This window comes from Chanos chanos, chromosome 2 (assembly GCF_902362185.1).
Source record: "Chanos chanos chromosome 2, fChaCha1.1, whole genome shotgun sequence".
NCBI classification, from domain to species: Eukaryota; Metazoa; Chordata; class Actinopteri; order Gonorynchiformes; family Chanidae; genus Chanos; species Chanos chanos.
This window is the reverse complement of record NC_044496.1, coordinates 22,164,374-22,236,462: the sequence shown is the minus strand read 5'-3', so window position 1 is coordinate 22,236,462 and position 72,089 is coordinate 22,164,374. Positions and strand designations below refer to the sequence as shown.

At 39.8% G+C, this 72,089-nt stretch overlaps 2 protein-coding genes across 2 annotated transcripts; both read left to right on the top strand.

Moving 5' to 3' along the window:
• The first annotated feature begins 7,868 nt into the window (after positions 1-7,868).
• On the top strand, positions 7,869-25,519 carry cdh5 (cadherin 5). The gene is made up of 12 exons (XM_030766503.1): positions 7,869-7,997; positions 12,749-12,973; positions 14,796-15,078; positions 15,195-15,308; positions 15,557-15,724; positions 19,902-20,086; positions 20,245-20,498; positions 20,635-20,771; positions 20,957-21,066; positions 21,172-21,274; positions 23,222-23,464; positions 24,850-25,519. The coding sequence occupies exons 2-12, from the start codon at positions 12,749-12,751 to the stop codon at positions 25,344-25,346; spliced, it is 2,319 nt and encodes a 772-aa protein (XP_030622363.1). The 5' UTR covers positions 7,869-7,997; the 3' UTR covers positions 25,347-25,519.
• Positions 25,520-39,204: 13,685 nt separating this feature from the next.
• Positions 39,205-70,815, top strand: bean1 (brain expressed, associated with NEDD4, 1). The gene is made up of 6 exons (XM_030765174.1): positions 39,205-39,232; positions 40,663-40,737; positions 41,662-41,790; positions 59,371-59,571; positions 61,917-62,058; positions 70,437-70,815. The coding sequence occupies exons 1-6, from the start codon at positions 39,205-39,207 to the stop codon at positions 70,813-70,815; spliced, it is 954 nt and encodes a 317-aa protein (XP_030621034.1).
• The last annotated feature ends 1,274 nt before the right edge of the window (positions 70,816-72,089 follow it).

The window sequence follows — 72,089 nt, the reverse complement described above, 5'->3', positions numbered from 1 at the left end:
GTGCAGGTCAGTTTCAGTTAACAATGTTCAGATTTATACATTTATAATAGATTTCTAATACATGGCCAGAGCTAAAAAGCTGCCGATTGAGCCAAGTCAAGAAAATTTAATTCTCCCTGATCATATCACAGAAAAAGAAAATACCCCAGCTGAGCTAGGAAGGAGGGGGAGTGGATCTAGAATCCACTACCAAATCATTTTCCTGAAACCAGTCTATGGATTCCCCTCCCTATAATAACAGGCTTAGAAAGTCTCTTATAATGGATAAAAGAGTTGATCCTGATCATTTTTACACAAGATAAGGCACTGTCACTAAATTGCTCTCCTTCTGAAAAAAAAAAAAAACACCAGTTGCCAGAAAGAGGGTAAATGAGGTTTTTCAAAGCCGTATTTGTACATGCTGACACTAGACACTGACCCTCAATAGCATAGACTTAAATCTTGACAAACTGTGAACAGGAGGTCCCCTTCCTGTAACCACTTTCTAAAAAATGAATAAGCAATCTCTGAGACATAGCACATACTGAAAGTATCATCTGACTTTTTTTTCTTTTCTTTTTTTTTTTTGTGAACTTCTGTATTCTGTTTGGTCATTCACCTCAACATGAGTGGACTTGAACAGATCAAACTGGTACATTTTATTGAAAGAAGGATGTCCTTTTGGGAAAACAGTCCATATAGCATGTTGAAAGAGACTTCTGTGGATCTGGGAAAGAGGAGGGGTGGAAAGCTGCAGTATTTAGCCCCAACAATATGACCCCCCTCTCCCTCCCTGTCCTAGATAAAAAATTTCCTCACTGCTTTGTTTTGGATGACTGGGCCACAAAATTGGATCTTAAAGCTAAAGATTATGCTAAAGCCACCAGTGAAAGGCTGAGCTGATAACACTGTAACATGTTTCAGATATAAAACAGGGTTTAAGTGAGCCTTTCAATCTTGATTCAATCTTCTTAAATAGTCTAATAATCTTGTTGCTTGTTAAAGCAGCCTCACATGAGTGATTACAGTTTTTTTTTTGTTTTGTTTTGTTTGTCTGGCACCCTTTAGTATCGTAAACTGAGGCTACAGACACTTGCATCAAACACTTTAGATGTAGATTCCACATGAATTTTGTTTAACAGTTGCAGTGGAATGAAAAAATTGTTAACCGACAGTAAATGACGGACAGTTAGTAACTGTAATGAGGAACATTACAGTCACTAAGTAAGAGCACAAATGGAAGAACTCTGAGACTGGACTGACTTCTGTCTGGCAGCTGAAGAATGCCCGTTTCAGCATCAGGTCAATCCACTTCCTCCTATTGAAACAGTAGCAACATCCCTATTTAAAACCTTTAACCTCCAGCTTCCTGCTGAGAGAATGGAAATCCCTTGGATCCCACACAGCTGGTTAGTTGAAAATGTTTGTTCCTGAAGATACTGAGATGAATCATGTCGGTGAGATTTTAAATATGGTATCTGTGTGTCTGCATGACAGTGTGCATTCTCATCTTCACATATACGCATACACAGTAGAGTACTGCAAATTTAGCAATATCATTATTCTGACTCAGTAAGGCTTTTGTCTGGAGAAGAAGTAAAATGGACTAACATGTGGGTTAGAAAAACAAATTCTCTCACTTGCCTCTAACGAAACAAAGAATTGCGTAGCTAGAGTCGAGGGTTTTCTTTTGGCTATCCTTCCTATTGGCCTAATATCATGTGTTTGCAATCAGTTTTTTGAGGCAAAATCTGCTCCCTTATTAAAAATAGGGAAAGCACAGCCTACGAATTTCAAACACAGGACATGAATGGCAGATTAGTTTGGGTCTGGGAGGAAGCCGAAACTGACGCTACGGAAATTACTAAAGGGGCTGGAGCTGCTTGATTAGGACTGTACAGATGAGATTACCAGACCTCTCCATTCTGTGCAGCATGCAGGAGAGGGGAAAAGAGGACTTTGAAGCTGCCATTACTAATTATGAGGCTGACATGCCAAGTAAACATTACACTATGTTGGGTTGTGACATCAAAGGCAAAAAGACAGATACATGAGTAACACCGAGTGACTAATTCTGACTAAATGTGTCCATTTAAAATTAAAATAAAATAGGCTACTGATACTTTGCTGAGTACAATCTAAGTGTGGCCCATAGTATTGGAGAGCACAGTCAAATCTAGCATGGGTCACTGCCACAGAAATATTAAATATATTTATCAAATTCATGAAATGAGTGAGATGATGTACTGATGTGCTTTTAAATGTAAAAGTGTAAATGTAATGCACTACAACAGCTTTCACAGAGCTCAGCAAAACTTCTTTTAGCTTTTGTCCATGCGACACAACCACAATCAGCAACAACACCATGTGACTGGCTGAGCCACTCCCAAATGTAAAGAGTAGGAGGTTCCTCATCACATGATCTAAGGCATAAAAACAGTTCAGCATAATTAATGAATGCATAGCCTGATGAATAAAATAAACATTCAGCTCATTTACAGGACAATTTACAGTATTTACAATAAAACTCTGTGCAAAAGCAGTTAGTGAAAATTCACGAAATACAAAATGAGATTAAGGCATATGGCCTTGTCAGACAGTAATTTAGACAGTTCACACAAACCTCCCCTAAATTAAAGCAAGGACTAGGTCCACACACATTGCTACTGGATTGTGCTTTATAATGAAAGGATACTAAGTTGAGCATTTTATATTATGTGTTCTCCTGCCACACACAATCAGAAAAGTGGGTAAGCTACAACCAACATGCTTATGAGTGACATGGCAAATCACACTGAAAGAGAGAGGGTGAAAGAGAGAGGGTGGAGAACTGAAATACACAATTGTTTCTACAGTAAATGTGAGAATACTCCGCAACAGAATATTACACAAAAACCAAGTACTCTTCCTGAAACATCACGTGTGTGTGTGTGTGTGTGTGTGTGTGTGTGTGTGTGTGTGTGTGTGTGTGTGTGTGTGTGTGTGTGTGTGAGTGCATCATTTCCCTCATCAACTGTATCTCATCCTGGTTGTATGCTGTACATCTGGTACTGATGTACCATATGACAGAGGGATTGACTGGACAGTGAGTTCTTTAATCCCTTGTATTACTGTGTCATGTGACTTATCTGAAACGTATTTAAACTTGTGCCTGTAAGCAGTCTCTTTGACAATGACTTTGGCAGACTCTGCTTGATGGACTGTGTTATGGTGACACAGGCTTCTATCTTTGCACATTGTATTTAACAAATTCCCTTCATAGACCTTTTGTCAGTGTGTTGCTTTTTTGTCCACATAGAACAGGAAAATGTAAAAAGGGTGCTTCATCATACATTTGTTAAAAAATACAAATTTTGAATTTCCAGGACAGGAAAAACACACACACACAGACACACATACACATGCGCACACAGACACACACTCAGACACACACACAATGAAACTTCTCAGAGAGAAACAGTGGTCACTTCCTGTTGTGATTAGCATACTTCAGCCATGAAGCTAGAGGCAGCTGAGTGCCAACCTTTTTGGTGATGATACCCTCACATTTCTGATTAAGCTTTCAGGTTCTGTACAAGATCTAGTCACTACCTTGAGCATTATGACAGAAAATTTCAGTGCTTTTGTGCCAAGCTAGTATACAGTGCTAGTATCAGATGAATTAAGCAGTTGCAATATGCTGACACCAAGGCAGCTGTGTGCTGCTGTGAGGTTTCACATCACAAATCAATACAGTTTACAACTATTGCAACAGCAATAAATACCAAACAGCAGTTTATTCAGCTACTGCAAGAATTTATCCATATTGCCAACTGCTATCAGCAAAACTGGCATGCCCTTAGGTTTTGATGATTTTACAAGTAAGTTCTGGAACCTCAGGATCTCACAGTTTCTTTTAACATCATCAATAATATGAATATTGAATTTCAAATGAATATTACATTGCTTGAACATATGCCATTTAAGCATGGATGCAAAAAAAAATGGTTAAACATGGATCAAGCCCTTTTTATAAACCAACATTATACACTCTTTTAAAGATGCTGGTGTGAACTAATATTTATTAAGTCTCATCCATGGATTTTTGCAAAATCACAGCTTTCCTCCCCATGAGGCAATCTCATCCCGCTATTACTCAGAATGCCATATGTCTCTGAACTTGCCGTCTGTTATTGAAAGAAGGTATGAAGGGCAAAGAAGCACACTATGATGAAACTCCTTGGCAATTTTAACTCTCACAAGTCTTCAAACCTGAAGGGATTATGTTCTGGGAATTAATGATTTCAATATGTGAGTCTAAAGAAAGCAACATGAAAGCATTGCCAGGGCCTATTTTCTCAGACAAATAAGTTGTCTTCTCATTATATATACATATGTGTGTGTGTGTCTGTGTGTGTGTGCACGAACACACATACACACGTATATATAATTTTCCTTTTTTTTTTCTATCATTGCTTCAGGTTTTCACACATTTCACACATCTTAGTATCAAAAATAATTCTGTGAGAGAGTTGTTACCATCCATGTTCAAGTTAGCTGTGCTACATTTCCTTTGGTTTCTTTAATCTTGTGGTGTCTGTGAGCCTAATGTTAATTATTTTAATCTCATTGAAGTGTGTTTAAGACCAGGAACCATAAACCCATAACCAATAGATGATACATATTCTGCATTTCATTGGTTTTACCTCTTTCATATAAATATGATGAATTAGTTTGAGTAGCGAAATAATGCAGCTATCTGTATTTGAGGCAAGAATCCATCGCTAGGGCTGCTATGACATAAAACACGATGCTTTATCTAAAATTTTTGTAATCTCTCACTTTCAAATGTCAAACCCCTTTTAGTTCTTCAGGACTGACAGAACTCAGGGGACCATAAGTCAGAACCTTGCTTGGCACTTTTGCATTGCACAGCATTCGGCTGGGTTGTACCAGTCCAGAATAATAAGTCTGGTTCGACTGAATCCATGCTACATGAGCATTTTCAAACTTGAATACCTAATCTTCGTACTGTGAAAAGGAAAGTGGCTTCCCTGCTGCATAATTTAGGACAGCTCTTTCAAATAACATGATGCATTACATGAAGCATCCTCAGGCACTCTTCATCACAGTTTGAGGGCGGTACTCCAGCTTTGAGGGGAAAACTCCAGCTTTCATCATTCCAATTGCTTTTCCCTGAAATGACTATTAAGTCAAAATATCCAGACAAGAGAAGGCTGTTGTGCTAAACCCAAGAATGATCACAGATGTGGAAAAAGCTACAATCTCGAAAGCTTTCATTGCTTTTGTCACAAATGTGGTTATGCAAAACGCTTGCAGCGCACAAGAGTGTTTGATTTCTCCAAAGGGGACGTTCGCTGTGTGATTTCAGGAGAGGGAGGGGCAAGTCCCTTACGCACTAGTCCATTTCCGTTGTGCCCCGAGGGTTAATGTTAGGATCATGTTTAGTGAATGTTAACATCTCTTTAGGTTCAGTCAGATAGGCTCTCACGAGCTGTACGTCACCTCTCAGATGGCTGCACACGCCCAGCCACTCAGCCAGTCCAAATGAACTGTGACAAGAACCCTGCTATTTTTAAAGAACACATTTCACAAGGCATCCAGTCGCTGGATGCCACGACAGCGGAGGAAAGAGATTGCTTCTCTAGATGGGAAGTACCAGCTGCTTTAGAATACCAACAAATGTGCCAGAAGGACAGATGAGCAGAGATCATTAAGATGAAGAGGAGAGACATGGATCCTCTGACCTCAAGTGAAATAAGTCCAATCAAAAGCGAGCTGCCGAGATTTGACCCCTTGAATGAAAGGTTGGTCTCTGAGAAGCAGCTGTTGATTGAGACTCATCACATGTCTCTGCTCGCTCATCTCTTCTCTCACTGAAATGAAAGAGCCCTGGTTAGCTGAGCCGAGTGGTGTTTAAGGGATTTTTTTTCATGACATAGCTCAATTCTAATATGCCTATGGTGCATAAAAATAACACTATTAGAGCAAAACCATATCTGTTGTACTCAGACACTTCCCCTGGATTAAAATCTATGACCTCTTGTCTTATGAATTTCATTTACATTTCAAAAATGGGAAATCTTTCTTGGCTTTCTTTTTTGGGTGCTGGTCCAAGTTTGGTCCAAGGTTATCATTTGAAGCGGTTTTCAAGATATTTGCACAGATGCCCCATAACAGTTATTTTCAGAGAAGTCATGTGTTGCGTATTGGTAATTATTTAATGAAATACATCCGATCTAGCACCACAGTGAATCATGTCTGAAATCAGCGTTAATTAAACTGGCAACTATCAGACTGATGTCTATCTTCCACATGTTTACCATGGCTATTGTCACGGTGCTGTCTTGATACGCAAAAGCTGCAATGTAACCATCTAGTTTCCATAAAAGGAAGAAACACACAAAGTGGAAAAAGTGGAGCATTCTACCCTATGACCAGGAGGTGACAATAACTGAGAGACTTTGTGTTTACAGAACTCTTTTTACAGTGTAAAGATTTTTGGTTTTAGATTTTTTTTTTTCTAACATAAATTAGTAGACTGAACTGCTACTGATATTTAAAAAAAAAAAGGGTGAGTTTTGGCTTGTGTATCAAATGAAATTAAGTGTTTATACAGTGCAATGTGTTTGGTGTTCTCAATATTTGTTCAATCCATTTTCTAAACCTAAAGGTCAGCGCTTCCAACAAAATGAAATGTGAGGTCATTTGAGGTCAAACCTAAAAACTTCTGAAAGCAGAGAAGAAAGACTGGGAAAGTACATAGACATGTACTTCTTCCACCGGAGAGATGTCACAACGATGTATGTCAGTCAGTTGTCCTTAATGTGGAACCAAGGAAATATACTGAAAAATAAGGATAACCTAGCAAAGTCAAGAAGCAAACAAACAAACAAACAAAGAAAAGCAAATGTCACGCATATAGTCTCTGTGCTTGTATTACTTTGACTGCCTCTCTCTCTTAGAGCCCAGGGATATTTATCTTAGGTCTCCTGTCAAATAAGCTTGGCCGTTCTGTGCAACTAATCTTACTAAACTGACTCACTCCATTCAGATCACCAGGGCACGATGCTGAGGGGCTTTGACAGAAATACACATCAGCTCGAGTGTCCCACTCCCCAAATGAGACCCCCCACTTGGCAGAGGAGCCCAGGAGAGCTGAGGGGAGACCACTCCTCTCACTTACCGGCTTAAACAAGATCTGGGTGACAGATAGAATGTGGCACAACTCTGGAGATTGTAATATCACTATGGGGGAAAAGCTCATAGGATTAACTCCTCTAACCTGTTTATCATAATCTTTATCCCATAGGTATGAATAATGAATTGCTTTGCTTTTCACTCTTCTTTTTGCGATTTCATCACAGAGGCACAAGCATGAATTTAATGACACCATCCAGCCTTCACTTACACCTTCTCTCTCTCACACACTCACATTCTTTTGCTCTCTCTCTCTCTCTCTGTCTCTCTTTTCTCTGTATCTCTTTCTCCCTTTCTCCTGTTCCTTGCATTCTCTTGCGCTCGCTCTCTCTCTCTCTCTCTCTCTCTCTCTCTCTCTTTCACTCTCAGCATGCTTCACACTAAGATTGCCGCTTAGAGGAACATGTGGCTAGTGCTCTCACTACCTCCCTCAGTGTATCCAGTCCTGACAGACTGCTTTGTGATGCATGCATGCCTCAGTCTCTTGCCCCGCACACAGTGATTTCTCTGTGATCGGGGGGGCCTGGACAGGTTATCTGTCTTCCTGGTCAGGAGCTGGCTGCCCACTCCACAGAAGAGCCGGGGACAATAACAGGAAACGTGTCGAGGTTTGAGCTGTACTGGGCTGGGCTGATCTCTCCGGTCGCGGAACTGACATCGATGTCCTGACCACAGCGTTCTCTGAACTGAGGACAGGTTGACAGAAGAGCTGAAGTTTGGAAAGCACTGTTCTGAGACACAATCAATTAGGATCTAGTTCTGTCCTTGACTCTGGACTAAAACCCAAGGGGAAGAGAGTTGAGCAGACTTCAATTCTGGTAAGATGTAAATTCTATTCTCAATCATATTTGTGTGTGTGTGTGTGTTTTTTTTTTCTATTTCACCTACTTCACATAGCGTTGAAGGTGATGACCATTTTAAAAGAAATTAAATCTAATATCAATTTTAAGAAAATATGTTTGTATCAGGACAGACAACCATCTGGGGTTCTTTTAATAGCCATATCCCAAAACATACTATATATGAAATCAAGATGTGAATAATGTTTTCGTAAGTATGAGCGGAGGAAATTCCAGGATGGCTTAGATACCCCTGGGAATAGCTTAATATCTGCTGTATTAATGTGACACAGTTCTCATGGGACAGAGGAACAATAATAAATCCTTAAACCATCTGTCCTGCTTTTTCTTGAGTTACACAATAGTGCCTCGCTCTTTGCAATATTCAAATAGGCAAACTGCAGCTTGTTACAGCTTGTAAATTGCACCTGTTTATTACATTTTATAGTTACTTAATATCATTTGAAAATAATACACTGTTTTATTCCATTCACTTTATGAGTAATGATGCTTCTTACCACAGGCTCCTTTGTCTATGTGTTGTGTGTGCCCAATTAAAAGAGCAACACAATTCCAGCTTGGTGTCAGTAGTTTGACAGGGAATGTAACAGCTTGTGTGATTTCTTGATATCTTTTCCATTGCTAAATGAACACATAGAACTTAGAGAAGGTGGAAGAAATAACATGACAAGGGATGTGATGTGCACAACCTGTCAGAGACAACATCACCCCAGAGAAATTTCTGAAGGGTGTGTGATAGCAGAGTGAAGAGTCAAGCTGAATTTTCCTATAGGAGTGAGTAGGCAGACAAATTGCTGGAAGCTTCTCCATGATTAAGCCTATTTTAAACTACAGGCCACACACACACACGCACACACACACACACTATCACACAAACACACTTCATTCTGCATGCAGATCAATGTCGCAGAATTAGGTCTTTAAAATGACCGATAACATCAAGGATTCTCTTTTCAAAGGAATGAATAAAGCTCCACATCAAAGTGCACAGATGTTTAATACACCACCCCAAACTTCACATTTATGAAGGCTAAATACAGCAACATGTTTTTTTTTTTTTTGCTTGTTCTTCAAAAACACGTGCAATCTGACATAGGATTCTGTTGACAGTTGAAATTTGAAGAGATAAGCGAGCATGTGAATTTTTTTCACATGCTATTTATACAATTAAGTACAAATCAAACATTGTAATAAACTTCACTGCTTGTTTGACTAGATTTTAATCATAGTCATCATTACTGTCATTCTTTTGGCTGAGGGGGGTTGGGGGTTGAGAGCGACAAGGTCTTAAATTGAGCTATACACACGTTTTGGAATTTAGAAAATATGAACAGAGGAAAGCACATCTTTGTGGTTATGTCCCTGTATCATTTAAGATGACTTTATGTTATGTGACAAAAAATTGTTTAGGTTTGTTCTCCCTCTTGACCAGTATCACCATCATGATTATTTTACAGGAGCATAAAAAAATATAACACGTAAAACACAGAGAAAGAGAAAGAGGAGTGACACAATAGAAAAGGAGTGACTTGATATAGTGAAAAAGAAGGGTAAAGGAGAAAAAGAGTGTGGGAGAGTGAGAGACGATGGGGGGTAGGGGTGAATTGCAGGAAGGGTGTGAGTGAACAGTGGCATTATGGTAATGATGACCGTGCATTAGAAATGTGAACGTTATTTCCCACAGGCATTGTGTTTGTATTTCCTCTCGATGATGAAAGAGATTTCATGTCATGGGCTCACAAAGACCATTTAAATCATTTTCAAATGATGCCACTGTGTTTTTTTTTTTCTTTTTTTAACAACGCATTTCTTTTGTGCCTTTTGGCAGCTGCGATCGTTAAGACTATACATCAATATTACCAAAACGTCTGAGATGGGGAAATATTATGTAGTCAGAGTGAAACACTACTCTCAATAAAAATCAAAACGTTTATACACAAACTAGCGTCCAGTTTTAGTCAGGTTCTGTTCATTTGATTTTCAACATTATTAGTCAATAAGCTTACTGTCTCATCAGTCGGAGAGTGACAACAAAAGAACAGCAATCAAGAGAAGGGTCAAGGCTAACATTTAAAAAAAATGTAATTTGAATTTTTTCCTGAGATATAGTCTTTTTCTTTTCGGGTTCGCCTTTGTGGGTATTGAGCCCAATTTTTTTCACTGTTTCTTTCCCCTGATTTCCACTGTTCGTGCTTAAAAAAATAAGTCACTACATGAGAGATCCATTCGCTGTAAGTTCAGTTCAGTGTCCTAGACACTGTGAATGCATTGCCTTGGGACCAGGGGCTGCTAGGCCTTGTGAGAGAATAATCATTTGAGTGGAGCAGTTTAGAGAGGTCTCAGGCAGAGATTTTGCCATTTGGGAACATTTAGAGTATATAATCCACCTCATCTTAGTATTATCAACTAAATGAAGGGAAACAATAAGATAGGCACCATCCAGCTAAAGCGTTTTATCTGGGTTGGGAATATTCTGATTGTTCAGCTTTTATCTACGTTTACAGTCCTGGAGATATCTTGCATTTATCCTCCATGTTGTTTTGAGGGTCACCACCTCTAAACAGAGCAGAATCAACAATAATTCCAGCCAAGTTTTTTAAAAAAGACAGAGAGCTGAACACTGAAAAAAACAATTTACAAGTAACTATAAATGTATTTTTCCTAGCTCATATTTTTGCATTGTACCTGTTATTTAATTTCTGCTGGGCTAAATGAAAGTGTTTATCATGTTTGATTTGTTCATTTTTCTCAGTGGGTTAATATTTGAAAGCATATTCCTTACATTTTTATCCTGAGTTACAATCACAAGCAAAATAAAATAAATTAATTAGCCCTTGTGCCCTGTTTCTGAGGAATAAACTGCTTTAGTGTTATGCTGTTGTTTAAGTTGAAGGAACAAGCATTAGCCTCATCTCCACCTTCACCGACATCTAGTCTGGAAGCTGAGCTGTAATGACATGCATTGAAAATGAATATGATATGAAATTAGAATGATAAAATGCTGTAACATAAAGGTGTTGTAGTGTGAACCTAATCTAATGCTACATTTAACCATTAGGCCATCACAAAAAAGAATGTCTTTTGTGTCATTGTGAAGTTACTGTTTATTTAAACTTATCAACCAATGAACTGGCAAACGCTGCTTTTTTTTTTTCCTTTTTTTTTTTTAATCAGAATTTTTTGTATTGCTCTAACAGAGTTCTGTGCCTCTCAGACTAAGTATTAGAGCTGGGTGTTTGCACCCCATACACTGTTAAGAGAACATGACACCCCACCTCAGAACAGTTGGAGAGACAGGGATTGGCTGGTTTTTGTATAGGTCTGTGGTTGCTTACAGGGCGCTGTGCAACCATTTGCATATCAAATATGTCACTCCTTGTTTTGTGCACGCTCTGTGGTGAGTTTGTGGAAACAACATTCTTTCATGGGTCAAAGTCATTTCTTATTTGTTTGTTTAAATACAAGTTTATGTTAAGTGAATAGATCAATTTTAAAAGAATCAATAGTGTGGTGAGGATGGCATATAAAATGGTGCGGTTATGATGAAGGTCAAGGATAACAAAGCATAGAGATTTTGTAACCTATGCTTGAAAAGGTACAGATTTTTGCTGAAGGTTTTGACCCAGACTGATTTTAACCTGGTATACTAATATTTAAGGTACATTTTGATAGAGAAACAGGTTGTTTGTTCAAACCAATTTAACTATGAAACAGTTTCATGTTTTATTCATAGCATAGTTGTAATTAAATTATGTTTTGGCCTTTTTTAAAATTAAAAAGTTTAACCTTTTAAAACAATCTAGAACTCCATTTATGCTGAGGACCACAAGCTTTCCACTGATAATTAAACTGACTGTTGCAAGATAAACTCAGGAGATATATAGACAAAGCAAAACAGGGACAAGCCAGCATTGTAGCACATGTGTAAGTGTTTTCATGTCAATTATCATGCAAATTATATCGGAAGACAACATCAAAGCATATCTATACTGCTCACAGCTGACTTTTGTGTAATTTATTATCTACAATATTATTTTAGGACTTTTGTCCATAGTAATACTAGTTCTTATAGATGATGGTAAGTGCAGTGACTGGGTAGTGGTACTAATAACAGAGCACTAAAATTTGTATTAGAAACAGCACATTTGTTGGACACAAAATTTATAAACGAAAAAGTTTTAGCAGTGTTGAAGTATATATTTTCATTTTAATATAAAACTGTTGACATGTACAGTTCTGGATTATGAGAATAGATAGATAGATAGATAGATAGATAGATAGATAGATAGATAGATAGATAGATAGATAGATAGATAGATAGATAGATAGATAGATCTTTTAAACCATCATCAACAAGGTACCCAGCAGCTGCTTCAGTGAATTGATTTTCCATTTTGCAGTCTACAGTGTCAGTGTTCAGAGTAACCTTTTTTTATCCATTTCTTTGTAGTAAGACAATATTGTAACTTTAAAAGATGAATCAGATTTTGTTCCCTGATTTATACTGCAACTAGAGATGGTCACATATACTCGAAGAGCAAATTCATCCGGATAAAATAAGTATATAATTTCACACTGACACTCATAGTATTCACACTAATAATTTTGTCCTTGAGCTGCAGGCCTTGTGATTTTTAACTGGTTTAAGGATTGATTGGTCTGAATTTTAAAAGCTAAACTATCCCTCCTATCCACTCATCTCTTCTCAGATGGCAGGATCTGCTCAGAAGCAGATGACAGGAAAAATTCTTTGGTCAGGCCTTATGGCTGTGGCCTTCACCATCAACATGGCAGTAGCAGAACTGGGTGCATCACGAACAGTCCTGAAGCAGAACAGCCCAGTTCTACACAGGCAGAAAAGGAAATGGGAGTGGAACACACTCAGCGTACAGGAAGAGCTTCTCAGGAAATATTTGCCTCAGAAAATTGGAAAGGTAAGTTCAAAGAAAGACACAAGAGATATTCGGAGTAGATCAATCAAAGCCTATGCCTCTTTTATGTGAATACTGGAAAGAGGATGGACTAACCTATTGCCTGACAACTGCTCTTCCCTGGTGTCTCATAAAATGATTCTATTCTAAACAAATTATACAGAAATTAACTCGATTTATTCAATCTTTAGTTATGCTTCAAAATAAAATGCATGGGCAGACAGATGATAACCTGACCATGTACAAGTACATGTAGTACAAATTAAACAGGTTTGTAATAGAGCCTGACCGATATGGGATTTTTAAGACCGATGCCGATTTTGATATTTGAGGATTTAAAAATCCGAAATGATATATCAGCTAATATTTTTTTCTTTTTAGAAACACTAAAGATTTTCCCTAACATTTGTTATGTGTAGTTATTTAAGAGTCCTCACCAAGATAACACATAATGTAGTTTAAAAATAAACTTATTTAATTGTCATAAATAGTACTTCGAACAAAAGTACAAGAAAATATATTAAAGTTTCAATAAATAATGCAATAAACTGATACACTGACCTAGACAGAGTGAACGCTGCTGTTGAATGCATCTAACACTACACAACTGTCTGCAGCGAGGACTTGGGATTTTGGGATTTCACACTACACGTTTGAAAGAGAAGCTAGATAACTTTGTTTGGCTACCACGCCATGTAAGATACTTGTTCAGCTCACGTTTATTTACGTCTCCGCTCTGGTTTAATAATTTCCAATGGACCGTAACTACAGACATGCTGTCGCTGTTTCATTTAGGCAGAATAACATGGCATTAGCCTGCTTTGTGGGTAACCTACTTTAGCAATGGACAGCGTTATAAGCTGCTGTAAGCAATGTTGCCAGAGAATTTTTGGAAGGAACGCGGGAAATATAGGACCACTGTTTGTTTACTCGCTAGAACCGCCACTCAGTTTCATGAATAAACCTACAATCAAGTTTGTCAAGAGCTTAGCATACGCCAGGGGCAGCGCGAGCACCTGTCGTTAAACCGTAACGTTAAACGTAACTTTGATGCTTGAGTGACGGTACCAGCTTTCACGTTACTGTAGCTAAACCAAACGTGGCTGACATGAACATCATAACATTGTAATGGTTAAAATATCTGAGGGGCATCTAACGCACACCTGACACGAAGTTCAGTTGAATTCATAAGCTTGAAAGTTTACTGAACACTTCAGTTTACAACTAACCCAACGACCGGCTGACCTCTCTCCAAAGTAAAGTAGTCCTTCCTCTGACCTATATCTCCCTCCAAAAAATCAGTTTTTCTCTACTTCTCCTTCATCCCAATATTCATTTCAAAATAAAAGTCCCACACTTTATGTGCTACAATATGGTTGAAGGATCTTCCGTCTCAGCATTTCTTTTTTAACTGTCATTTATAGGCTGATACCGATTTACAACACCGATACTGATTTATCATTAGCTCATATCGGCCGATAGTATTGGCGCGCAGATTTATCGGTCGGGCTCTAGTTTGTAAGTTTGTAAATTTGTATATATATCTAAGATCAAAATACTTTTCAAGGCATATTGAGCTTTGATACATATACATATGTAGAGAGAGAGAGCAAGGTAAATAACAAAATGTTGTAGATACATCTTAGAGCATCTTTATGAAGTGAAAATTTCATATATGTTTGTTTTGTGTTTCACATATGTCCCCCTTACATTTAGTGTGAGTATAGTGTTAAGAAAAATAAATTAAAAAAATTAAGGAAAGCTATGACATGAATGTTCTTAACATTCTCTCTCTCTCTCTCTCTCTCTCTCTCTGCATTGTTAGCTAAAGAACGATAATTTCAATGCAAACACAAAGTTTATCATTGAAGGAGAGGGAGCCAATGATATTTTCATAGTAAATGATCAAGGAGATATCTTTGTCAGCAAGACATTGGATCGAGAAACCAAGAGCCAATACCACCTTACTGCGCATATTCTGGATGTCCTTACCAACTCTTCAGTGGAAGCAGATTCAAAGTTTATCGTAGATGTCCTCGACATAAATGACCACAGCCCTGTCTTTCAAGAACCCTTAAATGGTTCTATCCCAGAGAGGTCTGCGGCAGGTATAACCAATAAATACTGTACAATTTCATCTACTCCAATATAGAAGCTGTCTTTGTGAGAATAATGTGATTTGTTCACTTCATGTGTATGTTAAAAAAAATGATGTCTTTTACAGGGAGTACAGTACTGATAGTAACTGCCACAGATGCAGACGATCCAACCTCTCCTAATGCACGTATTGAATATGCATTGTTAAATGGAACTGATCTCTTTAGTATTGATGAAGAAGGTAAGATATCATCACAGCCTCAGAATTTTTCGTCTCTTTTCTTGCTCATTCATTCATTGATCATTCATTCATTCATTCAGGAAATCGAAACATTTGAAATATGCAAAATTCCTGCTGATGTTTTCATTAATTATTATGTGGTTGCATACAATTTTATGAAATTGATATATAAATAAATTAATATTATCCACTTAAAATTCACTTCTAGAGAAAAACAAGTTCAGTCAGGCATCCACTATATCTTTCAGGGGTCATCACTACAAAGTTGAACAACTTGGACCGCGAGAAGCAAAGTGTTTATTATATCAATGTCAAAGCCAAAGACATGAAAGATCATACAGCTGGGAACACAAACACCACTACCGTAATCATCACTGTTACAGATATAAATGACAACAGAGCCACCTTCAGGAAATGTAAGTACACTGATAAGACCACAATCAAGTATTTAATACCTTTACATGTAGTACATATGTATGTAAAAAGAAAAAGTCTTGTCTTGCCCTTTCTCCGACAGGTAGTATCTTCTTCAAACTCAGGCTTCAGAGGCCTGGGAAGTATAGGGTGCAGCACAGTATTTTTGCTTGTCCTAGGATTGCTCTCTACTGGACTGAGATTGTAGTTGTCATTCCTTGGATCTGTTGGACCCATTCTTACCACTTAAGTGTCATGGCCTTGTGCACTCATATAATAATGGGACTACTGTGGTATTCACTTATCACATTTTCTCTGGTTCCTTCTTGAATTACTGATATTTCTCCAATTTACCCCATTCCTTTTCTGTGATTTTACCATCACCTGGGATTCCTCACCAATCACCAGTAGTCTTTTCTGCTCCTTAGCTATTATCAACATCAGATCTACAAACGATACGCATTTTATAACCAAAAATTGTTCAACGGACTCAGCGGACTTCCATTTGTTTAGATTTAAATTGTTTAGCCTACCTGCTAAACCTTGTAAATGGAGCAGGAGAAGGAAGTGAGGCAAAAGAGCTGGAGCACTGGTCAGGCAGAGACAACAGAAACAACGAGAAAACCGTTGCCCTCTTCGAAGTATCCTTCTAACGAATAATGTTCATCGTAATGAACATCAGAATGTTAAGACTAATGCGACTATGTTTAAAGCTAGTAGTGACATTTTCCCATTAATGTATTTTCACGCAGACGTAGCTCATTTCGGTCTAGAGTCAAACAGACCATATTTTGTAGCAATTTAGTTCCAATTCAACTGACTCCCTCCTCCGATATGATTACTGTAAGCCCGGTTACGCTGAAGTTAGGTTTTATCAATATCAGATCGCTTTCACCTAAGGCGTTGCTTGCTAGTGACTTGATCAGTGATCTTAGCCTTGACATGATGGGTTTGTGTGAAACTTGGTTAAAGCCAGACGTTTTTCTCCCTTTAAATGAAGCTCCACCCCCTAACTGTTCCTTTTCCTGTGCTACTAGGGCAGCAAAGAAAGGTGGGGGTGTAGCTCTAATCTATAATACTAAATTTACTCTTAACACCCTTAGTTTACCTAATTTTGACTAGAGTAACTAATGATCTTTATTAGCCATGGATGCTGGTGCTACTTCTGTTCTTATTCTACTTGATCTGAGTGCAGCATTTGACACGGTCGATCACACTATATTGTTAAAGCGCCTGAAAAACCAAATTGGCATTCGTGGCCTGGCGCTCTCTTGGTTTAAATCTTATCTCTCTGAGAGAAAGCAGTGTGTCCACTATAATAATGTGACCTCTGAATACCGCAAGCTTAACTATGGTGTTCCTCAGGGATCAGTCCTTGGCCCTCTTCTATTCTCTATTTACATGCTGCCTTTGGGTGACATTATTCGTAGTTACAACATTAACTTCCATTGTTATGCTGATGATACTCAGATTTTCTTACCTATCCAGCATAATGACTGCTCTGAATTGGCTAACCTTGAGGCATGTCTTTGTGCTATTGTGCTAAGACAAGGGTTGGATGTCTTCAAATTTCCTGATGCTTAACGCAGGCAAGACTGAAATGCTGGTCATTGGTCCCCCTACGCATAAGCATCTTTTTAGTGATCTTACCCTAAATTTTGACAACTGCATCATCTCTCAAAACTCTTCAGCTAAAAACCTTGGAGTGATTTTTGACTCTAGTCTCTCGCTAGTCACTCATATCAAGAACACAACCAAAACTGCCTTTTATCACCTCCGTAACATTGCTAAAATTAGGCCCTTTCTAAGTATGGCTGATGCAGAAACCATTGTTCACGCATTCGTCACGTCTCGCCTCGATTACTGCAATGTTCTTTACTCTGGCCTGCCTGCCTCTAGTACCGATAGTCTTCAGCTGGTCCAGAATGCTGCTGCTAGAATTCTGACCAGAACGAAGAAGTTTGATCACATTAGCCCTGTCCTGGCTTCCCTTCATTGGCTCCCAATTCATACATGGGCTTGTGCCCTCCTACCTGTCTGACTTAATTACACCCTATAACCCACCTTGCACCCTGCACTCTTAAGATTCTGGATTATCGGTCATTCCAAGAGTTAAAAAGAAGCCCGCTGGCAACCGAGCCTTTTCCTACCGCTCTCCCTTCCTCTGGAATGGTTTACCTAAAGAAGTTAGAGAGGCAAACTCTCTCAATACCTTGAAAACAAAACTAAAGACTTATCTATTTTCTCAAACTTATGCATGATATAATTTTGATTTGACTTTGTTATAGATATGTAAAGCCCTTTGAGACTATAAATAGTGACATTGGGCTCTAAATAAATATTATTATTATTATTATTATTATTATTATTATTATTGTTATTATTATTATTATTATTGTTATTATTATTATTATTATTATTACTGTTATTGTTATTATAATTATCAAGTCGCTTGGTTAGTCAGCCATTGGTTCTTTATCTGTTTGGATCTGGAGGTCCCCGAGGATCTTAGCTCTTGTGTTTTTCCCCCAATCTTTGTGGTGCCTCCACATATTTTGACTTGGGAGTGCCCAACCCATATTCCTTGCAGAAGTTCCTGTGTATGTTCCCTGACATTTGGTTGAGCCTTTCAGTGTATGCTGTTCCCATCTGTACACTAGCCTGCTACTAGATGCTGGGTGGTCCCAGGGGTACTATCTGAAGCTTGGATCTTGTCTGACATGGTTCACCTCAAGACATCTCTGTCTTGGATGTCTCATTGGATAAAACCATCTGCTAAATGAATAAATGTAAATTTAAATATAATGCATCTCAATGTCTTTGGTGAAAATCCTGGTCAGGTGGCTCAATGAGTCCATGTCTCTTGGTGTACAGGTTGATATCATCTGTGTACAGGACGTTGCTAATGGTAGCTCCACTCTTGAACCCGTTCCATAGCTGCTCTTAGTGGTGATCTGGCCAAGAGGATACAGCCCTGTGCAGTGCAGATAGAGCATCTCCTTGGTATATATCACACTTGATGGTCATCTGGGCTACTGCTTCTAGTGTTATCCATCAGAGGTCTGTTGAGTTTTTGATGAAGGTTCTACGTGTCTTATTGACATTCTGTAGTGCTAGACATTCAAGTATCCATTAGTGTGGCATTGAGTTGTATGCTTCATCCAATCGAAGCTATGTTTAAGTTAGTGTGCCTGGTCTTGGAGTCTTCATGGACAGCTCAGTTTAATAGTAGCTGGTAACCTGGCGCTTGGAGCCTTGGTGTTGTTTCCGCAATGCAATGCTCATGTACCTGCAGACTTGTTAATTCAACTTGGTAGCCATGAGGCCTGACATGAGTTTCCATGTTGTGGATAGTCAGGTTATGGTGCTGGTCCCTTGTCGAGGTCTGTCATGACCTGCACTGTCCTACCTGGGATGCAAGTTTGTTGCCAGCACCTTGTTCATTGGTGATGCCAGATGGATATGCAGAGCTGCTAAGTTCTTTAGTCAGTAGGCAAGGATCATGTCAGGTCCTTGTGCTGCCTAGTTCTTCGCATTTACAGCCATTGTTGGACATCTACTGTTGTGATAGTGACCAGGTGCTGCTTAGATTGCAGTGCTCTGTCTTTAGGTCTCTTCACCACTGGGAGTTGGTGTTATGGGATGTCTCTTTGTTTCATAAGCTTTTCCGGCACTGTTCCATTTTAACTCCCAGTGGATCCATGGTTGGTGTCTTATTTCATTCCAACTAAATATATATTTTGGATGTTTTTTTGGAGAGGAGTGCATTCATTCTTTTTGCCTCTGCTTCTTTTATGTACCTCTGCAGTCTGGCTACCAGTGTTGTCACCCTTAATTTAGCACAGTTCATGGGCTCAGTTATGGACATATCATTGTAAAATCTACCACCAAGTGTAGGAAGCCTAGCATGGTGGTTGAAAATAGAAAATAGTTCTTCTTTCTCAGTGTCATCAGCTGACCATGTAAGTTAGCTTTGCTGTTGTAGTAGCATCTGAATCAAGGCTGTTAGTTCTTGTCCAGATATGATTGGTTCCAGTCTCATATTCAGAGGTAGACAAGTGTAGTGTTAGAGGTCTTGCCAAAGGATTTTCATCTCTATAGTGATGATGTGCTTGGCTGGGGAATATACACATACACATACATATGGATCTGTATATTCATTTTTTTTTCTTTCCAAAGCAAAATACTCTTTTGATGTGAGAGAGGATGAGAAGCCAGGTTTCAAAGTTGGCACATTGGAGGTTGACGATTTGGATGAAGTAGATCATAAGGAGCCTATATTCACCATTGAAGACATGTCAATTAAATCTTTGTTTGACATCCTGCCAAATCATCATAAAGATGGGAATCTCAACCTAAAACAAGTAGGTCACTTTTTGGACAGTCACTGTTGTCCTGTTACCTTGAGTATACAGAGATACAGAGAGTGATTTTGTCACAGCATGAGGGCATAAAGATGTGTGTAATCTGAGCATTGCAGAGGATATTGACATATTCTCCTAATCTTTACAATCATCCACAGAGGCTTAATTATGAAGAAAAGAAAAGCTACAATTTTGGGGTTATGATCAGTGAAGATATTAAAGTAGTACCAGACAACCAAGGAAAAAGTCTACTCACCAAAGCCGAAGTTGAAATCAGAGTAATAGATGTTGACGAGCCACCAGAGTTCACAAAGCAGCAGTACAATTTCAGCATCCTTGAAGGCAAAATAAGCAATCCATTCATAGGAACTGTCACCGCTACAGACCCTGATAAGGAGAAACACAGAATAAGGTACTAACTTGCATAAAAATACAAACCTATTCAAATAACCCCACTTCATGGATTGGTCAATTAACCAACAGTGGAACTTCCTATATTGTTACCATGTTCCTTTGTGAAGACCTAAGTTCTCTCTCTATGATTCTAGGTATTCTATTGAAGATCCCAACTGTCCCGTGAAAGTCAACTCTGGAACAGGACAGCTGACTCTACAAAAGGAGCTGGACAGGGAGCTTCAGGACGTTTATGAGTGCCAGGTCACAGCACAAGAAGACCAACCTAATGGTATGGCTTAATCATTAGGCAGGGTGCTAGTCAGTCATGAATTGTGATATACATTTGGTAATTAACTAATTTTACAACAGTTCTCGTCCTCTAAACTTTTGTAAAGGTTATATCCTTCTTTTCTGAAGTTAGGAAAATAACAACGTTTATGCTAATGCAAGAATGTCTTCCTTTACTTCTTGTAGGTCTCAAATCTTATGCAACAGTTAAGCTGTCAGTTCTTGACGTTAATGACAACAAACCAGAGCTATCCGCCCAAGATGTGTATGTTTGTGAGAATGATAAGGCGGGCACGGTATGAAATTCTAAGGCTGCTATCTTTTAACTTTTATTTCTAACACTGCTGAATTTACTCATGGCTTAACTGACATATGTCTGCCCTACTCTGTCTCTACTACAGGTCATAGGACATATCAATGCAACTGACAAGGATAAACATGTGGCTAGATTTCGCTTCAGTCTGGCAAAAAAAAGTGAAAATTTTTCACTCTATGACAACAACAGTGAGTAATTGCTTTGGTTCAAAATCTTAACAAAATTGTGTAATCATTAGCACTTTGACACTGATTATTCCAAATGTAACCTATATACTTTTACTAATCCCTTGTGATTCATTCTGTACTATAAGACAACTTTAAACAAAGTTGAGGATTACTTGACATGTACTTAAGAGGAAATGAGAACATCAACAAACCATGCTGAAGCAATCAAAAATTTAAAAGGTACAAGCATTCTTATAATCAGTGGTCTCTCACTGTTAATCAACATGTGCCCTTACTGGAATTTTTAAGTGTTTAGTCATCACACAGAGAGAGAAGCAACACCACTATGCACGAAATGTATGCACTGTTAAGTAAACTCTGTTAAATTCAGTGTGTTTCAGTGGTCAGTAACTACTATAGCAGAGTGACATGCTATGGACTCCTCCATGTACCCCCTCAGAAACCTTTGCACACATACACAGCATTCATTCTCACGGTATAACAGAACTTGGGGTGTTGTGAGAATTTACCATCAGTGATGTGAGACTTGACTTGGGGTATTATACAGATTGATTTTGGGTGATATAAATAGACAAAAAAACTATATAACAACAGCCAGTATTTGTGAACTTCAGTTCTCTTACTTTTAGAGCTCTGCTTGTATAAGATGGAGAAGGTGTGAGTTTTTGTGTGTGGTAAAAGAATTCAGTTATCAGATTTACCTAACGTTGAAATGCATTAAGTTACTATTACGCTATGAACAATTAATAACATACAGCGAATAAAATATGAATTTTAAAATAAAATATATGGCAAAAAATCCTTGTGACCACAGACTCAACAGAGTATGCTGTATTAAAAATTCACACAGAGTAATCTCAAACGATATTTCTTCAGTTTATCTAATACAGAAAAATATCAGCATTCCCTTGTCTTATTGTTCTTTTTAAAGTCTCTGGTTAAAATGGGATTGAAAGTATGATACACAGCACTCTCAGTGTGTTTGAACTGAGGATGTTCAGAGAGATCCCTGTCTCACACGCCAGACATTGCACTCAACCGTGTCTCCATCAGCCAGGAAAAAAACAATGCCTTGGAGAAAGGCATATTATTCCAGAGTGAGACAAGGGGAAGACAGGGTTAGCTCTGAAGAAACAGTAAGGAGTAATATGACATTCCAAATGCCTACCATCATTCATTGTTTGTAACAACAGTATTTCATCATAATCTTTAAGTCAGTCATCTTGGCATGGGCATGCGATCTACAGAATAACTGAGAGAACAAGAATCTTAATGTATATTAGTTTGAAAAATATATTAGGGCGCATGCTTGGATATGTTTGGATCTAATAGTTTTCACTGTAGTGTTAGCATACATTCAGAGAGAGAATCCAATCAGAAAAATCTGCATGACATATCTAAAATGAAATATTGGTCTACATTCTCCTTGTAAGTTAATAATTTACATAACCTTTTATAATTGTTCCTACAGAAAACAAGTTAAAACTTACAGTTAAGCATTTAGTAACCTAATCCAATAGCACAACATCACAACAAGTAAGCAAAAACAAAATAAAAATAAAAATGGTGAACAGCAAAAGAGGAAGCATGTTTTGAAATATCTCATTTTCCTGCATGGTCTGTCAAAAGTGTGACATAATTTCTGATCCACAACATAAAGCCAATGTATTTTGTACTTTTGTATTATTGGTTAGTCAGAGTCGCCCACTGATTAGGGCCAGTTGGGATTTGGATAATATATGGGGATGTGATTTCAGTGCAATATTTAACCAAGCAGCACATATTTGAAATTATTCCTGTCAAAACACTGCTACATTTTTAAGGTTATAACATTAAGAAACATCAAAATAGTAGCCAAATAGCATTTCCACAAGTTTGTTTCAGTGGCGTTTTTAGGAGTCACATAGCGAGTAATGACAAGAGCTTGGTGTGTACCATATGTTGCAGATAATACAGCAAGTATTGTGGTGAAGAAAGGTGAGTTCAGCACAGAGGATCCGGTGGAGATCCTGGAGATTGAAATCACTGATGGAGGCATACCACCACTAAAAAGCTTCAGTCCGCTCTACATCGGAGTGTGCACGTGCCTGGAAGGGAGACAGAGAGAGTACTGCAAGCCAGCCTATTCCCATGCCGGAGTTAGCGTCAGCGCCCTCATTGCTATTCTACTGTGTATTCTTACCATTCTAGGTAAGCTACACTCACTTTCATTTTACTCCCCTTTTTCAATTTCAGTCTCAGTCTGTCTCTCTCCTTTTTCTCATTCTGCCTTCCGTTCACACTTTTTGACATTTGTTTGTTCTGCTCGGTTTATTCCGGTACCACTCATTACTCTCTTGTTCTTTCATCCAGTGAGTGATTTTCCACTCACTTCACTTACCGATATCAAACTATCACCACATTAGGAGTGTCATAATTCTGAAGTTTGCTGCTCTATTGGCTCTTTTCACTACTTCAAACAAGTAACAGAGTCTGAAAGATACATGTCTTTACATATTTTACATGTATAATGCTTGCCTAAAATTTAAAAATTCATAAAGGCCCTCGCATTAGTGAGGACAAGTCTCTGTAAAACAATGTTGTTGTTTGTTTTGGGTTTGTGAGGACAAGCAGTAGCTGATGGGGCCGCTGAAAAAAGCAAGTCATATGAAATTCATGATGCAAAGTGTACGTTAGATTAATGATACATGTGAACAATTCAAATCCCGCACGACTGCCATGCTGATATATGATATGCAGAGCACTCTCAAAGACTGAGTCTTTTCTGTACTCAAATATTATATGCCATATGTTCTGATTGTGTGTCTCCCGGCAGATGTTCAGTTATTTTCATGTGACACTGCCTTACACACTCTGCTTCAATGAGTGCTGGTGAAATAATATGCTGTAAATAATACTATTGTGTTAGAATTCCTTATATGCATATTCTCTGTAATTATCAATACATTTTCATTCCATTAAATAGTTGTCATTGTTGTGTATTAGGTAAGTTGCACACAATATTTTCACTTAGTTCACGTCAAAGGTTCCAAAGTGCTTTTACCTGGCAACCTGCAGTTTGTAAGTCTAAGAAATGTGAGATAAGTGGGTAATGGTGAGAAAATCAGCCATTCATAATCCTCTCGTGTTATGAAATACACAAAATACAGTGCTGATTAGCTATTTAAAATTTATTATTTTAAGACTGCCGTGCTGATATATGGTATGCAGAGCATTCTCAAAGACTGAGTCTGTTTCTGTGCTCAAATATTATATGCCGTATGTTCTTTGATCACAGAAACACATGGTGCCAAAGTCAGCTGAATTCATTCTTGAACTCATTTTTTTTTCCCTGTACAAGAGGTGATGATACCCTCCCAAAATATCTCTATCTACTGTATCTGTTTATCTATCTTTCTTTCTATTTTTCTATCTATCTATCTATCTATCTATCTATCTATCTATCTATCTAGCAGCAGGGGCACAGTACATGTGGTTTGAAAAATGGCAGTGAATGACTACCCTGCTCTGAAAAAGGAAGCTGTTAAATGTGCTGTAGATATTAAGCTTTGCTCATTGCATTCTTGTTCTGGCAGTTATTGTGATCCTCATCGTGATGCGAAGGCGTTACCAGAAGGATGCACTTGTCACGCTGGGAAAATCCTCTGGCGAGATCCACGAGCAACTGGTGACCTACGACGAGGAGGGGGGTGGTGAAATGGACACTAATGGTTACGATGTGTCAATCTTAAGCTCGGCCTGTCACGATGGTACCCTGTTGCCAAGGCCTGGCCCTGCACCCACTCTGTATGCAGTAGTCAAAAAGCCCTCTGCCTGCAAGGGTGATATGGCCATGATGATTGAGGTGAAAAAGGATGAGGCTGACCATGACCGTGATGGAATCCCCTATGATACTTTGCACATCTATGGCTATGAAGGCACAGAATCTCTGGCTGGCTCTCTAAGTTCTTTGGACACATCCTCCTCTGGCTCAAACTTAGATTATGATTTCCTCAATGACTGGGGCCCACGCTTCAGGACCTTGGCACAGCTCTATGGTGTAGATGGCTCTGACTCTGATGGCCTCTACTGAAACTGGAAATGGAAAAAAGGGCAGCACCCAACAGAACTCCCTCATTTTTTGAGCTCCATCAGGAGATTGACCAATGAGAGTGTTCTCAACCTTTGCTCTCTGCTGTAGTCCCCTTGAAGCCATGCAGCAGTGCCAATGACAGCAGGAAGCAAGGTGGTCATACTACGACTACTACTATTATTATTATTATTATTATTATTATTATTATTATTATTATTATTATTATTTCTCATTGTGAGGGAAAACATTTGTGGGAATAATCAGAAACTCATGACACTTGATTTGTACTTTTTTGTTGTTTTGTTTTGTAATGTAATTTGTTATATTACTTCTATTTCTTTAAATTTACTTTAGTTCATTTCAGCTTTTTATGGTCTCAGTGAGAGATTGTTCTTGTTGAGAGAGCTAAGATTCTGAAGACCCACTGCTATGCTATTCTACTCTATAACCATGGGACCAGCAGCAGAGGAAATGAAGTATGTAATTGAAGGCTACTACAAGTTTTTTTAAAGTTATCATCAACAGCCACTGCAGCTATTGTAGACAATACCTAAATTTTCAAAGTACTCTGTAACAAGGTCATATCTGCTTTCTCAGGAAATATATAGTGGCACAGAGCGCAGACCGATGACAGAATTGTGGTCTGAATAACTTTAACCTCTCCTCTCAGAGTGAGTGTCCGTCTGAGTCATGCTGAAGCATCTCTTTTAACAGGCCCAGAGGAAAGGAATGAGTTTCCAAACATGCTGTAGAATATTTTACCCTTGTTCTTACTTTTAAAATAGCTCTCATTGGATAGACACCACCAAGGCACCAGTGCAAGTTTTTTTTTTTTTCCTGCAGAAAAAAAGCAAATGATATTTACATAGTCTTCTTATTTACAGTTTAATCTGTGTATTGTTCTCATATTATTTTTCTTGATGATTAAACTTTGCTTTTACAGAGCATTCTCTTATAAATCATGAATACAATATGTGGAAGCAATCTTTCCCCTTTCCTGTTGGGGTTCATATACTCCAAACTCTGCTCTCCCATTCTCCTTTAAATGCCAAACTCTGTCCCATGTTGTCAACTTCCTGTCTATGTGACTATGAGGAAACTCACTTCCTGTTCTCTTATCTCTTAAGTAAAATAACACATTGAAACCCTTTCCTGTTTTTATACCAGAGGGAAAACCTGAAGAAAGCAGGAAAATGTTAAAGAGTAACCTGAAGCATAATGTTTTGACAACCAAGCAACTTTCATTCCTCAGTTTCCCAAAGAGTGATGCTGTCTATCAGTTCTGTCAATGATGTTTTTTCTGTCATGTTTTCAATTTTGTATTTGTATATTGGGACTACATTTTCAAGTAAATGCTGTTTTAAAACCTGTATGTACTCACAGTCCCTTTAGACAATCTATTCAGTATTACTGTACCACTGCACCAAACCTAAGATTGCACAGACAGAAAGCTACACACACAATTCTGATTACTAATACACTCAGTGTGTGAATTATTCATTTTCACAGGCAATAATGTAACCATAGTTCATAATACATGCACAGGTGTAGATAACTAACAGAAACAAGCTGAAACTGGATATATAGAAATTCTATCTGTGGATGAACTGTTCATTTCATTGTACATAGAGAATGTGCCTGCATATTTGTGTATGCATAACTTTTTTTTATCCTGTTGGCATGTGTGTTCTGTTAAATCAGTTGTACTTGACAAAACCTTTGTTTTCTATCTCTGTCCTCTGTGAAGTGCAAAGTGTGATGTGTTTAATGCACAGATTTACATTTGTAAGAGGTAATGTGTGCTTTGTGTGAGAGAGTAATTTTGTATGTAGCTAACTACTCCAGTAGATGTCAGTGTTACGCAGCCAGACAAAAAAAAGACCAGAAAAAAAAATTCAAAGAATGACTCCTGTTTATTGTGCATAAGTATGTTTTGATTTTTTTTTAATGAACAACAATATGTGCCTTTGGATATAGTCATTTTTCTATAGCATTGGATAAACTTTTTTTCAAATCTTCCATTTTTTTAATCAATAAACTTCACTTAAGAATAACACTAGGATGGCTATGTATTTCTCAACCCCAGCCCCCCCCCCCCGAAGACACACACACTATCCATATAAAGTATATGTAAACTCAAATACCACATACATTAAAACACCGATTCCGGTTTCAGAACATGGCGTTAAAAGACAGAGTCAAATTAGCTTAATGCCATCTCAAAAGAGGTGCCTTGAATTGATGTTCAGTGTGTTAGTCACAACCTTATAGGAAAGCAGATCATTGTGATGATAAACGACAGGAGGAAATTCCATTGTGACATCACAGCTCAGGCACAGAATGAGACACCCTACTGGGATTTCCTGAGGCTTCAGGCTCTACCATATATGTCCTCAGTAATCTGGACTCAGCAGTGTGTGAGTCTGTTTTCACAACACTGATTAAGGTAAAGAGGGGAACTGAGGATGACTTATACACATCAAAGAAGGCGACAATGATTCATGAAACTGGATTGAGGAAACTATTTCTAGAGATTTCAAATAGTATTTTGAGGTAATTTGGCAATAATATATGTCTTTAAAAAAAGGATAATTTTTCAAATGCATCTCAGGACATCTCTGCTAAAGAGTGATACCTGTCTTCACACCTGCTTTATGAAAGTCATATTCAGCAGTAGGCCTGTTTCAAAGGGTGTCTTCATGTTCCTGAGTCACTCCTTTCCACTTCACAGACAAACCATACTGGTGTATTCTAGACAGTACCAGATTCTCACAAAGTCTTCTCCTTCTCTTCAGATGCACCGTGTTCACGTCACCCCAAAGATGTTCCAGAGTAAACTCTGAAAACCATTTATACCACACAAAAACAGCAAATTTTTAAAAAAGTGAGAAAATGCAACCACCCCACCCCCCCTCAAAGAAACCCAATGATGTTTCATTTGTTTATTACCTCTTGTAGGTAATCAGTCATTCACACACCGCTGAATAATACTACATAATGAAAGACTGAAATAAGAGATTTCTTGTTACTATAAATCAAAAATCAGATAATGTTTTGATTTAAGGAAAGTGCTGTTGTAGTTTCTTACATGCAGTTAAGTATGAGGCACACAGGAAGAAGATGCAATGTGCCAAGTTAAACACAAGGAGGCAGTGAAATATTACAGCAGCAAAGCCTCTGCCTGGACAACCTGTGTATATGTCTGTTAGTGGTACAGGCTTTTAGTTGAAACTGTATATTACCCCCTTAATTCTTACTTATAAAATTAGCCTCAGTCCCACTATATGTCAAGGCAAGTTTGAATATGTAAACACTGCAGGTATAGAGTGCAACAACAGTTTATTTGTGTGTTTCATTGAGTATATATTCTGACTTACATAAAAAAAATGTTTACATTAAAAGACATGCTCAAACAATCATGTTAGATGAACAGTTAGATGTTTAATGTTCTGGACATTGCTGCCTGTCACACCTCCGGTGCCTTCATAATAGTACTCATATTTTCCAGAAAACCAAGCAGTGCTAAAACATTAATCTACCATCTACCATTATCTACAACACCAACACATCTACACTTGATTGGCGATGACAAGCTTAACAAACATTTAACTGGCAACTGTTTCCCGGAGTGAGTTGGGGATAGATGCATCACTGGGGCTTTCATCTGTGCACCTTCCTTTGTTAATGTTTCATTGATTGATTGGCCCACTAGATCTCCTGAAAGCTAAAGGCTGCCTCCTGGCATCCTAGTTGCACCCCCCCACACACACACACACACACACCTTCTCATCTATCCATCGTTCATTCCCAACCTTTTATCTTTCCTTCTCAACCCCAGCCACAAGCTTCCATTTTCAGCCTCTTCAGCAAGCTCCTTCAGTGTCCTCCCCCGCATTGTTCCTGCTACTCTGATTTCCCATAACAGCAGAGTAGATATGCTCATAAAGCATTGGCATCCCACCTCCACTAGACAGATGACTGCCATCCGTTCTCCTTCCCAGCTCTGTGTATTTCTCTCTCTGCCTCTCATGGGTCGACTCCACACCATCTTGCCACAGGATGGTCAGCTCAGTCACTGTGGATGTTCTGCCTGTAGATGTTCTATCTGGGTTGTGGTGATTTCAGGGGGAAACTCGAGCTGCCACTTGAGATTTGCCCCCATGGTTCAGTTATTTTCAGAGGTCATTGATTTTGCTTTCCCACCACATAATGCCATGTGCTACTCCTCCTTGGATGACAAAGTGGATCAGCTATCTTTGAGTGAGAGGTTTATCTCTGTTTGCTTCTATTATGCATGTCTCCAGGAATTCTGCTAGATTGCATAGCACTAGGTAGTGTCACTGCCCGTACCAATCTTTGGACAGTGAGGTCCAGTGGCTCTACAGGATGTGTTGGAGATTTGCATCCAGAGAATCGCATAAGGGGGCACGTCTAATGGGAGTCATACCACTGGCACAGGCTGCTGGAATTCGGGAGGGTGTCACAGCTGGACCTGATGAGAAAGCAGAGCCTGGCCAGTAGTATCCCCCACAAGTCAGCTCAGCCTATGACTCTGCTGATCACGCTCTCCCTTGCTGCCCAACAGCCTTGTTGGCACTGCCTAAATGCCTTGATTTTGAACTGCTCCTCATCCATCTTGACCACCTTTGGAATGACCATCTCTCTCTTGGCCTCCCTGGAAGCTGAAGACCACAGCTTGGATGCCAATCTCCATCCTGCTTGACCTCTTCCTGATTGGGTCCTTCCAGCTACCCCCTGGTGTTTCAGTTCCTCTGCCTTCCACTTTAAGTTCAAGTTCAAGTTTATTTAGAGCCCAATATCACTGTTTACAGTCTCAAAGGGCTTTACAGGCCACAACAGTTAAATCAAAATATGACGGCACCCCCTGACTTAATCCTCATGGCGGGCAAGAAAAAACTCCCCAAAAACCCAAGAGGGAAATGGGAAAATGGGAGAAATCTTGAGGAGGACCACAGAGAGAGGAGACCCCTCCTTAGTCAGACAGGTGTGCAATAGGTGCCGACCACGTGGGCAGTTACAGCTGAAAGTAAATTGGGGCATGAACAAAGGGGATGGTGATGTAGACAGGAGGCTGACGGGGGATGGAAGATGATAACACCAGGATGGATCAGTCCACAGGGCGGGAGGAGTCAGGATCACTGGTGTCTCAGGAGTAGCATGTGTGGCTCGACAGAGAGAGAGAGAGAGAGAGAGAGGGAGAGAGAGAGAGAGAGAGAAAGGGAGCGAGAGAGAGAGGCACATTGTTAGATGTTCATTTCCACATAATGGTTAAGGTAAATATACATCGTGTGCCGAGTGCAGGCAGGGACTCCAGCAAGACTAACTAGTACAGCATAGCTAAAAGGGAGAGCTAGAAGGTAATATGGACATGATGGCACTCTGGGACACAAGGCGGCCACCCACTCCACAGTCAACAAACCTGAGTGAACATGTTAAAGTGGGGGGGCGACAGCATCCAAACATCCCAGTTCACCAAACAATCTATGCCCGAGAACCCTCCAGATCTGCTCCTTTGCCTAGTAAAGAGCTATTAGCAAAAGGCTTGTCTAAACAGATAAGTTTTCAGCCTTGACTTAAACATAGAGACTGTGTCTGAGTCTCGAACATTAATTGGGAGGCTATTCCATAACTGTGGGGCTCTGTAAGAGAAGGCTCTGCCCCCTGCTGTAGCCATCATAACTCGAGGTACCAACAAATAGCCTGCACCTTTTGATCTAAGTAGGCGTGGTGGATCATAAAAGACCAGGAGTTCGCGCAGGTACTGTGGCGCAAGACCATTTAATGCTCTATATGTTAATAGTAAGATTTTATAATCAATACGAGATTTGACTGAGAGCCAGTGCAGTGTGGATAAGATAGGGGTGATGTGATCATATTTTTTGGTTCTAGTAAGAACTCTGGCCGCTGCATTCTGAACTAACTGTAGCTTATTTATACACCTAATAGAGCATCCAGACAGTAAGGCATTACAGTAGTCTAATCTAGAGGTAATGAAAGCATGAACCAATTTTTCAGCATCTTGAAATGACAATGCATTTCTTATCTTGTTAATATTTCTAAGATGAAAGAAGGCTATCCTGGTAATATTATCTACATGAGCTTCAAATGAAAGACTGGAGTCAATTATTACACCAAGATCTTTTACTGCCACACCTGATGAAAGAGAAAGGCCATCCAGAGTAACTATGTGGTCGGAAAGCTTACTCCTAGCTGCATGTGATCCTAGTACAAGTACTTCTGTTTTTTCAGTGTTGAGTGAGAGGAAATTCGTAAGCATCCAGTGCCTAATATCCTTTAGACATTCCTCAATTTTGTTAAGTTGGTGTCTCTCGTCTGGCTTCGCTGAGACATACAACTGTGTGTCATCAGCATAGCAGTGGAAGCTAATACCGTGTTTACGAATAACATTACCTAGAGGTAGCATATATAAAGAGAAAAGCAGTGGGCCTAAAACAGAACCTTGCGGGACTCCGAACTTTACCTCAGTATGTGCAGAGGACTCACCATTTACATCAACAAACTGATAACGATCAGTTAAGTAGGACCTAAGCCATAAGAGGGCCGTTCCCTTAACTCCAACAACATTTTCTAGTCTATCAAGGAGAATGGTATGATCAATGGTGTCAAAGGCTGCACTGAGGTCAAGTAGCACAAGCAAGGAGACACAACCCTGATCAGAGGCCAGTAAGAGGTCATTTGCAACTTTAACCAGTGCTGTCTCTGTGCTGTGATGAGGCCTAAATCCTGACTGATACAGTTCATGGATGTTATTCTTATGTAAGTATGAGCATAACTGCTGTGCTACAGCCCTTTCTAGGATCTTGGAAATAAAGGGGAGGTTAGATATTGGCCTGTAGTTGGACAATGAACAGGGGTCAAGGTCAGGTTTTTTAATTAGGGGTTTGATAACTGCTAGTTTAAAAGATTTAGGTACATAGCCAGTACTAAGGGAGGAATTGATTATTTTTAAAAGCGGTTCGATGACTACTGGCAGTATCTGCTTAAGGAAACGTGTAGGTAAGGGATCTAGTACGCAAGTTGGTGATTTTGATGAAGAAATTAGTGAGGTCAATTCGGTCGCCTGAAGGGGAGTAAAACATTCTAATCGCTGATCTGATATAGGCCTAGTTATATTGTTATCTACAGTGTTAGTGATCAAATTATCTGGTTTAAAATTTATAGCCTGGATTGTTTGCCTGATATTTTCAATTTTGCTATTGAAAAAATTCATAAATGCGTCGCCACTGAACATTGATGGTGTGCCTGTTTCCGAGGTGCTTTTATTCCCAGTTAGTTTTGATACGATATTAAATAAAAATCTAGGATTATTTTTGTTGTCTTCTATTAGGGTGGAGAGATACATTGATCTAGCGGCACTAAGAGCTTTTCTATAGCTCAGGAGGCTCTCCTTCCATGCTAACTGGAATTTAGACCTTTCCAGACCTGGCTGTTGGTGTTCAACAGAAACTGGTCCAATGACTCCTACAACTTAACATCAGTCTGGCTTTCTCCTGCTTACAGCTTAAGCTGACAGCTTAAGTTACAGCTGTAGAGTGTTTCTCGTGAGCAGTCCAGTTTTGGAGAGGCATGAAGGTAGGCCCAACTGTTTACAGATATAATTGTTGGTCCTTGAAACCATGCTATCTGCTATCATGATTTCACCAGTGTTGCAAATAGTAACCAAGATCCATAGTTGGGTGAAAGAAAAAAATACCTCTCTAGAAAATAACTCAAGTAATAGTTAAAGTGACCAATGAAAAAGCTAGTCAAGTAGAAGTTTAAGTATCTGATATTACATATGGCCTACCTAAGGAGCAAAAGTACAAGTAAATGGCATAAATAATTAAAAAGCAGTAAGACCTTTATTGTTGTTTGTCCTCAACAACAGGATGCTAATCTAGTCTAGGGGAAGATGTAAATTATCTGAATGATTGAGGGAAGAACTGTGTATTTGTGCTTTTGTTGTTTTCTATTGATTTAATGTTCCAGTAAGTCTGGGGGGATGTAGTGGAGCAAAAGCACCCATTTGCTTTTGAAAATGTAGTGAAGTAAAAGTTAAAGTTGTCAAACATATACTCAAGTATAGTAGAAATATTACCAAAACACACATGAGTACAGTATTGAAGTATTTGTTCTTTATTACTGTTCACCAATGGATTTCACACACTTTCAAGGCCACATCAGTCATTCATAAAGCAGAAACTGGTAACACCAGATCCTGAACTTGCTTGGGTGATGGTTTTGGTCTCTCTTTTCCAAGCCTTCGTGCAGCTGTCTCCTTACTATCTCATTATTGCTTGTCATCTGTCTGTTGGACAGTCCTAATGTGTGCTGTCTCCCTATGCTTTGAAAGGATTCTTTCACCATACACAAAAAAGGGCCTGGGAGAAAAAACGTCTCTGTATGCCTATACCAGAACAGCGATGAACCAGACTTTAACAGTAATACGAGCTAGAGTCAAGAGTAGCCCAAACTTTGTGGTATATTTGTGAATGTCTGCATTATAGTGTAATTATAATTCTACAGCCATACATGTACAGCTGAATTTTAATTCCTGACCAATTTGTTGCTGTATTAAAACGTTTACACTTGAACTGTAATTCCTGTTAGCTTTGAAGATTTTTTACTAAGTTGATAATAAATAACAATTCAATACATATGTACACACACACACACACACACTGTCACAGCCTGCACCTCATCTTTGGACTTTTAGTTTGAAATGTCTTGTGCTCCTCTTCCGTGTGTGTTTCCACCCCTCACCTGATCCTGTTTGTTGCATTTATTAACCTCATTCTCCCCTTGTTAATTTCATCCAATCATGTTTGCCCTGTTTAGTTTTCCTCTCGTATTTAAGCCCTTGTGTTTCACCTGTCCTTTGTCTATCGTTGTTTGTGTTTGTGCACACTGTTAGGCTGCACCTTTTTGTTATCGGTTTTGTTCCAGTTTGCACCTGTATTTTTATCTTCATTTTGCAAGTAAAAGTCCTACTTTTGTCACCACAACCTTCGTGTCTTGCGCTTGGGTCCTGCTACACTCCATTGGCGTCACACGCACACACATACAGCTTTTTAATTAAACACCAGTATCAGATTGGTACTCGTTATAGGCTGAAACCCAAAGCCCAGGTATCAGTATTGGTCTCGGGACTGAAAAAGTCGGATCGGTGCATCTCTGAGCACGAACTGTGTGGCAACGGGACCAGGAGTACCAGGGACTGGAGATTTGGAGGCAGGCAGAGTCTCTATGATGGCAGGATCTTGGATTGGAAATCCAGAGACGGGTAGAGCCTCTGCGGTGACTGGATCCAGTGCCAGTGTCCCAGTGGTGACTGTATCCAGAGGTGAGGCAGCCACCACAAGAAAATTCCTCACCACATCTGGATCCCGCCGCAACTGGAATCGGCAGGGCAGGAAAAGGAGCTGGGCAAGAACAGGAGTTGGATCTGGAGCCCCTGAAGTTGTTGGAACAGTGACCTGGAGCACTGATGTTGAGTGGGCAGAGGGCGCTGCCAAAGTGGAAATCAAACCTTGCTCATGCAGATCCTAGGTGACAACTCTGCCACACCATTCTGGTAGTGGAGTTTTCCTGGTCCACCTTGACTTCCCCACTGTCGCCATGAACAGGGGTTCAAAGGTGACATGGAACTGAGAGATGAGTTTGTTGTAAGAGGCCTTGAGAGCGGTAAATAGTTCAGAACCAATGGTGCCTCCCTCTCTCTGCCACCAGTCAGCTGCCCATATCAATGCTCATCTCTCTTGAATATTAAGAAATACTGCCATCTAGGTATTGCCACTGTGGATCCCCTTTTGGATGAAGTACCGGGAGCACTAAGATAGAAATTACCAGCACTTCCAAGGAGATCCATTATACTGGTTGCTGCCTGAACTGAGGTGAATCTGCAGCATTTAACTTAGTATAAACAGATCCTGTCACAGTGTGGGACAGCTCAGAGTAAGAACCTGTATGGTCGCCACCACACTGTGGACAAACAGTGAATCTTAAATTAGACAAACAAACTGGGAAGTATCCTCTCTCCCTCTCTCTCTCTCTCTCTCTCTCTCTCTCTCTCTCTCTCACTCTCTAAGCAAACATTTCTTTTCTTTTCTTTTCTTTTCTTTTCTTTTCTTTTCTTTTCTTTTCTCTTTTCGCACTTTCAGTAGAGCCAAAATTAACACTGTAACTTATCCCAAGCATTGAAATGCTCTCAGGGTAAAAAGATTATATAGCACTAGTGGGCTTTGAGAACCACTGAGAGCAGCTTATTTCCAGTATAAGCATTACTGTATTTTTACATGTGGTCTCAAAAAGACAGCCATTTAACGTTTTCCTTTGTTTGATATCTCAGCATCTGGTAAAGGGCTGCTCTGGGGTGATAACAACTGAGACAGTCTAACTAATTTGAGTTTTGAGTCCCTTCTTCCAATCACTAATTTGTTTTGACCAATGCCTAACAATTTTTGAACATGCATTCTGATCTCTATAAAAAGGCAGTTATATCTCTCAAGGACTAGCACAGTGTAATGCAAGTCTAATGCAAATAAAAATCTACACTGTGTAAACTTAGGTCCAATGCTGTGCACACAATCAAGGCTCTACCCACTGATGGCTACCCAAAGACATGCTCTACTGCAATTGTAATGCTTAGAAAAATACTTTCTTGGAGGACACACACACATACACATACACACACACACACACACACACACACACACACACACACACACACATACACACACAAAATGCCATGTGCATATGAGTGCCATCAGAGCTTGCTTGTTTGAATATAAACACATGCACACTTCCTCCTTACATAGCTGAAAATAACTTGTAACTGAGAATTTATTTGATTTCATTTTCCCAAAGATGCAAAGAAGAAGAAGACAGTGGTAGGGAAATGTAACAAGTGAAGGTAATGCATGTCAGACATTTCTTGTCTTTCTCTCTCTTGCATGTACACTTATGTGTTTCTTTCTTATCAGTGATTATATATATTTTTTTACTTTTTTTGATCTTGGATTGAGTTGTTAAATTAATACACAAAAATAGTCTCTGCTTTTCTCTCTGAAAACCTCAAACCGACACTGCTTAACTTTAGTTCAGACTCACTACAATGTCTTCCAATGAAACAGCAATTCACTGCTATGCTGTACTGCATTAGTACTTAGTTGAACAATATTTATTCAAACTCCACAGGCATACACACATACATGCACCAAAAAGGAGTGTGGGGGGTGGGGGCTCTGATCTATCAAAATATGTACCACTCAAAAGAGCAAACAGACAGACACCTCCTAGTAACCATGCCAACAGTGTCTAGCTATCTATCTCTCATCTCTCACATGTGTAAGTTCAAATGCTCTCAACTTCAGCAGTTGCTTTGGTAATGAAGACAGCCTGGGTGCCCTGAAGTAGAGAGAGCCACATGTCATCTCTCTCTTGAGAAAGATGCTCTGTCCTTACCAGGCCTCTGTGCCATACAGAACACATCTTGCACTTCCTCCATGCCATAAAAAAAGTGTCAACCAATCAAAGAGCTTCTGTAAACTTAGATCCATGATCCATCTGCATGGGTGAACACTTAAATAGTGGTCTACAATGGATAAGGTAAGTTGAAATGGAAAATGAGTTTAGAAAAAGAATAGATGATACAGCTGAGTTAAATACTGGTTTTTGTTTTTGTTTTTTTAATTATAGAAATTTTTTACCATATGGAAACATGTCCCATGTGATTACCCATAGCAAAAATTTGGATTCCACTTAGGCATTAATTATTCACACCTCACAGACACAGACACACACACACACACACACACAGAGACAGACAGACAGACGCATACACACACACACACACACACACACACACACATTAAATACTAACGGCATATCTGCTGAGGTCTTGCCTTTTGCAGTCCCTTAGGCATGTTGAACCTATACAGTGGTGCGAGAAAGATGCAAACTTCTTCTGAAACTTGCTGACGTGGTTTACAAATACACACATGTGAGACTTTACTGGGCCAGCTGGAGGTAAAGGAAACAGCACACTAATTGAGCTAATGACTCTCAAATGAGTATTGACTGAAACATCAACACAACGTTATCATACACTTCATAAAATTGTCATGTGCATTGATTATGACAGAATTTTTGCATTGTTTTGAAAGTCATTAAGTTAACACAATCTTCATTGGTTTGTTCAGATGCGAAATTGATTCTGAACAGTAGGGTTACATGTCTTGTATGTTGGACAACACCATTGTTTGTCCATCTGTCTTTAATTACTGATGTGGAAAACAAACAAATAAATTAAGATATTTATGGCATGATATTTAAAAAGAGAAGGAGAAGACAACAGGACTTAAAACTGTCAGAAATATTTATTGTTCAATGGTAGTTGTACTACTCACTTAAACAAATTATCAAGCTGAACATCAGAGTCCTAGTTTCAGTCCCTGTCAGTGACATAGAATCAGTAACTCTGACTTTATGTGTCATCCCCTCAGATTTAGGCTCATATTTAGCTCGATTTGCTAACAGATAAATGGTTATCTTGGGTTCAGCTAAACAGGGCAGGGAAACCTGACAAAATACTGCACTGAACATTAAAATGTGTTATAATTATGTTGACACACATGACTGCACTGACAACAGTTGCTTAGCGAGCTTCCTGACCAAGTAATTTTACGTAAATCTTATTATAATATACAAACAGCTGCTCCAAAAACTCAGTAATGTGGACAATAGGATTCATAGCATGTTTTCTATTAACTTCATATTAAAAAAAACGAAGGTCAGTATTTTAAATTACCTCCCCTTTCTTGTCAGTGGTGTTAAAACCTGATGTAAAGAATGATCATCTGATATTTGCTTCAGAGTTTTCTATCTTCCTTTCTTCTCTTTTTTTTTTTAACTCTCCTATGCTGTTCTGGCTGAATCTAGCCAATTTACAAGTTCTCTCTCTGATAAATGTAGTATAATTTTAATGTAATTTTCACAATAACTTAAGTTGATAAAAATATATATCACAACATTAGGTGATTTTATATATATAATATATATATATATGGATGTATAACCAGCTATAATGGGAAAGGTCATTTTGGACCAGAAACAGCAAACCATTTAACATCAAATGAACACAATAGGAGGGTTCATTACACACACACACACACACATATATATATATGTATATATATAATACCATTTTAATGAAAAGCCCGACGCTGGTATCAGTGGTTAGCACTTTAGACGAGGTTTTACCACCTCCGACGAGAAAAACAGGGAATGCGCATTTAAAATACTGACCTCTGCATTATCGACTACTTTCCCGGGCAGACTGGTTAGGCTACCTTATGCTATATTTCTATAACTGTAACCACTCGTTGCTCTTGCACATGACTGTCTGTCTTCCAATCTGAATCCGAACGAATTATTTTGCTTTTGTGATTGGTGAGGAGCAAACAGACCGTGCGATAAGCTCGCTAGGTAAAATGAAGAGGTACCGTCCTTGCTTTTGCCGACCCTATAGATTGTGCTGCGATTATATTTTATTATGAGGGACTGTAATAGGTAGTTTATGGTCTGATATGCGTGTCGTGTTTTCGTCGCCCCAAACCTTAGCGAAGTGATTTTTTTTTTCTCATTTCGGCAGCTTGTCTTGAATCTTGAAGCTTCCGGCGGTTGAACTGCGAAAGCTGATGCTAAAGCGGCACACGTCTATCTGTGGTCCTGCATTTCTGATAAACCACGCCTGATGAGGATGACATTGAATGAAATTAATACGACTCAGGGTTTACATTCATCGAAGTTCGTCAGTGAACGCTGAAGCAGAAATCGTATGGGGATATATTCAAACTTGCGGGCGAGTATGTTGTTGTTGTTTTTTTTTTTACTTTTTTCTATTATCTGTGCCTGTGGAATACTCACTGTTAATATCAGTTAACTGTTACCGTCTGTATGTGAAGTTGCTGTTCCGACATAAGAACGGTAAACCCTCGAACGGCTCCATTGCTGGAGTCAATCAAGAATTAGGTTACACATTTTGAAACTCTCTCTCTCTTGCTTCTGAACACGCACACTCACGCATGCACTTGCACGTGTTTTAACGCCCTTCTTCCACGAAATATTGTCAGCTAATTTAATGAAGTTAGTTATGCATGTAATTATTACGAAATGTGTCGGTCTGAATTGATTAGCTTCGCAGAGTTTATGCAATTTATGAGCAACCTTTAAGAGAGAAATTAGCCTGTCACATAGGTTTATTTAAGATTAATGAGGACTGTTTACAGCGGCTCCAAAAGTGCCCTGCTCTGTTCAGTTGTAAAAGCTCATTTCCTTATAAACGTCATGAAAAGCAGCAATCAAATTAAGAACTGAGAGGTAAGGAGTGGTAACCTGACGACAGTTTGTTTTCAGCACTGTAAAATTAAATAAATAAATAAACACATTTTGGGTTCAACTTAGAAAAATGTCACAAATGAATTAATGTCTTTACATGATACTCCACATCGGATAGATGGATACAGAAGTGTTTGGATTGTTGTATTATTTTCCAGGAATGTAAATGGTAAAAGCACCAAAGACCTGTTCTACTTTTTACAGTGCAGTAAGCACCGTCTTTCAGCAAGATACACAGCTTAAGTAATGCCACTGAGCATTTTTAATATGTTATTTGCACGGTATATTGTAAAATTGCTTTAAGCAGGGAGTAGTTGACGCGTAAACAGTAGAGCACAGTTCTTCCACATTTGTCATATAGGTTTAGCTGGTATAACTTCATAGAAGTTCCTCATTTATGTATTAGCCTGTTTGTTTGTTTGTAGTACTTTTGCTCTATTTGATCATGCCAGTGTGTGCTGAAGCTCAGATGGAAACATGTTTATCTTCCAGTGTGTGATATACAGTGCGGAGTACATACAGTGTGGTTTGCTGGCTTTGTAATGCTTTGTTCAGTATTGAACTGGAATGTCAGCCTGTGGCCTTAAGCTACAGGTTCTCTCTTATTTTGTGGCATAGTTTCACCTGTCCCTTTGAAGCTGAAAAGACAGACTGTTACTATAGCTACAGCAGCAGCAGTCTCGATTTTCAACCCATCAAACCGGGTGTACAGAGTCATAGAGTTGCTCCAGCGCCCAGTGCCACAGCAGTGATCAGAGAGACAAAACAGTCCATTCATCATTTCATCATCAGTGCTGACAGAATGATACAAACACTATCGCTCTCTCTCTCTCTCTCTCTCTCTCTCTCTCTCTCTCTGTCTCTCTCTCTCTCTCTCTCTCTCTCTTTCTTTCTCCAGTTCTACTGTTGTATTCATCTCTTGAATGCTACCTCTCAGACACTATCGAAGGTGGCAGGAATTACTCCAAAGCCTGTAAGTATTCAGGGTCTTTTCCACATGACTATCCAGCATGCGGTAATGCACCTGAATGCTGGAAAGATGGAAATGATTCTATAATTCTTCTCTGCTTTTGTCACAGAACGTCAGCTTTTGGAATGTGTCGGAGATTTTAGCGTATACTTTATTGTGCATATGCAAATATAAAAACACATCCAGCTATAGCTGAAAGTTATAAATGCCATAAAAGTTTTTAAATGCACTGATTAAAGTGATTACCTATATAACTTTATTATTACCTATATAGCATTATAACTAAATGAAGCTCCTCTCCCACGATATAATGTCATTACAGAGATAAATTATTCATAATCAGTTCATCATTCTAACATAATGTAAACAGTAACAGTGGAGACTGTGAGAAATAGCTGAAATATAAAATTTCAAAAAGCTATTATTTTTTAATTAAACAGGCTCCATTTTATATATGTGTGTATATATATATATATATATATATATATATATATATATATACAGTCTTAATGTTATGAATTATTGTAGATGTTAGTGACTTGGTGACATCTCTAAAAATGTTAGGTGTTTTTTTTATTTTATTTTTGTCCTTTTTTTCCTGTCATATGATGTAGTTGGACAAGTTATGTTGTTAAAGTGTGATGTGTGTACATATGTGCTGTGTGAAATCAGATGGAACAGAGTGACGTGTGCGGAGTAGCTCTGGTATTGATCGGTACATTCAGAGCTTGTGGCTACGTACCGGAAAGACAGATCAGAACAGGAGACTGAGTGGGTGGCTCCTGAGCACTGGTCACACCAGGGCCTGGGTCTTTATAAACAACTGGGCAGCTGTCACTCTCACACATCACCCTGTCTCTCTCTCTCTCTCTTTGTCTCACTCATACACACACATACATACTTGTCTCCTCTGCGTTGGTTCTTCAGATGAAGACATTACTCTCCTGTGCAAAAAGGAGGAGTACAAGTTTGGGACCTGTCTGGTCAACTGGTTACGATGTTACTATAGGAAGGACTGTGGAAGGGAGTACATGTTGATGAAATTGATCTGTTCAGGTAAGTAGAACATCCATGTGTCATTTTTTTGTTGCTAGAATCCCTTCTGTTCCGTGTGATCTGTCCTGTCATTTGGTGTTACCAACGTACTACATCCTCATGTGTTTTTGTGTCACACTCATATCCCTTTGAAATGATATTTGAAAACATATTTGCGCGTTGCTAACATGACGTATCAAACAACGTAGGTCGTGTGAATGGGTCTTTGAAGGGCTGTTACGAGTCATGTCTACTTCCTTTATTCTCATAAATAAGCAAGCAAAACAAAACTGTTGGTTGCCAGGTCTTGGCAGAAACCATGGCAACATGTCACAGGGCTGTAATTTAGCTTGGCTGTCTCAGTACGGAGTTGATTAAGACGTGTTGTTTTAAGTGAGCATTCTTCTCAAGATCAATTTGTGTGTCAAAGACACAGAATCTTGATCTATATTACAGAGCTGTGAAGCATTTAAATCACTACCCAGAGAGCACAGGGGATGTCATCCGAGCAAGAAATGTTAATTGAGTTTTCATATAGATTGGCTGTGAGCGATTCTATTATGAATGGATATGCCTCGACCGAATCACATTACAACAAAACATATGCATCCATGTGAATGGTTCAGAGTTACCTATAAGAAAGTGATGCAGAATTAATTTTACTTGCTCACTCAATAACGTGATCACAGCTGATGGAAATCAGAAAACCAGTCTGAAGCCTCTGGGCCTGGTCGATTTTTAATCAAAATCTCATCTCCAATCTAAACGTATAATGTTGTTATTACGTTGGAGCACGCATGTGGTGGCTCCGCTGTGTGGAAAGGCTGCCTGTGTGGATGCTTGAAGCATTATGTAATCTTTTGATTTGAAATCTGATCTTAATAGTTAAGTGGACTTTGTCCACTTTAAACACCTTTATAAAGAACACGCTGTCCCTTGGGCCACAGCGTGTTCACGCCTGTCAATGATGCTACATGACCTTTTACTAAACTGTTTGCAGACGGAAAAAACTGAGTGCGCTAATGGCTGTGATGTCACAGGTTGCTTACACCAGATTACTAACACGAACCACTCGACCACTCCATTTTCTGCTGTTTTTTTTTTTTTTTTGGTATTGTACTTGTACGCTAACCATTTATTTTTGATCATTTGGGGTATTTGTTACATTTGCTAGATGAGATTTGTTAGGTTTTTTTTTTTCATTTTTGATAAATGTTTTCTCTGCATGAATATTCATGTTGAATGGAAGAAACAATGATATAGGGAAGATTTTATGGTCAAGGTTTACTTTATTAAAGAGTACATTTGTTTCAAAAAGCGAACAAAGAGAGAAAAAGAGTTGATTTATAATCTTGCAGGATAAACGATTTGTAGTTTTAATGTCTGTTCTCAGAATGAAGTTAAAAATAAAATATATTTGACACAGGCAACAAACAGTTCATTTTAGGGAAGATTCTCCTGATGGTTCAAATCCCTAGGAGAAGGAAAAATAGAGCAAAGAAAGCCATGGTAGATTTATTTCTCTGAGGTAGAGTCTCCTTGTAGAATAACGGAGCGAGCTCAGTGTTACTGTGTGTGTTTTCTTACGCTGTGTGTGCACATTGGCTACAGAGGTGAGGGAAACCTCAGTCAGAAGCCCGCTGTCCTTATAAAGGCTCTCACCTAAAGTACTGCTCACCCATTCCACTACTGGATCTGATCTATAATTCATAGCTCATCTATCTTTCTTACCTGAAATGTCACATGTGCCCTGAGGTTGAAGCAGTCCTTATTTCTCCTAGTGCCGTTCCCTTTTCCCAGCCCTGTGTTGTTGAATAAAAAGGAAACAAATTAATGAGTGATGAAAGACAGGGTATAACATTGATTTCTTCGAGACAACTGACGACTCTTTGAGACAACTGACGACTCGTGGAGTCTGACTCTTCCCAAGAGCAGAGCTGGTTTGCACTTGTTTAGACAGTTGATTCGTGAGTTGGACCACATACCTCGTACTTGTTAACAGGAATATCAGTCACCAGCTCCCATATGTCAATATCTTTGTTCTTCTTTCATAACCTGAATCTTTCATTGATTCAGCATTGCTTTAGCTTTTGTGAAGACCTTGTAGTACTAAAAGAGCGTCTTCTACACCGGTCTCTAAAGACCGATGATATCTACGTTTCCAAACCCTATCCTGGTATCCACAGAGTGAGAATAGAGAAGGACAGTTGTCATGACAAAGCATTGTTTCATAGTCAGTGGGTGAATTTCACATCTATGCTCAAGTTCGAATCCACCCTTATTACAAATCTCTTTGTTTACTTTTGTTCTTTGAACATTTGAGCATTTTAATTCCAGTGTGAAACTGGTGGCTGTCCCTGCTGTGCACCTCATAAACTTGTTCAATTAGATGAACAACAGGCAGCGCTGAGCTGTAGGTCATTAAAACGAGCTTCATTACTGGCATCCTGCAGGAGGAATATTCGTACTGACAAAGATCCCTCTACTCACAGTCTCCTGCCTCTGCCAAGCAATCAATGGTCCGTTTTATTTGTTACAGCCATGTTATTACTACTAAAAGGGTTTGAGTTCAGATTTCAAGACCTATTTGCCTCTGGTTGAAGTACATCAATTAGGGTGTGTGTGTGTGTGTGTGTCTACCAGTGTCTACAAACAATTGATATCAACACCTGAAGAAAATGGAGATCTGAGATAATTTAGAGAATATTTATGAGCAAAAAACCTTGACCTCACAAGGTTCTTCTAAGACTTGCATAGCAAACGCTGTAATGCTTGTTATTATAAAGAAAAAGAGAGCTTTTGAGTTATCTGATAATGCTCTGAGGAGTTGTACATCATGAAACAAAAAACCCAACCCTCACATGTTGATTTTATTTCTATCTTCAAAATAAAGTCTAAACTAGTCATCCTCTTGCTCCAGATTTACGGCTGTATTTTCAACAAACGGGATCATCAAGCAGAAAGAAAAAAGTCCATTTCTCAGTGAAAATGAAATTGAAATGGCTGTGTTCCACGTCAGTGCACAAATGATCCACCCATATCACAATAGTCAGAATTCATATCAAACTGTACTCCCATCTTTCAGCCTGTTCGCAGAAATCCTCACTATCATAAGTGTAGGTTATGATAATGCAAGAAAAAGCACACCCCTCTGCAAGTCTTTACTGCAGTTTTTCTCTCTCTCTCTCTCTCTCTTAGGATTCACATTACATGATGTTCTATATGCATATTAGTGTGTGTGTGTGTGTGTGTGTGTGTGTATATTTCATTATGTATTTGTGAGTGAATTAGTGAGTGTGTGTAAGTGATTGCAAGTGTGTATAGATATGTTATTGAAGCTTAAATCCTGAATTCTGAGAAAGGCTAGCTTAAATTTACAAAAAGGTGAAGAAATGAAAACATTGCGTGCAATTACATAGGTGGAGAATCTAGATCATGTCAACACACATGTCTAACAGAGGAAAAAAATATCTTCTTTAGAGTCATGCACAGTGATAATTTTCTATTAATTGAATTTCTTTGAATTGATATTGTGACATTGTTGCTGTTGTGCATGTCATACGCAGAAAAAGATAAATGAGTTACTAATTAAATAATAATGGTGATTTAAGACCTATGCATCATTTGATAGTCATAAATCATAGCTAACTGAGCATAATTATGTTGTATTGTTTCTGGGCAATTTTCTAGTTCTGTTACCGCAAATGGGTATAATGGAGTTGGGGGGGGGGGGGGGGGGGGGTGTAGGGTTTCACACTCTGACTGTTAGCTCCTTCATCTATTCAGATACCTGCAGAATCTTTTAAATCATGTGATGTGCTCACAACAGCCTCGTTTTAGCCATGGATGCACTACGCAATGGTCAGCATTATTCAATAACACAATGGTGTCAGACAATGATTCTTTCACTTTCCTGTGGTTTTACATATCTACATATTTCAGTTGATCTGTCACCGTCCCTCTTAGGGAGCTTAATTTCCGTTGGAATGCTGAGTGGTGCTGATGGTCATAGACTGTGCGGGGCATACAGAAGCCCTGTAGGGGTGTCTCCTTAACCAGATTAAGCTCTGAGGCCATTGCCCTATCCTGTGGGCTCAGTGTGCCAACCGTGACAGCAAGAGAGGGATCAAAGGCAGCAAATCCTTTGGAAATGGGCCTTGCTATTGCTTCTCCTGACCCACTAAAGCCCTGGAGGTTTGGATAATAAAGGCTCCCGCTCTTAATTCTCCTAGCTCAGCTTGTTTGGGATGTGCAGAAGCCAAAGCAACTACGTTGATCCTCTTTACTCTCTTCTAATCTGGGTTAAATGACATGGGAAATAGTATCTCTAAAACGGCACACTTCCATGTGGAGAAATTAGGAGATATGGTGGGGAACAACCATCATCTTTCTTTTTTCCTAAAAATGTGTGTGTGTGTGTGTGTGTGTATATATATATTGCAATTTGATACAAACATGCATACACACACACACACACACACACATATATATATATATATATATATATGTATGACATTGCATAATTCTCTTACTTTCAGAAGAAATAACAGTTTGAATTTTAAACTTTCCATTGAAACTGGGAACTCCAGCCAGCAGTCTAAAATTTTGTAAAATTTTGACATTAGTCTAACTTTATTCTAAGTTTATTTTAACATATCCTTTTTTGAGAGCTTAAATTCTATTATAATGTGTATTGTGTTAGGTGCACTTTAGTTGCCTCTTATGTTCTAAGGTCTTCTGAGGTCTGCACCAAGTCTATAGAGCACAGAGATTTTCATAAACGCTCTCTCACTGTCTCAGCTGCTCTCATCTTTTTAAATCTGGCTAAATGCCTCCATGATAGATAAGCAAAATGAGGCTAATCATGCTAGAGGATGAGTAAATGACACATGAAAGCATACCACCCCTTTGAAGTGTGTGCAGTTTTGTCGGGTAACCACGTTTTTTTCCCTCCGTTTCTATTGTTGCACAAGATTAATTGTGTGATAAATAAACTCTTTTAATTTTCCTAGTTTTTGTCCTCTGCGGTATTAAATTTCTTATTTACAGCAATAAACTTCGTTTGATATTTTGTGTGCATGTAGCTCTAAGGGTTAAATCATTCGGGGACTGATATGTAGGATAAACAGGACAGTGCAGGGAAAAGGACAGCCTCCTTTGTTCATTAGTTCCTCTGTAATCTGTTAATATGTTTATTAAGTCGTCCCTTAATGCATCTGACGGAAAGTCACTTCTAGTTTTGCCACTTGGGGACTGTCATTCTTATTCAAAGAAATGCAGTGATGTTTATTCAGTGAGCCATAGTAAAAAATGTAAACAAATAAAAATATGCTTGAGGCTAAACAGTACGCAAGATAATGTCCCTCACAAAAAAACTAGGTCACAGAAGAAAAAAAAATCGCACACAATGTATTATGTCACCTCCAAGGTAGCTGTGCTAAATATTGCCATGCAGGAACACAAGAACAACAGTGAATCAAGCCAGTGCTGTGTCAAATATATAGCACTGTTTTCAGTGGTTAAGTTGCCATGGCAAGGATGACAGCCTCAGAATCATTTGGCTGGCAATTGAAGCAGGAAATGGCTTATTTCAGCCTCACTCCTGATTGGCCCTTTACAGAAATGGAAAGTGTCCCTTTGTTGAACCTTTGAGAGAAGTGAAGGTAACACCTCCACCTTAGCAGGAAAACATTTGTCACGGTTAATTTTCTGCTTTCCCCTACACTGCCTCTAAGAGAGGTCACTCACCTTATTGTCCACAGTATCACCACCTAGTACAGGCACATCAGCACAGGATCTGCTGCAGAAATTCTCTACAAAAAACTCATGGTTGTAAAAGTCGTGGAGTTTGTTTTAGACTGAGAGAGTCTCTTGTGAAAGCTCATACACATAATGACAAAAAACAATAGCTTTACAGTATCTACTTGAACTGGAGAAATAAAGAGATCTTTGCATGGTTTTGACTAGCCTTGAGGAATAACTGAATATTACTGATTTTGTGCTCATAAATCTATTTTGGAACTCTGCAATATAATCAGAGTGTAGTGCCGCAGTGTAAAAATAATCATGTAGGATAATAAACTAGAAACGAAACAGGATGGCTGTCACACTGCTGTGTTGTCTGGATAAATAATGAGCACTGATTTGTGAATGTGGAACGACACGGGCATAATGATAATATGTGTCTTCCCCTCTGGGTTTTATTATTAGGTGAGCCAGAATGAGGGAAAGGCTTAAGCCTCTCTGTGACCCAGATATTCTCCATCTCTCTGACCCACATCCAATTCACACTATGCTCTGCTCTGTCTCATCACATGCCTGCTCCCTACACTGCTATGATGAGTTAATGTGTTATTGTAACTCCACACCAAAACAGCTCTTAGCCTGGAGGGCAACATATTAACGCACTGTGACTGATGGTTGGTTGACAGAACATGAGGTCACCTGAGTGTTTTTTGCAGTGTGAGACATTCCGTATTGTGTGTAAATGTATGACTGTGTGTTTTAATTTTTCAGTGAGTAGAATGGTATTGTCCTATTGGTGTGTGCGCACTGTGTGGGTGTTTGCGTGATATCGTCAGTCTGTGTTGTGTAAGCAAGTGTGTGGGCATGTGTATATGCGTGATTGTGGATGAGTGTGGGCAGGGTGCTCGCTACCCTGCAGTCTTGTCGTTCCTTGCACTCTTGGTCAGCAGCTGTTGTCCAGCCAGAGTCAGATGGCGTGGGGTACGGCCTGACCTTGAGCTGCAGAATCAGCCGCACACTAAATTGATTTGGGAGGGTTTGTGTGTGGCGAACCAGCTGACAACCAGACTGCCCAGCATCAGGCCCGTCACTGCCATAGCAGGGACAGGCACTGACATAAGAACCCCAGAGGCCTCCTTAAACCTAGTCTGCGGATAGGAACAAACGTCACTGCCAGCGTCAGATCCATTATCTTCCATCCTCCATCATACAGTCAGCACACAGCAACTGACACAGACGAGTGATGACACATTCACATGAAAAGACTGAGAGGAAGTTCACTAATTCATCAAGTCAGTACTGTTAGGTTCAACTCATCCAAACTAATGCTGTCTGTTTGAACCATTTTTTGTGGAGGTATCTTAGAGGTATGTTAGATTAAATTAGACTGAGCCAAACTGTACTAATCTGAATCATTATGTGTACATGTCTTTGTTTTAGACTGAATATGAACATGTGACAGTGTAAGTCAAATGGAATATTACTTGAGTTAAATTCAAACATACTGGAAATTCTGTTAGAGATGTATTTGACAGGTAGCGATTCAGAGGTTAAGTGTAAGCTGTACTGTAAATGCAGGGGTGTCTTTGACACAGTCATTGCAGCACGTGTCAGTGTCCAGTTCTCTTCCTCATCCAGGTAGTGATGACTACTACATATCACCATTAAATTACCCATCAGCTTTCATCTTACCCATCAGGGCTGGGAGCCTTGGTGTCATGTTAGCCCGACACGTCTCCACTCGCTCGGCTGCTCATTTGACATGACTGCTTAATGCCTTCCACAGCACTGGACTCTGGATCAGAGCTGACGTTTGCTCAATACCTCAGGAAGCACCGCTGCTTGTTGGCCGCCATTAAACGAGCCCTCTGGCTTCCTGCAGAGCACAGAGTGACAGCACAACACTGCCTCTCCCCATAATCCACAACAGCAACATCTCCTAAAGGACAGCTTCCCCCCAGACAGGAGAAGAATTCACACAGAGAGAGTCAACAGAGCTTTAAGAAATTACCTCTATAATCTTCTTATTTAGAACGTATAAAGTTGAAATGTTTAGGGACGTCTTTCAATTTTTTGATATGTAGAGTGTCATTTCTATTTACCATAGTCTAAAACAGTTACAATTTAGAATGTTGAAAGAGTTAGGAATCAGTTTTTCATGAAAAGTTTTTCATAAAAAATGCCAGATGAATTAGTGTTCTTTGTTCCAGTAAACACACACAATATTGTTTTTGTCATAAATTGCACAATGCTCAGAACTGTGAGGATCGTAACAACAGCTGGTTCAGTTTGGAAGGAATGGCTGAAGTTATGGATGTGTTGTAACAGTGATTACAGACTTTTAGAATCTATTGTGCTCTGCAGATGAAAGAGAACAAAAAGGGAGACGTATCTTCGAGGTCAGGATTGATTCATGCTCACTGAAGCAGTCTTAGCCATGCATTACCAGAATGGATTGTGTGGTCAAAACGCTACTTGGGACAAAACTGTTGATCATCCGGCATTGTCATGGCAGGCCATTTCCTCTGTGTCTCTACTCATTAGGGCATCGCTGGCTGCCTCCCACGACATCGGAAAACATTAGGTCACAGAGGAGAAGACGAATGTCACCCTGCGTACAGCCGCTCTCCTCTCTTCTCTCTCCTCCTACTCCTTTCTCCTGTTTTCCCCTCTCTTCTCCTCTATGCTTTTCACAGATGAATACACAGGAGCTTGAGTGTTAATTCCCCTTGCATTTGTGCTAATGCTATGGTCTCATGAAGCAAATGGCTTTTGATTGAGTGCATTTTAACCACATTTATTGAACCCTCTTATGATGAATGCTTTAATCATCATGAAAGTCTGCTTTTCTTTCTTTATCTCTCTCTCCCTCTCTCTCTCTCTCTCTCTCTGTCTTCTCTTGCATATTCCAAGGTCTGTTGAGTTCTTTGTAAATGAGTAAGATACAGTGAAAAATGCATCTTGACTCATCATAGCTCCCTCCACCCACAGAGCCTCATCTTTTGGGACTGCCAGTGATGAAAACAAATTAAAAGTTGTGTCAACAATTAACGGCCATGACAACTAGCATATCATTGGGAGCGTTTGCTGGGGGCAGGTTTTCAATGGGGGTATGAGACTTACATTAAATTGTGTTAGTAATCGTTAGTAATAGTGATAGTAAGGTTTGCACCCCTTTTCCATGCTGCAGACCCTGTACACAAAGTGGATAAGACTCATAGTATTGGATTATGGTGACAGAATTCTATTTGAACTGATCAAATCTCTTTTTTTTTCAACAGGAGATTTGTTCATTTTTCCATGTACATAATGGTTTATTATAATGTGTAATGGTTGCTTAAAGTGAACTGAAATGCCATTCATAAACCATTGCGTTTTAAGAATATTTTAGATGCTGAGTGTGCCATTTTTTTCATAGAATCAAATTAAAAGAGAAATTCTCTGTGGTCGCTAGGGAGGTAAGCTGCCTTAACTGTGTTCTCTTCCTGTCTGATAAAGACTAATATAAAGAGGCATCTGCGGTTACTCAGAACTCTGAACATCCAGAGCACTCGCCAGAGTAGGACAGATCAGCATTGACAAAGACAGAGAGAGAGGGAGAGAGAGAGAGAGAGAGAGAGAGAGAGAGAGATGAGGTAATAGCCTCAAAGCTTCTGTAATGCACTGTCTCCTAGCAGACACAGAGCTAAGCTGTTGATGCATAAACCAGGCAGTCGGGCAGCCTCATACCCTCTGCTACTGATGGCAAAGGCACTAGGATAGAACAGGATGGCAGAGAAAGGCTTAGAAATGCAGGCTGAATCAACCGAGAAGCCCAGAGATCTCAGTGGTGTCTCTTTCTAATCTAAAAAAAAAAAGAATGAAAACTGCAGTATATTCTCCTGATAAAGCATGTGTATGTACTAAGTGCAAGTGTCTTGAAACGGCTTCTTGCGACAAAAACTGACTGTTTTGTTCTTGTCCTGTATTCTCTATTTTTAGTATCTAAAATATGGACATAATCTACACTTAACAAAGCATGTAAGGACATAAACATGTATTTTGAGATCCCCACTTCATCACACCAACATACATAGATCATTTGAGCACACTTATAGGACATTGTATACTGACATTCTCTCCTGGTGCATTGTGACTCAAATTTCCTACGTACTTCGTACTAACATTTAAAAACACAGGTTCTCCAAACTTTCCGTACCTGTCATAAACATTAACTCTCACAATCAGGGCCTCAGTGACTCACTGTGACCTCCTGCAGTGACTTAAACTGTCTTACATAAACCAGTGCCATGGTTTTATGCTTTACTAGTTTAAGTATTAATAGGCTTTAAAACAAAAGTTTTCAGAGAATGAAAAGCATTGTTAGATGAAGTGCTTCTGTCATGATACGTAGGACATCATTGTCAAATAGTCTCCATCAGCCTTCTTACATCTCCTTCTTTCACACTGTATATTTGTGTCAGTTGTGGGATTCCTCTGGCTGGTCAGGTTTTATAATAAGGATAAAATGAGTTTACACTCACTTTGAACTATATGATATATCTTTGTTGTGCCTTTTGGTTGTTCATGGTGCATGGTGTTGGGTAAAAGTTTGTATGCATTTTAACAGTGAAGCTCAGCTTAGCAGGATGACGGCAGTCCACTAAAGGAAGTTGCGTACCTATGACCGTTTAACTTACAACTAATACAACTAACTTAACATACGACTGTTTACTTTGCAGTAATAAGTTTCCTGGAAGTTAACATGGCATCCACATGTTATGCTCTCAGCCAACATGTGTGAATGTAACTACACATTCAGTTCTGTATGAAGTGGGATCAAGCAAACATTCATATTCCTCTAAATAGGCATGGCCGCAATTATGCAGATGCCACTTTGAAATACTGAATTTGATTGAAACTTGTCAAAGATGGGTTTGAACTAGCTGAGGGACTCTTCAGTGTATGCTTAACAGCATGAATGTCATTTTTTGCGTAATGTAAATTGTCTCAGTAGTCTGTCATTTGGTTATTCCTAACATGCTTGATGATCAAAGCTGATGTAAGCCATTGCTTTCTTCTTCAGAAATGTCATCTGCTGCTGTCTTTTGACATCATATCCTCATCCTGTCTCTGCAGGGCTGGCTGGGCATGACTTGCCTGTTTGAGTTTATATGTTATGACTCGCAATATATTCACTGCATGTACCAGCCGACCTGCAAGTAGAGTAGTGCATTACTCCCAATCCAAATGCATCCAAGTGACTAGGGCTGAACGATTAATCGATTTCAAGTCGAAACTGCGATTTGAAACAATGTGATTAACAAATCACAAAGGCTGCGATTTAGGATATACCTTATGGTGCGTGTCTGACCTACGGTTCCTCAGAATGCTGCAGAGAGTTCCATCGAATTGAATGGGCCATCCAAACATCCGATATTTCTTGATAATGACATCTGAAAATATTAATGACCACTGCCATTGGCAATGGGTTTTGTGCTTCTGATTCACATCTTTATATCATTCCACAAGTAGTCTGTTCACTTACAGAAATAAACAGCCTATCTGCAACAAGTTGACGAGTCTGCAGGTAGCCTAACATGTTGCTGTGCAACACTAACAACTTAAAAGTTCTGTTTGCCAGAGGGACTATTTTTCTTCAGCAGAAGCCGAAACGGCAATAAAATCATTAAAATGAACCATTGCGTGAAGTTTCTTTTATCATTTTTGCAAGTAACCGTACAGTAAGCAGGGTCTTGTTCGTCCTGTCAGAACTCATTTTTCGATAATGACTGGTGGACTATGCATTATCCCTTACATGTTCGATTGTTCTACGTTCTATGTAATAAATACATGTTGGAAGCAATTCCATATCTTTATCATCTTTGCATTAGAATATAGAGCAGTTAATATTTTGATGGTATCTCATGGTAATGCTCCATCACATGTTTTAAATCTATTACAGAGTGAATATTGAACTGAAGCTTGACTTTAAAAAAATCGCAAATCAAATCGAAATCACAATATTTGTCAGAAATATCGCAATTAGATATTTTCCCCAGATCGTTCAGCCCTAAGTGACTGACACTTTGTTAGGTAAGGTAATTTAAAGTTACACAGACATTTTCTGAATAGTTTTATGCAGATTTTAATGCATCCTGCTTCTAGATGTCTTAGGATAGCAATGCTATGAAATGATTAAAATGATATTTAATCTAAGATGTGGCAGAGACTTTACTACTGGAAAATCAAAAATGGTTTGTAGTTTTCACCACAGGAGTAGAGATACCAAAGGGGGAATAGTTATACTTTAGGTTTAAAAACAACAGCTTTATTTAGAACTATCTACCTGTCAAAAGAAGACATAGTGAAGGGATAAAACTTGTATTTGTGACTAGGTGTATTATCCATTAGCAGTATTTGGACAGAACAAAACAGCTGTTCCATTTCCTTCTTCCCCTTCTTTTACCTCCATAATTTCCTTCCAAATGTATGTATTTTTTTCTTTTCTTATTGTTGTTTGTCCATGTCGTCTCCCGGGTTCGAGGTGTAGCTCCCTAGACAGGGCATCTGACCTTTACATCGTTGTGACCTTTTCCACCAGTCCTCCATCAGCACAGGAGAGAGGAGAAATCCGGGAGATCCACATAGCTCTGACTAATGCCGCACTAACACAACAAAACCCCACAAACATCACTGCTGACGTGTCAAAAGTGAATAGAAGCTCAGGCTTGCTTTATCACTAGGATAGAAAGACAGATGGAATCATAGTCCTGTGTATGTCCTGCATGACTGGAAGCATTGTAGTTCTGGTTGGCATAGAGATCTGTGTGGGTGTTTGAGAGTCTGTATCTGCTGAGGAGGAACTGACATACAATAGCATTTTAAAGCAAAAAGAGAAAACTTTGATAAGAAGGCAAGTGATAGCAATAGCAAGGCAAATTGTCAAAGACAGGACTTATAAGGCAGATTATATAAAGGCAGTTTATAATGCCGTTGTTTTGGCTGGACCCACTCCCCAGCCATAATCATATTAGACTAATACAGTGCAGGAAAGAGCAGACAGGGCAAATTGGCTTGCTGTGAAATATGAACACATTGAGAACCATGTTCTTAATGGTGAAGGTAGGGAATGGTTTATGGGGTTTTAGAAAATCAATGGCACACAAACATGGCACCTTGCCAGTGGGAAAGAGGGAGGGAGAGAAAAGAAGAAAGAATAGTCCATAGCCTCATTGTTTTTAAATTTATATATAAAAAAAAACAAGCATTTTGCTATTTTTGAGCTTCAGTGTCAGTGATACAGTAAAGAGGCAAATGTGAAAGAGACAGAGAGAATGAAGGAAGAGGAGAGCGTTAGACAGAGGGAGAATGAAGGGAGGGCGTAATGGAGAGAAATATCAGGAGAGAGGGAGAGAGAGCACGGGGATGGGAGAGAGAGAAAAGAGTACGGTGGTGATATAATAAAAAAAAGTACATTGCGTAGCCGAAATCCTTTTTACAAGGTTCCGTTTTTCTTTTGGTCTCCGTGTCCTGGTAAGGACACGTGGGCCTTGGGGTAGGATGGTAGAAGGACAGCTTATCAAGACACAGGCCTGACATCATCAGAGTGCACTGGTTTGGCCCAAACCCTAATGATCTTCCACCCACACAGTATGCCTCATAAGACACATGCACATTACACAACATATTCTTATCGTTGGACACTGCAGCAGACACTCGGTGAGGGGAAAGGCCAGCTGGAGCATGCCTGGAGGTTGCCATGGTTCATTAGGTAAAACCTTATGCCCTGGAGACAAGCCCATGTGGTGGACTGAATCGGGTGACCTCTCTGATAACCTCAAATCTGACTGCTTAGATGTCAGGGGGGCTGTATCAGGTATCAAACTAAACAGATGGCAGAAATTAAAATAGAAAACAAGTTTCTCCATTCAATAAGAATTTGAATATGACATTTCAGCATTGGAAATTGTAATGACTGAATGAACTGCTTACTGAACACTATGAACGGCACACCCACTCACTGAGTTTCGATCTCATTGCATGATCTAATATATATCCCTGCCACTGCAGTTTGATAGGCATCTGGCTGATGCTAGGGTGCTGTTGCCAGCTACTCCCATGACAAATAAAGATGGGGTTTGCAGAATGATATGAATAGGAAACAGGCCGCAGGACTTAGCATTTCTCTCACGAGCTTCCATGGCTGAGCCAAACAACGATGTATTTTAGCAACAGTTTGTTCTAATGTATCTCCAAACGCATGTTTTTATCAAAACAGGTCTGCACACTTAGAGCATCTGTTTATTGTCCTCTTTATACACTTGCTAAAGTATGAGAAATACAGGAGTGTCCCCACTACAGGAAACTGCCAAAAAAGGAAACACCATCAAATGTGTTAATAAGGCATTCAGCCAAATTTAGCCATTAGAATACTTCTAATGCAGCGTTGTGTACAAACTAATAGTGTCAGAAATTCTGTTAAGTGAATGCAACACCATTTTCAGTAAGAAAGTACATCATTTTGGTGTTTAATTAGTGGTGGCTATTCCAGAATCTCCCAGACTATTTAAGTGGTATGAGGTCTGGTGACTGTAATGGCTGTTGAATTTTTTTTTTTTTTTGTCATCATGCATAGAAATGCTTCACCATATAATGAAGGTGTGTCACTGAGAATGGTTTTGCATTTATTGGTGTCCGTCTTTTCCTCTAAGGAAAATGCAGTCCACACCACAACAGAGCAGCCAGAACCCTTCACCAAGGGAAACAAGCACTCAGACCTGAAGATTTCTTTTGGCATGTACAGAATATGAGCTCGTTCACTTGTTGAGAACAGGGTGAAGGATGACTCATCTGCCCATATGACTACAGACCACTGCCTGTGTTCTTTGTGTCACTTCACTCACAAACATACATTTTTAGGTGTCAGGAGGTATTTATGCCTCAGAGTCCAACTGTGGTATCGCCTTCTGTGGACTATACTTAAGTAAACTGCTCTCTTAGACCAAATATTGATAGTTGCAGTACATTGTTTCAAAGTTAATTTTCTCTTTTGCCTCACAACTTGAACTGGTTCACAGAGTCAGCTGTTAGTAGGTGTGCCACATTTCACTGAGAACTTATTTTGCTATTCACAATATATACGATTTATTTTAACAATTTACTGTACAGTACAATCATGCTTGCATTATTATGTATTATGTATCCCTACAAGAAATTGCTGCTCATAATATTAGGGTATTTAAATACAAGTAATAGAAGAACTGAAAGACTCCTGTTTGCAGCAGGGCACTGCAGTTTCCTTCATAAATGAAATGGAAGGTAAGACTCAAGTCCGATGTAGGCTACGATTTGACGATAAATCACTCGTCATGACAAAACTGTTCACGTTTTGAATTTTGCTTGTAATATTTGCCTTGCATTTGGCGTTCAGACGCGGAATCGCGGTGTTTGAAAAATATTTGAGGCTTGGTGATAACGTGGATCAACAGTTTCCATCAGTCTTCTGAACTCCTGGTTCTCAGCTGTTTTAGTATTTTAGTGTACCAGATCTTAGCTTAGCTAAAAGGTTACTTTATCCGTCACCTCTTTCCAGTGTTTGCTTGAGTGAGCACATGAGGGGTTCTGACATTGCTTCAGTGCGAAGCGTTTGTTCGAGTCTTGCTGCCTCTGACTGTGTGGATGAAACGGTGGCCGAGGACGATGACTCGGATGTGATGCACGCTTCGTTAGACTCTCCGCATGTGCTGTTGGGAGTGCTTTCGTTTTAAGTGGCTAGAAAGATTGGTTGCATTCTCAGCGGTAGTACGAACGGTATCTTTGCAAAACATGCAAATTACAGAGGATTGATTCCAGTCGAATCTGGCGAATCCAACAACTTAAATATTGTTGAAGTGGCTTCTTTTTGAAACCAGTTTTTCAGCCATTCAACCACTTTTCAGTCATGCTGCGCTCTGTTTATGGTTGTCTGCGCGTAGGGGAGGAAAAAAGATAGGTAAAGTTAATGTCCAGCAAGTAACATTATTTTAATGGCACCATCTACAATGTGCAGGGCGGGCCGAATAGTGTTCTTTGGATCCATCCTAAGGATTGCAAGGGTTCCCGTTTAAGTTTCGCAGCTGTGTGCGAGAGCTGTCGGTGTCTTATTATTACACAATACACAGCAGCTCTGTCTCACGGTATTTTCGATAACTCTATACATAGTGAGAAAGTATATGTCTGTGTGTATCATGAATGGTATTAAAACCCGCCCACGGTTACTATTTGCTCAAAAGTGTTTTAGAAATTAAGATAATACTAATATATACATTAATCAAATATTCTTTCTTTCTTTCTTTCTATCCTGTCTGCTGCCCCCCTCTCTTACCATAAAATGGACTGTGCCTCAGTGATATGAAGTGCATAGGTTTGTGGTGTGAAATAAATTCTTCTCATTATTTTCTTAAATTTTCCACTTAAAGTAACCAAGCCAATCAAGGAACCAGATTCACAGACTGTAAGGAATCCACATACAGTAATCATTAGGCTGCACTATGTTGGATGTGATCTCTATACCATACTGTCCAAGTGATGAATTTTGTCTCAAGGGTGAACACTTGGCAGGTATATCCTCTTATTACGGACACAGTCTCCACATAATTATTACAGTCAGTGCTGACACTTTCCGTTTATCACTATATTCACATTACACCATTCTCAAACAAGGTTCAAACCCTGTTATTGTTTTCAGTGCATATGAATCCTGAGTGGTCATGCTTTTCAAATGACTTTTCGCTGTGACGCCCTTAAAAAAAACTTTGGTCCTTGTGCAAAGTACCTGGTGAGATCATTTGTTGGCCAGTAATAGCAATGAAAAAATCAAACAGCATTCTGAATGACATTGACATTAACAGCAATTATGATCGGCCTGAATATTTAATTGCTTCCATAATGGCAAAAGTTCCTAAGCACACTAGGAATGAACAGAGACAAATGTGATTAGCATTTAAGCTCCGTTCGCCTCATAAATAAATTGATTAGATTTCCGTCTTGTGTTTATCTCTTCTAAAAAGGCTTTAGACGCCGAGCCGCCGGTGTGTTAACATACAGACCTCTATTATCTCTGTCACCAGTAGGCCTTATTGAATTTGTCTGTATCTCTGCAGTGTGTGTGTGTGTGTGTGTGTGTGTGTGTGTGTGTGTGCATGTGTGTGTGTGTCCGCATGTGTGTGTGTGTGTGTGTGTGTGTGTGTGTGTGTGTGCGTGCGTGCGCGCTTATTTTGGTTTTTCTCCGGTTCTAACGGAAAGGATGAAGGAGTACTGAGAGGAGCTAATAGCTGAAGCTGGGCTTCTGCCTCCTGATCTGACATGAAAGTCTTCTGCCCCAAGTTTTTAAAAATTCAAACGGGTCAGGATAAAATATTAAACACTGCAGACTTGAGAATCTAGTCCACTGAGGGATGAAAGTCTGGGGAGCATTCCTGATCTGCGGTCCTCATAAAGGTATGTGTGTCTGAGTGTGTGTGAGAGAGAGGGGGTGTGTGTGTGTGTCTAAAGACAGAAACGTGAGACCCTGGCCACAGCTGGTGCCTATGCCGTCCCATTGCGGTGTCACTCTACAATGAATGGTTATCAGTCAGGATTTGTCCCCTACCAACATAAACATTAAAATGTCCTTTTATTAATCCGTTTGTGTGTAAGTGTACGTGTATGTGTATGCGTAAAAAAATCAACTGATCGTACTTGTCCTGTTTTCCTCTTCACATCTCAATTTTGTCCCAACTTCCATCCCATGTCATTCTGATAACCCTCTTTTGTACTTTCCTTCTTTCATTTCAACCTCTCTACTATCCCTACTATCCTCATCCTACCCTCTCATCACATCTCCTGCCCGTGCAGTGAGCTCGAACCAGAGCAGCCCAGCCCATGAGTACCCAGACTGCAGAGATGGGGGCAGTGAGGCCAGCCTGCTGGTATCCCCACTGGTGGTGGCTGGCATTGTCATCGGCCTGGTGCTCTTTCTCTCCTGCGTCACCATTATAGTGGGCAGCTTACGCAAGGACAGCCGTCTGCGTAACCCTAACCTGCGTGCCAGCTATGGTGAGTGTTGGGGTCCATGTGCTTCCAATGTAGTGGGACCAAGTCAAGCTGAAGAATCATTTTTACATTTTTGCACATTGCAATAAACTAAAATATTTGTCACATGAATCTCTCATTGCATAAATAGTACATGGGTAAAACTCACACATTGTCTGTTAAACAGGAACTGGACTGTGATTTTTTCATAGCTGTTAATATTGTTAATTACCAGGGACAATACTAAGAACTATAGACATTTTCTTGAAATGTATTTATTTATTTTGTGAATGACTTAAAAGAATATCGTCTTTCATCGCTGGATTAGGTCTTTGCTGAAATATAAGTCTTCAAACGTTAATGCATAAGCATCGGAATAAATGTAATTCCATGTAAAAGGCCTATGACTGGGACCCTGAGTGGTGCATAGAAGAAGAAGAAGAAGAAGTACTTTATTTGTCACGCTCAGAGCAGTGAGCAGTGAAGTGCAGCATCTGCATTTAACCCAACACCAGTGAGCACGCACACATTAGAGCAATGAGCACACACACACTATGAGCTAGGAGCAGTGGGCAGCCGCCAGCACCCGGGAATCCAGGTGCCTTGGTCAACGTCACTGACAGGAGTACTAATCCTAGCATGCACGTCTTTGTGGTGGGAGGAAACCAGAGTACCCGAGGAAACCCACGCAAATACGGAGAGAACACGCAAACTCCACACAGAAAGGACCTGGGACAACCAGGGCCCACTTGCTGTGACGCAAAAGTGCTACCCACCGAGCCACTAGGAAGCCCCTAGGAAAGGCGTGGCTCTCAGACAGTGTGGAGGTGTATCATCTATCTGTGACTCAGGGTTCACGCTTGCCGGCTGTGGCTAGGAGTGCAGGAAAAAGGGTCCTTTTCCTCTTTATGGTCCATCAGTAGTCACAAATATGTAAATATGCATACCATCACACAAGTATCCCCTCCTTTAAGCAGGGTACATCGCATGGTGATGCTAAGTAGCTCATACTTCAAAAGCCTCATTGGCTGTCGTTCCACATATCAAAGGAGATGTATGATAGCTTGCCCTCACCTACAATGAGGTGACTGCTGTCTGATGGAGACTCATAAAATCATGGTTAATCAGGCATTCTGACTAGGAGAAATAAAGCCCACGATATTTACATGACTACAGTGTCTCTGTCTTGCCCTGGTTCTCTCTCTCCCCCTCTGCTGGTCATTTTTGTTGTACTTCCTGGTATCTTTTGCATCCCCTCATTAGTTTAATCATTTAAGCGCCTGAGTTTGTTAATCTAGTCCTGTTCTCTGTTTTTGTATAAATACCCCTAGTTTTCCCTGGTTTAGTAGTGTGGAACTGAATTGTCAACGTGTTGTGTATACTTGAAGTCTGAATCCTGAACCTGTAAGTTCTAAGAAGTCCTTTGTTAAGCTTAATAAACTGAGGATAAACTGAGGATGCATGTATCTAGAATCTCCTTCAGCCTGTGACAGTCCCCCTTCAGACTCTTGGAGTCTGAAAAGCATTTGATTTGCCCCCACATCATTCCCTTAGTGTATTATGAGCTTCAAGGGCATTTTTCAAGGTTGGATTTCTTTAATCTCAGATACGGAGTTTATAGAGGCAAAAACAGTCTGAACACAGTGGAGCAGAGATTGACAGAGGCTTCCACACAAAGTGGGTCCACCCAAAGTGGTTCCTGACACGAAGCTGCCACTGCTGAGTCCTCCAGAGGACGCAGACCTTTGTCTGTGAGGATAGAGAGCACTCAGAGCTGAAAGGCCAGCCTTTGTGCCTTTCCTTCACAGCACTTTGTCCAAAGCCCTGATATGCAGGCACTCGCTCTCACTCTGTTAAACATTGATTACATCACTGGGACTGGACAAGACTGAGAGCAAAAGCTAGAGCTCTTTGGTTTGATAACGGAAACTGTCAGCTTACAGAAAGAGCAGAATACCCCGCTCCAGGGGAAACGGAAGGAAAAAAAAGAATCTGGTGACAAACAGTTTGACCACCCAACCTCAGCTCCAAAATTCTTCTGATTACCTCCTGTAGACAAATCATTTAAATAAAGATGTGTTTTCCACGATTAAGTAGTTTAGTCCACTGTTGTCCCAACATAAGGACATTGTAACTTTGTAACACTTACAGTCAAGAATAAAGTCTGTGATTCTGTGGGGAAAAAATAAATGAATTAAAATAAAAAGTCACTATAAAACTATCAAGTAAGTAATTTTAACAAGCTAAGTGTTGAGAAGAGCTACTCGTCAAAATTTCCTTACCATGCAGTGAACCATAATTGCATTAAGTGATTTGGTAAATATCCTGTCAGTTGTCCAAAAGGCCATTTTTGTTCTATTTCTCCTCAGCTCCTGATGGCTTCTCGTACGGGGGCTCTATTGGAGAGCTGAGATCCACGTGTATTGAGGAATTTCCTCCAGTGTTTGACTTTGACTCCTACATGGAGACAGTGTCTCAAGTCAACATGATGTATCCTGATTCTCCACCTCGGTGAGTCCACATCCTCTCCGTGTACCGTGCCTGCCAGCCATCACACATCAGGTGCTATGCTTAACACCTACTATCACAGGATAATAGGTGTTAGGCATCACAGGACTATGATAAGATTACACTTTTACTCGGCCAATCTACAGTGGTCACACCTGAGATTAATAAGGTCTTGATGCTTGTTTTTTTAGATTCCTTTAAGTGGATACATGGATGGATACATTTACATTTAGATTCATATTTACATTTACATTTATTTGTTTGACAAATGCTTTATTCCATAGTGACTTAAATAATAAATTGTAAATTTGAGGTTTTTGCTGACTGTTGTAAAGCATGAGGCAGCAGAACAGTAGGGAACATACAACCGGAGGCCATATTTATTTCAGGATTATATGATAGAGTTAAAGAGTGGACAGGAAGAATCAATTTTCTGTATGTGTATGTGTTCATGTTTCTCCAGTTTGTAGTGTGTGTGTCTGTATGTGTTTGTGTGTGTGTGTTTGTTTCTGTCTGTCTGTGAGAGAGAATTGCCTGTTTGTGATAATGAAGCAGTTCCCCTGTGAAGTAGGATGTCATGTGTGAGAACAGAGAGGGAAGAGGGGAATAGGTGTGAACTTTGTGATCTGTAATGAGCTCATATTGTCAGCTGTGACAGTGAAACCACACATTCACTTCAACTGCTTTGCTGTGCAGATGTCACACCCTTCAGACTCAAGCCCAGCATAGAAACATATATAACCATACTTAAAGGCTCTGTGCTGCAGATGTCAAACCATAAAAGTCTTGTGTATAAACTTCCCTCAGTGTCTGAACTATATTTCACTCTTTTCCCACTCAGTATACTTCAAGCTGGCTGCCACTCACATATGCCTTATCAGCTACAAACAGTTGTGAGGATTGTGCTTGAAAATGTCTTTTAAAATAGCCAGGAGGAGTCACTCCAGAATACTTTTGAGAGAGAGAGAGAGAGAGAGAGTGTTTGTGTGTGTGTGTGTGTGTGTTTGTCAGAAAGAGGGGTGCTGTGACAGTAGCATCTTCTTCTTTGTCTGTGTTTACTTTCTCCTCTCTGATTCAGAGTGACAGGAGCTTGAGTTCTGCCTTGGGGTTTGCTATGTGGGGATCAGTAAAGATGTCCCTGGCATTGTCTTATATTCCTCTTCTCTTCCACTCAGTGGTGGGTCAGGTCCTGTGCTTCCCCTGCCTTATAAGGCTAAAGCAGATCCAAGCTTGCTTTGTCAGACTGTTCATTAGCGCATTTCGCCTTGTCTCATCTCATTACAGAGGGGTTATGCCTCACACTTTGAAATCTCTACTCACTCCCCTAACAAGCCTTGGTTTGCTGATAAATGCCATGGCTTTGCCTTGTGTGTTTGATCTAAATGGCAGCTCATCTAATTGGCACCTTCAATAATTCAGCCAGAATCCTCCCTTGCCATTTCGCCTGCCTGTCCTCATAGAGAAACATACCACATGACTCTCGGCAAGGGGAGGTCTTCACAGAATGTTAGAACAAACTGGTAAAGGTTGCAGACCTGCATTGCTTGTCACAGGTAATTAAATCTCTTCGTTCAGTGCTTCTTTGTTATTGTTTTGTCTTTTGTTTTTCGTTGCTTTTTCTTTGTGGGACTCAAAATCATTTTAAATGTAGTATTTGGCAACTGGTCTCAACCATTTCTAATGTGTGACACTCACCTGAATGATGCCAGAACCAATCAGGAGCTCTAGCATGTTCAGCATGGCACTTTATGTGAATTTCATCTTTTGGGACCAGTAGAGGGGTAGGGCTGTAAAATCTCATACTGACTGAGTCAGAACGATAAGGAAATAAACTCTCCTTTGATTTACAGTTATGTTAGAAGTGCTATGGCTTCCCAGTCAAACTCTGAATTCTGTCTCTGTGAGTCTACTGCTTAGGCAATTCAGCTGGCTTGCTTAGTCACTGTGTTTGCATTTATCCTCCTCTTAATTTGTCATATTGCTGTATGATTGCTTTTTAATTGAATTATATGACGTAAACTCTGTGTGTGTGTGTGTGTGTGTGTTTAATAGCAGGAGGTTTGAAGGGTCATGGTTCCGTTCTGCCCGCCCGCCCTTCATGGCTTGTTTCACAGAGTGCCAGAGTTATTTACATTTATATGACAGTTCCATTAAGGGAGCAGAGCCTCTCTCACCGCACTGTGAAAAGCCTTTTGAAGAGGGTGAAATTATCTCTCCTTCAGAGCAGAAGCCACCTGAAATAGCCATCCCTGTCCTGTTAAATAGCAAATTATGGAAATAGGGAAAATATGGAATATTACTGACCCTATCCGGCCTATAAAGCTGCACTGAATTGTGTGTGATTCTCTTTGGTCAGAGAAGCATGCATTAAGTTTGCAGAGAGATAGCAAACCTCATTCATACCCCATATCCCCCTCATTTTTCTTCCTCCCTGTTCCTCTGCACATAAATCTACAGGGTGTCGCCATACACAGATGGAGTATACAGCTGAGGGAGGAGCCTCCCAACATTCATCATCTCAAGTCAGTAGAACAAATACCAGACAACTCTGCAGCAGCTCAAAGAGAAAAACAATTTACCATCTCCATCATAAAGAGCCTCCTAATGAAATCTGGTCTGAGTATGAATGGGGCTGTGTGTATGATATTATTATAATGGGGCTGTAGGTTTGTCTGTTGGGTTTTGCAGGTGAGAAGGTCATGTGACTGGTGTAAATATATGTAGCCAAGGGTCTGTATGACTACTGGGCGGCACTGGAAAGGGTGGGTTGGAGAATGGGGGTGGAGGTGGGGGGGTCTTACATTTGCCCAGCTATTGGAGCTGAACACAGCTCTCCATCACTGTCTGCTCCTCTCTGCAGCAACATCCATCTGAGCCAGAGTGTAGAGAGAACAGAATCACTCCTCATATCAGCAGAGACAGGCCTCCAGTCACATCCTAATTCACATTTATCACCACAGCTACAGTACTGCAATGCTGAGGAACCTCCTCAGACTGCCACAGACTCTCAACTGTCCCACCACACAGCTCCCACAACAAATTCACTCAGGCTGAGAGAACCTGATGACACTGCAGAGAAAAAGAGAGAGAGAGAGCGTGAGAGAGAGAGTGTGTGTGTGTGTTCACTGGCAAATGTCCAGTCTGCTGTGGAGACAGAGGGCTACCAAGGCATTTCTGCATCTTGTGATCAGAAGATCTGCATGTTTTGGTCAGAGGCCAACTTTATGGTATATACACTGACACACTTACCTGCATAAACACACATGAAATGCTTTGATGGCTCCAGGAATCTAGAAAGCTGTGCCACCAGCAGTGCACCCCCATTTCTGTAGTGTGTGTGTGTGCGCGCACGTGTGTGTGTGGTAACAGTGAGAGGGTGAGCTAAGGGAGCGGGATTGGCATGTGATGCATGCCAGAGCTGCCATGGCCACAGATGGTACAGGGCAACTCAGAGCTTAGAGCACATATATGAGCTGCTCACCTGTGGAGCCTGTGAACAATCACTTCCGCAGAGAGAGAGCAAGAGAGAGGGAGGGAGGGAGGGAGGACTGGACACATCCCAAATACACGTACAACACACATACAGATATGAATATAAGTATAAATATTTATGCACACATTCATACATAACAAGTGTATCCATAAACAGGGTTGACTGTTAGAAACATCACCCAGACTCCTTGGGCATGCAGAGAACATGTAAATACACCAGTCAGTCTCTAAGACAAGAAATGACTATGATACTTTGATACTGACTATGATACACACAGTATATATTTACCTTAGTGTCAGAGAGCCCTAGTAGGTTGGGTAACCATATGGTCCATCTCTAGAGATCCTATGTCTTCCTCAACAGACTGCAACTGCAGTAATTAAGCACAGCTCATCCAATTCTACTTTACATAGACAGCAATGTTTGTATGCTGTATTACTGCAAAACTTGGAGGACACCTAGCTGAGATGCTGGTCTATAGTTAGGAAACAAACATTTAATCCAAGAACAGGCTTTTCAAGGAACACTTACACATAGGTACATAAGGTTGTGCAGTGCCTTGAATCTTTGTCTAAAATAGTCCGGCAATGCTTTAGGTGGAATAGGAAGTCCAAAGGACAATAGATGGGTTCCCTTGAGGCATAAGGAACAGCAGGAGCTGTTTTAGTACAATTGACAGGACAGTTGAATAAAATGTCAACTGTCCACAGACACATCATGAACAATGAAAACACTTCCAAGAGATATTACAACAGATTCCGATAGTCTGCAGAGAATTTTCCTTAGAAAATAGAAAAGGGGCTGAAAAGTGGGCTTTGTTGAGAGCAGAATAGGATCACCTCTCAAATGAACAGGGCAAGACACTGTAGAAACATTTTATACTGTTTTATAAGTTATTCATTTTCATCCATCAGATGACCAACATGTATGTCTGTATGTCCTAAATGAACACGTCCTTACTTACCTGTTGATAAGATTCTGTCTGAATTGGCACTTCATAGATGAAAGTAACTGAAAATGTTTCTGGAAAGCAGACCCTGCTTGGTTTAACTGTGCTGCATGTGTTTGTGGGAATTCTCAAGGGAAATGGGAAATGTTCCTGTTTGCATAAGGGGGCAGAGACTCTTAAGAGAAGTGAGAGTTTGAAGAAAAGATAAGTGTGGTATCAAAATTACATCTGTATACATTGACAACACCCATGCTTTTGTTTGGGAAGTGGATTGATTAGCAAGACTGATCTTGTCTGTGTTTCAGTGTTGGCCTCTGCTGTTAATTAATTGTTTTTTAGCACAAACAACACCTCTCCTGGGTGCAACAGGGGACTTCTTGCTCTCTCAAGGGGGTGAATGCAAAGTGCAAAACACCCACAGCTTGAACTGGGGGGGTTTCACAGCTTTATATAACACTCAAAAATAGCTCTGAGATTTTCCATGATCCTTGCCAACTATACATCCACTTTTAGGATGCAATACCTGTATTTTGATTTTTTTTTAACTACTCTTGAGAAAAAATGACACTTAGACACCTGCTAGTGGAAATTCCTACCCTGTGGTTCTAATCTGTGTGGTCATCATTTATTTATGAGAGATAGTTAAGGAAACAACCTGCTAAGTGGAACCAGGGCAATGTGAGACATCTAATTATTCATTCTGATTGCTGCTGACAAAAAATTCCTGGTGTTTTCTTAGTTGCAAATTGAAAATGATGAAAACTAATGAATCAGAACCATCTGTGCACGTGTGTGTGTGTGTGTGTGTGTGTGTGTGTGTGTGTGTGTGTGTGTGTGTGCATGTGTGTGTGTGCATGTGTGACTATGTAACCGTTAATGAAAATTATGGTGAAGACCTAGTACAGTGAAATGTACTTGCTCTGTAACGTAAGACATACTTGTCAGGAGTACAGAGGCCTGTTTTATATGCATATTCGTTCCTCTTTTTGCATTCAACCAAAAGGCAGTTTTATCAGGAAGAATAACATTGAAAAAAAAAAATGTTTATATTAACAAGCAGAATTCAGGCACCCAAGCAATGCTGAATTCAAGCACTCAAGCAGGAAATTGCACTGCATCCCAAGACTGGAGTTCTGAGTTTGGATCTCAGTGTCACCGCCCGCTGGGGAGGATGTTTGTAAAAACACAGGTGGCAGTGCCATTGCAGTTTACTGACTCTTAATGTCAGTAGGGTGACCACAGAGTTACAGTGGAGTTCATGGAAAATAGCGTTGGTCTTCACAGGCTATCCATTCCTGCGGAGACGATTGCACACTCGCAGAAGAAAACAAGTGGTGGTTGACCTCACATATATTGGAGGATACACGTTGTCCACATCCTCCTGGATTGGTGCAGAGATTTTGCACTGGTGGGAACTTAAGATATTGCAGAGAACTGGACATGCTTAATTAAGAGAAAACAGGGTAAAATAGATAGATAGATAGATAGATAGATAGATAGATAGATAGATAGATAGATAGATAGATAGATAGATAGACTGAATGATTGATTGATTGATTGATTGATTGATTGATTGCTTGCTTGATTGCTTGATTGAAAGAGGCACTGCAAGGCTGAAACCACCGACCATGAGCAGTTGTGGGTTTGATACTGGGTGCTGAGGTGTTGCAGGCTGATACTTCGCTACATACACTTCATGCAGTATGTATTTTTTTTGGAGATGTAGACATATCTCGTTTCCATAAGCTGTACAGTTCATGTACATTACAATTCAGTTGGACAATGGACTTTTTTTGCAGCCAAGTTATTCAGACTTCAGAGGTTTACTCTCATAAGAATAAACATTTGGCTTTGTTCAGGTTTAAAAAAAAACACAGATTGACTGAGGAGGCATTGATTCCTATTTATGGCAGGATGTTCGTGTAAGCACCGGCCATAATGTCGCCAGATTGAATAGATTTTGAGGTCATTTGCCCATTTTGTGCCTCAGATCAAGTTAGTGATGAAATTTATGGAGTAGCACCTAACAGATGGTGACACCATAAAACTGAAAAATGACCCTGAAGGCTCTTGTAAAGTTCACACGAGGACACAGAGGGTCCCTTAAGAGGGTACAGAGGATCTCTTCACAATTTTAATTCAAGCAACATTTCCCATGATTCTCAGCTACAGGAGTCACATAAGGTTTTGAAAGCCACAAGCACGGTTATAAGGATAATTACATGATACCGTGATATAGCGTGATATAGAGTGATGCAGAGAAAGAGAAAGAGATGTGTGTATGTTGTATTATCATTCAGTTTAGCATATGGCGTATTAGTAAACACTGTGTTGTCACCATTTCAGTGAGATAGTGTGTGATGGAAACACAGTGATTCTGTCCTTGGGAACTGTAATCTAACAGACCGCTGCATCTGCATCTGCTGTCATTCACACCTCCTCTAGGACAACATGCCTCCTTCCCTGCCATGGAACTCTATCCAAATATGACTTTTTTGGATAGAATATAACTCTTTTGCATATTTTTGACAAATATACATTTTTCAGGCACTCATTACAGGCGAGTGTCTGGAGCTTCTCAAGCTCACAGTCTAATTTATTAAAGAATACTATGGTATACTGGGTCATCTGCGGGAATAAAGGGCTACAAAAAATCAATGAAGAACTTCACTGATAAAAACCACGAGAAAGACAAAATATTCTATTATCAATGAAACATATGCTGTTTCCTTTATTCTTATTAGCTGAGCTGTTTCATTAGTCTCCTACCTTGGTTTACTGTCTTGGTGTATAGCATTATAAATACACACACACACACGCACACACACACACAGCTTGCTCTGTCTGTAATAATGATCTCTGTCAGCAGGGTTCTCTGTGCCCTCTCCCCTCTGTGCCTCCCCTCATGTCGCCTTGGGGCGACAGAATGAAGTAATCCTGTAGCCCCCAATTTCCTGCAATGTTTCCGTCTTACACACTCCCTGTGACAGGCTAATACTGTGAACCATTCTACAGATTTAATTATCCCAATCTTATTCTCTCCCTGGCCTGCATTGCCCCTGGGGTCACTGCTGGGTGGCTCCTGGGTTGTGCAGAGCATTCAGCTTATGACCCTCGTAAATGTACCTCAAAGATACACATACACACAGACACACACACACAGACACACGTACATACACATTAGACGGCAAACAGTTCATCACTTGCTCTCTCTCTCTCTCTCTCTCTCTGTCTCACTAAACTCTTTCACTCTTTGCATCTCATACTCAGCTCTGTCATGTTTTCCTCTCTTTTTCTCATGTTCTCATACAACATTAAACGTGACACCCCTGTTTTAAACTCTCAGGTACAGTAGGGCTTTTTTTCATCCTAAAATTTGAATTTTCAGATGAGGCATGCGGAGCTCAAACACACACACACACACACATGCTTCACTAAGATGCGTCTCTTGGTCAGATACACTACAAGTGCTGTTCTGTTCATGAAGTTAATCCGTTACAACGGAAAGTTACACTTGGAAAATCACAAAAGCCCTGAGCTCTTAATGACATATGTCTCACATCTGTTTTACATTATGGTCATTGATTGAAGATATAATGAGCATTTAAGCAGTACTAATACACTGAAGGAAATTACTGCTGTTGAGTGTGGCCACTTATCTATGTTTGGTGTCCAGTTTCTGTCCTCTGCCATCCACTGGTAGAGCCATGCTTACCTCACACAGTACTACACATTTTATCAGTCTGGTTTAATTCAAACCATACTTTCATATTTTTTTTAATATGATTATTATGACCTGTTTTGAAGTTAGCAACATCTTTCCTAATCTTCAGCTTGTTACTACTTCAGACACTCAGTTACCTGAGCCTTTAAAATGTTATGAAATTCTGTATGCAGCTCCTTCAGAGCACTATGGTAATCTGTATGTTCTTGTTTCAGTTATGATGAATGTGTAGGACCTGGTGCAACACAGATATACGTCCCGACGGACGACCCCCCGCCATACTCCCTCACAGACCCCTGCCATACAGACGACCAGCCAGGCCCACACACCTGTCTGGAGATGGAGGAAATGCCAACCGGTGCTTCCTGGGTGTCAGCAAGCGGCATGTCCCAACATTCTGTAAGACTGCAGGACTTGAGGCAGCAGTCTGTAGCCTCCATCTCTCTCTCCACACTGCCCTTAGAAGAGGCGCCACCTTATGAGGCAGTGGTGAGCGAACAGAACCAGCCCATCCCTCTGATGCCCATGGACCTGCTCAAGCACACTACTGAAGAAGGCAGCCCACAACACCCTGTCCCACACCAGATCCTATAATGTATCTGTTTCTGCTCATCTCACTGGGTCACATGAGAACTCACTAACTCCTTCTTTAGTCTAAGCTTGAATAATTGTGATTCTTCTGTTTAGCTTAGACGAACCTGTGAGTAAGGAACCCTTTGTATCCCTGAAAGAGACTCAGTGGAGAAAACCAGAAAACACTCAAACTCCTCACATATGGATTCTCTCTATACTTCTCAGATCAACTGGGCTCAGTCAAGGGGATCCAGCATGCTGATTTGTTAGTGGGGACTTTACCACTGAAGCCCCAGGGCTATGGTTATATGCCTCTTCGTTTTGTACTCTACTTTTGGTGTGAAATAGGACTATATTTAGAAATTATGCTTCCTCTGTAGCAAGCAGTGTTTCAGGTGATGACCCTGTGAAAGCTCTTACTCAATAGTTATGCATACTGACTTTTGTCCTAATTGTGGCTCAGTTAAAACATTTGGCATCTAGCATTCTTCAGCACATCATGAAACAAATATAACAATTTCAGTTTGATTACAGGGCTCAGCTAAACAGCGAAAAACAACACATTTCCCAATTATCTCTGGATTTTCTTTTTCTGTATTTTTCTGTGAAAGGTTTTATGTGGTATTTGGGAGTGAATATTTTAGGCATCCTTAACAAACCTGGAAACATTTTGAGTTAACATTTAGAGTTTTATAATATTCAGGGAACATATTTTGTTACGCTTATATTTTGTAATAGTTACTTTTGATATAGATTTAAGTTACAGGATGAAAAACATCACTTAAAATTCCTAAAGCAATATCCCTTGGGTATTGTGATGCTGTTTGATCCAGACTGTTTGTTTGTTATTCAGGTCATACTTTAGTCTTCTCTCTCATCCAGTCTAAAAAATCACTGTGAACCATTTTGGTTGTTCACACTAGTCTCAACCCTAACTGCCAACGATGCATTTACGTTCAACAGCTAAATTACGAGAAAACAATTTCATAACTGACACAAAGTCACTGGAATCTGCTGACTGGTGGAAAGGGCTTGAATGTCACATTTCTTTCACAGTAACCAAAGTATACACAGTGCAACTAAAGAAGAACAACAGAATTGTGTATGGAGTGTTGATACCATACAGTGTAAGGATACCTACAACTTAAAAATGGGCAGCATAAGCCTCTGTATTTTTAGTATATTTTAGTAAAACTTTAATATGAAAAGCAATCTCACTCATATGATCACTCATTGTCAATATCCTTTCGTAGTCTGATGTTATTTAAATATCTACATGCTGGAATCCATATATG

Excerpts from the sequence above, each read along its gene's own strand:
- cdh5 (XM_030766503.1), top strand. The coding sequence starts at position 12,749 with ATGGCAGGATCTGCTCAGAAGCAGATGACAGGAAAAATTCTTTGGTCA. Across the intron at positions 12,974-14,795 it reads TGCCTCAGAAAATTGGAAAG|CTAAAGAACGATAATTTCAA; the intron begins GTAAGTTCAAAG and ends CTGCATTGTTAG. Across the intron at positions 21,275-23,221 it reads TTCACTCTATGACAACAACA|ATAATACAGCAAGTATTGTG; the intron begins GTGAGTAATTGC and ends CATATGTTGCAG.
- bean1 (XM_030765174.1), top strand. The coding sequence starts at position 39,205 with ATGGGGATATATTCAAACTTGCGGGCGA. Across the intron at positions 39,233-40,662 it reads ATATTCAAACTTGCGGGCGA|TTCTACTGTTGTATTCATCT; the intron begins GTATGTTGTTGT and ends TTCTTTCTCCAG. Across the intron at positions 62,059-70,436 it reads TATCCTGATTCTCCACCTCG|TTATGATGAATGTGTAGGAC; the intron begins GTGAGTCCACAT and ends TTCTTGTTTCAG.